The sequence below is a fragment of the Microtus oregoni genome, unplaced genomic scaffold (assembly GCF_018167655.1).
Source record: "Microtus oregoni isolate MIOR12 unplaced genomic scaffold, Mior012 000007F_ref0000211, whole genome shotgun sequence".
NCBI classification, from domain to species: domain Eukaryota; kingdom Metazoa; phylum Chordata; class Mammalia; order Rodentia; family Cricetidae; genus Microtus; species Microtus oregoni.
Window position 1 is genome coordinate 57,640,125 of NW_024543066.1, and position 70,394 is coordinate 57,710,518.

At 46.6% G+C, this 70,394-nt stretch overlaps 2 protein-coding genes across 5 annotated transcripts; one reads left to right on the forward strand and one right to left on the reverse strand.

Annotated features, from left to right (window-relative positions):
* The first annotated feature begins 10,564 nt into the window (after positions 1-10,564).
* On the forward strand, positions 10,565-47,279 carry LOC121450603 (phosphatidylinositol 4-kinase beta-like). Of its 3 annotated transcripts, XM_041655735.1 has the most exons (13): positions 10,565-10,703; positions 22,199-23,135; positions 27,548-27,592; positions 31,567-31,794; positions 32,564-32,791; positions 35,419-35,528; positions 36,186-36,290; positions 36,464-36,587; positions 38,742-39,007; positions 44,831-44,963; positions 45,277-45,397; positions 45,983-46,045; positions 46,399-47,279. In XM_041655735.1, the coding sequence occupies exons 2-13, from the start codon at positions 22,227-22,229 to the stop codon at positions 46,578-46,580; spliced, it is 2,514 nt and encodes an 837-aa protein (XP_041511669.1). In that variant the 5' UTR covers positions 10,565-10,703; positions 22,199-22,226; the 3' UTR covers positions 46,581-47,279. The 3 variants fall into 3 exon arrangements, with proteins under 3 accessions (XP_041511669.1, XP_041511667.1, XP_041511668.1); XM_041655733.1 differs by lacking the exon at positions 45,983-46,045; XM_041655734.1 differs by lacking the exons at positions 27,548-27,592; positions 45,983-46,045.
* An 88-nt stretch (positions 47,280-47,367) lies between these two features.
* Positions 47,368-55,908, reverse strand: LOC121450815 (zinc finger protein 687). Of its 2 annotated transcripts, XM_041656125.1 has the most exons (10): positions 55,775-55,907; positions 54,305-54,400; positions 50,830-52,961; positions 50,507-50,685; positions 50,004-50,180; positions 49,732-49,894; positions 49,243-49,569; positions 49,040-49,152; positions 48,712-48,856; positions 47,368-48,601 (listed from the first exon to the last, which is right to left on the reverse strand). In XM_041656125.1, exons 3-10 carry the CDS (start codon positions 52,942-52,944, stop codon positions 48,107-48,109), a joined length of 3,714 nt encoding a protein of 1,237 aa, XP_041512059.1. In that variant the 5' UTR covers positions 52,945-52,961; positions 54,305-54,400; positions 55,775-55,907; the 3' UTR covers positions 47,368-48,106. The 2 variants fall into 2 exon arrangements, with proteins under 2 accessions (XP_041512059.1, XP_041512061.1); XM_041656127.1 differs by lacking the exon at positions 54,305-54,400 and having other exon boundaries at positions 55,775-55,908.
* Positions 55,909-70,394: the final 14,486 nt, after the last annotated feature.

Consider the following 70,394-nt stretch of genomic DNA (forward strand, 5'->3'; position numbering starts at 1 on the left):
TCTTGTTCCTCCCAGCATTCAGTTCTGTTTTCCCTGCCTACCTAAGTTCCGCCCTATCAACTAGGCCAAGGCAGTTTCTTTATTCATTAACCAATGAAAGCAACACACAAACAGAAGGACCTCCTACACCAGGCTACCTCTAAATAACTATGTAGCTGAAGATCACCTTGACCTTTTGATCCATCTGCCACTACTTTACAGGTGCCAGGATTACAGACATGTGCCACTATGCCCACTTATGCAATGCTAGGCTGGAACCAGGGCTCCATGCATGCTAGGCAAACTCTACCAACTGAGCTACATATGTACCCTGCCCCCCTGAGCTACATATGTACCCTGCCCCCCTGAGCTACATATATACCCTGGCCCCCCTGAGCTACATACATATATACCCTGCCCCCTGACCTATATATATACCCTGCCTCCCCCCTTTTTTATAATATCTTAATGTAGACTGCTTGTTATGGTTACAGGATAGCTTTTTGTTTTGTTTTGGCTTGGTTTTTTGGAGAGAACTCATGACAGTCTTGAGTGCTGAAATTACAGCTGTCACCCGTCATGCTGGTTTCAGGCTGTCTTCTGTGTTATGAACCTCCACGCTTAGCTAAGGCTGAGAGTCACATGGTATACAAGCACTCAAAGCACTGAGGTACATACTCAGGCTTTGTTTTGTTTTGAGACAGGGTTCTGGGCATGGTATATATCTTAGGATGATGTTGGAAGTCTGTGTAACCTAGACCAGCCCCTAACTTGTGATCCTCCTGCCTCAGCTTCCACAGGGTTGGGATTGTGGGTATGTGTCACATACCCAGCTATTTTAAAACTCCACTTCCCACAACTCATGAGGCTTTCTGTGCTGTATAATAATACCTTCATTATTATTTAATTTTTCAAATATTTAAATTACCTTCATGACTTTGTGTATGTATGTATATTACATATGTGTGCACACATGTAAAAGGTTGAGCTTAAAATTAGGTGTCTTCCTCAGTGGCTCTCACCCTACATGTCAAGGAAGAATATCTGTTGAGCCCAGCATTCCCTGTTTTGAGCTAGTCTGGAAATCCCTGATTCTGCCTTCTCCATGCTGGGATTAAAGGCAGGCTTTCATGCCCCCCAAGCTTTGATTGCTCCAGTTCGTTCTCCTCTCTCTCTCTCTCTCTCTCTCTCTCTCTCTCTCTCTCTCTCTCTGTTGTAATTTTACCTGTTATGCATACAGTGTTCTGTGCAGACCAGAAGAAGACCATCTCACTACAGATGGTTGTAAGCAACCATGTGGTTGCTGGAAATTGAACTCAGGATCTCCGGAAGAGCAGCCAGTGATTGCTCCAGTTCTCACACACAAGCAAGCACTTTACCCACTGCTACCATCTCCACAGCCCCCTTCATGACTTGTTTTTTGGTGTATGTGGTGGGGTGAACGCACCTAGGATTTCTCAGGTGCTCTACCACTGGCTATGGCCCTAGTGCTTTATGAGTTACTTCAAAAATTTTATAAATTTCCAAATACCCAAAATTTACATTTTAAAATCTTTTTGATATTTATTTTCAACTTTATCATTAATGTTCAAATAATGTCTTTGAAGGAGGATATGGTGCCTTCATGCCTGTAATTCCAGTGCTTGGGAATCTGAGGCAAGGATTACAAGGTTGAAGACAGCCTGGGCTATATTGTAAGTTCTAACTTGGGCTATAATTGTGAGACGATTTCAGAAATTAACCAAACAAAGCAAGGTATGGGTCCATGCCTGCAATCCCATGCTTAGGATGTAGAAACAGGAAGATCAGAAGTTTAAGACCAGCCTTAGTTACATAGTGAATTTTAGGCTAGCCAGAGCTATGTGAGACCCTGTCTCAAATACACACAAAGCAAGAGTTGGGCAGGGTGCAGGGGGAGGGGACAGAGAGATGGTTCAGGAGTATGTTAGTTCCTGCCGCCCACTTTTGTGGCTCACAACTGCCAAAATTCCAGCTCCAGAGGATCCTATGTCTCCAGGCTCTCTAGGTACCTGCACACATGCACACACACAATTAAAATAAGTTTTAAGAATTTTTAATAGGTAGAATAATCTGATACATATTTTTTAAATAATTTATTTTATGTGCATTGGTGTAAAGGTATCAGATCCCCTGAAACTGGGGTTACAGACAGTTGTGAGCTGCCACGTGGGTTCTGGGAATTGAATTTGGGTTCTCTGGAAGAGCAGCCTGTGCTTTTGGCCACCGAGCCATCTCTCCAGTCCCCTGATACATATTTTCTAAAACACAGCCTCTTCTTCACACAGAAAGTGTCTTTGGTACCAATTCTTTTAAATTTGTTGGGGTTTTTATGTTTTCTGACCCACCCTGGGTATCTAAATCTGTGATGCCTCCTTGTCTGAGATAGCTCATTTACTCATACATTTTGTATTTTGGGGTTTGGGATGCATATTTTGTCAGTCTCCAAGAATCCTAAGGACCTAAACTAGAGATAATTCTCCATTGGCTTCTCCCAGGAACCAGGGCATGCACCAACCTAGGCACAAGCTGGCACTTTTGAGAACCCAGAGTTAGTGGTACAGAATGCCCACCACGTGGGAGGCTCAGGGTTGAAGTGAGGGGAAGTCCAGGCTTATTAGTAGTCCAGGATTTAACTAGACCTATGGTTTTGGCTGTTGACAGAGCTCATGTGGGTGTCCTCGGGAACCTGGTTCTCCTACACGCCACTCCTCGTTGTCATTGCTCACCTTTTGCGTAGCTTTTGGCATAATGTCTTACACTTTCCTCTAGTGCTCTCCCTTGCTTTCTGATGAACTCGGCATCATGCTAAACTTAAGTGATAACTGTAGCGGAGAGAGAGCTCTTGATCTTATCTGTGCTGTCATGTATGTGTCTGTGAATGTGACTCTGGTATTTCCCCTTGTTTCTTGAAGCACTTAGCACTGGTCTGTTTAGACTCTGTCTTCAGCCATTCTAGTTGGGAAGGCGGACAAGCAATTATGTCCGTAGTGTCAGTTTTCTGAGTGGTAAGCACAGAGCCTCTGAAGCCCAAGGGACAGCATGCAGATCAGATGGGGATCAGGAAGGACTTCCTAGAGGACGTAAGCAGGGTGCAATGGGAACCCCTGCTGACTCAGAAAGCACAAGGAGTCCAGTTTGTTTGACTGATTACTGCTGAGAATGGGGCCTGCCCAGACTGTGGCTGGTAGAACCAGTGTCACTCCACTGAAGGAAGGAGTTCTCCCTCTACCAGCCGCTGTCTGTCACTTGAGAAAGGCTTCTTGGTGGGGAGTGAGACTTTGTGCCCACACACCCACCTCCATGTTGGGAGAGATCTCTGGCTTGAGGAGGTCTCGTGTGTACCGTCACAGCTTCTGAGTCTGTCTGTGTGTCTGCTATGGAAACAGGTTCCTGAAAGTCACTTACCACCTCGGCATAGAGCCCTGAGCTCTGAGGGAAAAGAAGCCCAGTGGGCTGGAGAGATGGCTCAGAGGTTAAGAGCATTGCCTGTTCTTCCAAAGGTCCTGAGTTCAATTCCCAGCAACCACATGGTGGCTCACAACCATCTGTAATGAGGTCTGGTGCCCTCTTCTGGCCTGCAGCCATACACACAGACAGAATATTGTATACATAATAAATAAATAAATATTTAAAAAAAAAAAAAGAAAAGAAGCCCAGTTAGGGCTGAGCCAACAATATCTCTTAAGGATGGAGAACAGGGCTGGGGGTACAGTTAAGGGTAGAGCATTTGCATGGCACACACAAAGCCTCGGGCTCAGACCCTAACCCCTCACAAAAGAAAAAGAGGAAAGCTACCCACTATGTAAATCAGTATAGAGAAGTTCCTACAAAAGTACCAGAATACTACTGGGTGAGTTCTAGGACTAAACACATATATGCTCTCTTTCTCTCTCTCTCTCTCTCTCTCTCTTTCTCTCTCTCTCTCTCTTTTTTTTTTTTTTTTTTTTTTTTTTTTTGATTTTTTCGAGACAGGGTTTCTCTGTGGTTTTTTGGAGCCTGTCCTGGAACTAGCTCTTGTAGACCAGGCTGGTCTCGAACTCACAGAGATACACCTGCCTCTGCCTCCCAAGTGCTGGGATTAAAGGCGTGCGCCACCACCGCCCGGCTCTCTCTCTCTTTGTATGTATGTATGTATCAATCACATATGGTGATGAACTTTTAATTCTAGCACTCTGGAGGCAGAGATGGCATGGTCTACAAAGTAAGTTTGACCAGCCTAGTCTCAAACACATATGCACACACACATGTACATATATAGATTTACTTAGTAAAGATGAGATATTTGTTTACTGGAAAGATCATGAATGCCAACCTTAGGTTTACCACTTACCATGTGTGAGTATGTGTGTGTGTGTGCGGGTGCCTGTGGTTGCAAGAAGAGGGTGTCAGATTCCCTCTGGAGCTGAAGTTACATGTAGTTTTAAGCCACCTGACATCCGAAGTCAGTGCTAAGAACTGAACTCTGGTCCTCCATAAGAACAGCAAGCACTCTCAACCACTGAGCTGTCCCCAGATCCTCACCATATGGTGGTTTTTGTTTTGTTTATATTGTTTTGTGTCTATGGATGTTGTGCCTCTGTAAGTCTGTGCACAGTGTGCATACTGCTGCCTGTAGAGGTCAGAAGGAATCGAATCCCCTGGAACTGGGGTTATGGAAACTTGTGAGCTGCCAATGTTGAGAGCTGAGTTGAGGTTCTTTGAAAGAGTAGCCTGTGCTCTCAAATGCTGGGCCATCTGTCTAGCTCCACCACATGATTCTGAACATTTATTGTCTAGTTTTTGAAATTCTATATTGCAACCCATTAGTGAACTATGAAATCTATTCAGAAGAATGCCAAACATTGCTTCTAAAAGGGAAATAAAATAAGCCCCAAAGTGTGAGAGTGCTGCACACAGATCCTAATTCATGAAACTCTTAGTTCATATTACATATGCTCATTTATTTTTCAGTGATCACAGTATAAAATGCATTGGCGTTTTAAATGAGATTGTTTTTAAATTTGTATGTGTGTTTTGCCTTCATGTACTTATGTGTACCATGTCTGTGCAGGTCCCAGAAGACGGCATCAGATCCTCTGGCGCTAGAATGGTTGTGTGCCACAATGTGGATAATGGGAATTGGACTTGGGGCCTTTCCAAGAGCAATGAGTGCTCTTAGCCACTGAGCCATCTCCCCAGCTCCAGAATCTCCATTTAAAAAGCTAGGTGTGTGGCTCAGTGGTTAAGAGTTCAATTCCCAGCACCCACATGATGACGCACAAGCATCTGTAATGAGATCTGGTGTCCTCTTCTGGTGTGCAGGCAGACATGCAGGCAGAACACTGTGTGCATAATAAATAAATAAATAAATAAATAAATCTTATAAAAAGAAAGGATAAAAATCCAGGTGCAGTGGTGTTGCTTATAACCCAACACTGGGGAGGCGAAGATCAGAGGGTCCCTGAGATCTCTCAAAAAAAAAAAAAAAAGAAAAGAAAACAAAAAAAACAACAAGCCCAAAGTGTATGGCTCCTGAGGGAACGGCACCAGAAGTTCTCCTCTAGCCTCCACAAGCTGTGTGTGTGTGTGTGTGTGTGTGTGTGTGTGTGTGTGTGTGTGCGCGCGTGCGCGCGCGCACCAGCAAATGCCTGCACATACACATAAAAAGAGGTTCATTGGTGAGGAATTTAGAGAATAGTGCAAATATTATACTTCAATGTTGGATACACTTCTCATGGTTTTGCTATTTGAAAATGAGATTTGAATGTAATGTGCTATGCTTTTCATGGTTTTATGACTGACACAGAGACTGATGGGAAGCGAAGAAACCAGCCCGTGATCCATCCCAGCATTCAGGAGGAGGGGGTAGGAGGCCAGGCTAGGTTAGGCAGGGAGATCCTGTTTTGTTGAGACAGGGTCTCTTTATGTAACTCTGCCTATAACTAGAACTCACTATGTAGACCAGGCTAGCTTTGAACTCACAAAGCCTCTGCTGGGAAGTCATCATACCCAATTTAAATCCTGTTTTGTTTGTTTGTTTCCCCAAACAAAACACAATAGGACTAAGGCTTAAAAAATAAAAGAAAAAGGAAATATAGAAAAATTAATTTAGTCAAACCTATGGATTTAAAATATTTTAAATTTATTCCCTTTTGAAAAGTAGATATTCCCAAATAATACATCAGTGAAATAATTCACATTGTCTTACAATTTTACAAATCTTCTTTATGCCCCACTAAATCTCATATCTGCTTCTACATTCAACTTGATGCTGTAGCAACAAATACAACTTTTTCCTATGGATTCTTTTTTTTTAATATTTATTTATTTATTATGATTACAGATGGTTGTGAGCCACCATGTGGTTGCTGGGAATTGAACTCAGGACCTTTGGAAGAGCAGGCAATGCTCTTAACCTCTGAGCCATCTTTCCAGCCCCCTATGGATTCTTAGAATGCAAAGATAAATCCTTCCCTTCCTTTAGGACAGCACTTCTCAGCCTGTGGGTCGTGACCTCTTAGGCAAACTTCTGTCTCCAAAAATAAGTACACTACGATTCATAACAGTAGCAAAATTATAGTAGTGAAGTAGCAACAAAATAACCTGATGGCCGGGGTCACCATCGCATGAGGAGCTGTGTTAAAGGGCGTGGAGGGTCACAGCCATGGGAGCGCAGACCTGACAGGACTAAGACTGTAATCCTAGCTGCTGGGTGGCTGAAATGCAGTTGCAGGTTCAGTGCCTGCCTGGGCAACTTATTGAAAAACTAGCTCAAAAAGGGAGACAGCCCAGTGGCAGAGCACTTGCTTAGCAGGCAAAAGGCTCTAGATTCAATCTCCAGTACCGTATAAATAAATTAAAATGTCAAAATATAGGTAGGAACAAGGTTGGAATGTGTGTAGCAGAGAGTAAACAAAACAAAAACCCCAAACTCTCCACATAAAAGCAGAAAGACAAAGCTATACATGCAAAAGCATTTACACCTCTGAGCCATAGAGCTAAACAGAAAACGTGAAATATACTTTCTACTCATGACTTAATTCTATGTGATTATGTACATTAAGGAATGGCCTTATTTGGCTAAGAATTTACCACTGACTATAGCTATAAAAAGTGCTACCTCTTTTTACATTTGTGTGTGTGTGTGTGTGCGCATACAAACATACACATCTGCTACGGAGTGCATACGGATGTCCGAGAACAGTTTGCAGGAGTTGGTTCTGTCCTTCCACTATATAGGTCGGGGATCACCCTCAGTCATTGTTGGTAGCAAGCCCTTTACCCACTGAGCCATCTCACCAGCTCCAAAAAGTTGCTACCTTTGAAATAAAATCCTCAGTTTGAACAGAGATATTCTATCCCTAAAGTCTTGTTTTTCTGCCAATGGAAAAAAAATCCCAGGAGGTTGAGGAGGGGGCATCAGTATATATGTAGCCTGGGCCGGGCGGTGGTGGTGTACACCTTTAGTTCCAGTACTTGGGAGGCAGAGTCGGTACTCTGTGAGTTCGAGGCCAGCCTGGTCTACGGTGCAAGTTCCAGGACAGCCAGGGCTACATAGAGAAACCCTATCTCAAAGAAACAAAAAAGCAACAAAACTAAAATGTCATAAATAAAACCCATTATTCTGTATACTAAGATGTAACAAATATATTACCAAAAGCAAACACAGCTCACCTATGCAGGGTGGTGCACACCTTTAATGCCAGCATTTGGGAGGCAGATGAAGATCAACTTCTGTGAGCTGAGACTGTCCTGGTCTACATGGTGAGTTCCAGGCCATGTAGTGCTACATAGTGAGACCTATCTTTATTTTTTTTTCTCTTGCCAAAAGTACTAGCTCAGGCCTATAATACTAGCATTTATTTGGAAGGCTGAGTTGGTGCAAGTTTAGAGTCAACCTGGGTTACATAAAGACTAACCTGGGCTATAGTGAGACCCCATTTCAGAAAGTAAGCACAAATGAACACAAGCCCTACTATTAAAAGGGCTTTCAGCCAGGCAGTGATATTGCACACCTTTAATCCCAGCATTCGGGAGGCAGAGGCAGGTGGATGTCTATGAGTTTGTGGCCAGACTGGTCTACAAATCGAGTTCCAGGACAGCTACAGATACACAGAGAAACCCTGTCTTGAAAAACAACAAAAACCAAAAGGGGCTTTCATCCCCATTTTGTATTGTTTGTTTTAATATGTCCGGCCTGTCATGTCTCTTTGTACAATATTTAAAGACTAGTTTTAGCCTGGCCTGATGGCACATCCTTTAATCCAAGCAGGTAGGTGGCCAAAACTGGCAAATCTCTGAGTTTGGGGCCAGCCTGGTCTACATAGTCCCAGGATAGCCAGGGCTATGTCTCCAAAAGCCAAATAAAATAAAGACTAGTTTTGCGGCCCCGTGGAGTCCCAGTCTTTTCATTTATTTATTTATTTTTATTTTCGAGACGGGGTTTCTACATAGCTTTTTGGTTCCTGTCCTGGAACTAGCTCTTGTAGACCAGGCTGGCCTCGAACTCACAGAGATCCGTCTGCCTCTGCCTCCCAAGTGCTGGGATTAAAGGCGTGCGCCACCATTGCCTGGCCTGGAATCCTAGTCTTTAAGGAATGTGTAACAGTTTAAACTCTAGGCCACCACAGGCTCACCAACCTCTTGAGCTGATGATTAGAAGCTCACCGAGCACTGTGGGTCCTAACCCACCACGGTGACAGCTGTAAAGTGTCTCTGGCACCTTGCTGCTCCTTGATTCCCTTCCATTAGCTCCCCCTTTAGCCTCCTTCATCTGTTTGTCCTGTTCTCATGACCTGAAAAAATTCCCATCTCTATTGTTCAGCACATAATTTTTTACGCTCAGAATGTTCTTTCCTTTTTAATCCCACTGGATACTATCTACTATCTCTCCTAAGTTCTGCCATGCCCTATGCGGCCAGGCCTTCGTGCCAGCTTAACAAGGTTCTTCCCTTGGTCTACAGCAAGTAACAACTTCATTTGTTCCACTTTTGTACCTGCTGCAGGTTGAGCAGGCATTTCAAGCTACAGCTCTAATTTTATCTGTATGAATGTTTTGCCTCCATGTATGTATGTATGTATGTATGTATGTATGTATCTGGTGCCCACAGGGATCAGAAGTGGGGTTACAGATGGTTGTGAGCCACCCTGTGGGTGCTGAGAATTGAGCCCGGGTTGGTCCTCTGAAGAGTAACAAGAGGTCTAAACCATGAGCCATCTTTTCAGCCCGTTCAAGCTATAGCTCTTTATCTGCCTCCCAATTAAATACTGAAGCTGGGGCATTCATCACTTGTATTAATGTTCCAGTAACAGTTCTTTCTTCATATTCTCCAATCTCCCAACCTTGGAAAATGTTATTACATCATATATTGTTGTTTCTATATTGTTATAATAATATTGTCATTATTATACAGAAGCTGAAGTTTAGTCTAGAATGGGGACATGTGGATATATTCCTAGCTACTCCACAGGCCAGTGGCTTAAACCAAGGAATAAAATAGCAGCCTGGGAAAAATAGACCGTCTCTAAAATGGGAAAAGGTGTTGGGGGGGGGGCGGTAAAGAAAGAAAAGGGGAAAGGGAAAGAAAAAGAAAACTGAATGATCTCAAATCAGCTAGTAAGTACAATGAAGATGGCATCCAAGATCTAGTTCAACCAGCTTCCAGCAGGATATTAAGATCCCTCCCCTACAAGGGGCCTGAGATACTAAGAAAAGTCCTAGAAAGGCACTGGGCAGTTGTTCGGAGGAAGGGGAGGACTTTCAATAATGTAACCACAAATATCACAAACCCAACACCAGAAGCCTGTCTCCAGGGCCTGCTGGGGGTGACCTCGGGAGCAGAACCTTGGGCCAGAGTAGTGCTGCTAACGGTGAAAGATTGAGGCGGTTGGACTGCGCCATTCCTGAAGCTACAGGGGCATACTCTTGTCATCGTCCTTAAAGATGAGTAGGAAAAGGAAAGTGAGGGTGACTGTCCTCCTCTCTGGTCCCTTCTCTTTCTCATCCAGCATGGGTCCCGCCGGCTGATTTACGAAGGGAATCCTGTAGGATAAGGAGAAGGAGGGAAAAAACCACTGATGGCAATTACAGTAACTCAGTGGCTTATACAAAGGAATTATTTGCATATAATTTGCATGTTGGTGTACTTGTGGAAGTACATAAAACTTCAGTAACAACCCCATCCCGCCGTGAATCCAGCCTTCAGTATTTCCCTCTCGGCTTCCTTAGTAAAGCCTGCCTCTTAGGTCCGCCTTCAAGCACAGGGCCCGCCTTCCAGGGTAAGCTCCTCCCTGCTCCCCCGCCCCTTCCCCAGCTTCCAAATAGCTCTTCCCCGCCCCCTTTTTATTTCTGAACAGGCGTGACTCGGGCAGCTCACCGCTCTCCGATTACTATGGGATCGGTAGTGTCCTGACAGCCCGGGAAGCAGGAAGGCAGATCCCGGGAAGAAGGGCTCTGGCCCAGGAGACTCTGACATCGAAGCCCGCAGAGGAATTGTTATTTCGGGTCCTGCGTGTGAGGTCCGGGCCAACTTGAGGCAGCGTGAAGGCCCCTTCAGGCGGCGCCGCGGGCAGCCCCGTAGCCGGGGCCTGGTGCAGCCGCCGCGGCCGCTGTCAGGGAAGCACGGGCGGCCAATGGAACCCGGGAGCGGCCGCTGCTGCTGAGGCGGCGGTGTCGGCAGTCCGACCCCGACCGCCTGCACCCCCTCCGCGAGGGTCCCCCGGAGGTAAGCGGCTCCTCCCGCATGAGTCGCCTTTGCCGTGTGTGTGTGTGGGGGTCCGTCTGCCACCCTGTCCCGCACTGCCTACCGCGACCGGGTTCGACTACAAAACTGCCTTCCTGGTGGGAGCTGCACCCTGAGGTCCTTCACCCTTTTCCCTCGGGCCCAGGGTCGTTTTCTCTGCTTTCTGATTTCCTCTTCTGTTTAGCCCCTCCCTCTGCCCCGTGGATTCCACCTCCCCCCACACCACACACTTACTATCCCTGTTGCCTCTGTCCCTCTAAGCCGTGAACCTTTTCCACATTAGACCCCTTCTACAATGTCCATCCTTGTTTGCCCTTCCTCGCCGTTTGTGTTTCTGCTCCCTAACCTTTTCCATGGACTCCGCCTTTATCCCTTTTTCTATTTCGCCCAACTCCTCCGTAAGTCTGTGCAACCTCAGCACAGAGTTCCCATTTCCCTCAGCTAAAGATCGTATCCCTCTCTTCGGCTCTGATTCCATTACCTCACCTAACCCACTCCTCCAGCTCCTGGCTTCCAAGAATTGCCTATTTCCTTCTTAAAGGATCTCAGACCGTTGTTATCATGCGCAAGATCCCATCTACTTTGACCTTAGTGCTTAACCCTTGTCTGGGGTGCCTGACGATACCTGGACTGTCCCCGAAAGAAAGGTCTGCTCTGAACACCTCTTCGGATTAGTGATTTCCAACTTTTCACACACACATACACACGGCCCCCGTTTCCAGGATTTTGCCGATCTTTGTCTCCCTCGGTTGTCTTCCCTGTGGTAACTTTAAGTGTTCTCTGTCACACTTTATCTCCCACACATCACTATTTCAGATCTGTTAAACCTTGAACAAAGAAGAAAATGTGTTGGGAGGAGGGGAGCCTCGGCTGTCTCTGGCTTTTCTGGACAGATGTGTGTTTCTGAAGGATGGAGCAACCTTTAAAGAAGTCCTGGTCCATCACATTACATTTCGTTGACTGTTCGGAGGCAACCACTAGGAGGGATGAGCAGGCCTGCGTGGAAACTGAATGCGGTCGTGAGAAAATTGTGCTTCAGGTTATTTGGGACTTCATTACATCACAGGATAGGGCCTCCTACTCCCGGCCAGACGGAAGCACGGTGGAATAATGTTGGCTAGTTTCACAAGCGCTTGGGCCTAAGGGGTGAAGTTGTATGACGGGGAAAAGGCACATGAGATGATGTGAAGAGCTGGTATATTCAGAATCAGGACCCTCGGTTCAGCGTGCAACTTCCTCCCCTGAACCTAAGAATGCTCTTGTGAGAAAAATCGCTCATTCTGTAAGCAGTGTTGCAGTAATAAGCTAGTAGCAGGATGTCTGCTGGGGGAAGAATTATACTTTTTTAATTTATAAAACACTGCAGGTTCTCAGGCAAAAGGAATTTACTGTTAGTGATTTTATCATCTTGGGAATTTCCCTCTATCTTGATATTTTGATTTCTCTGGTTTCTAACCGTGAGCATAAAGTCAGTTTGACACAGAGACTCCTGGCCTGCCTTCCACCACCTGATCCGTAATTCCAGATTCTATGGTCAGAAAGTGTGTTTCTGGAAGAGCTCTTGGGGAAGCGGGGGCATGCTGGACTCAGCAGCTAACTAGATGCTGCTTTGTCTTCCACACTTCTCTCGGCCTGAGACAGTGAGGAAGGCGCACAAGTGGCGTTAGTTACACAAGTGGGGCGGTAGTGGTGAACGTCTTTAATCCCAGCACTGGGGAGGCAGAATTTGGATCTCTGAGTTCAAGGTCAGCCTGGTCTACAAATGCATAGAGTTCTAGGACAGCCAGAACTGTTACACAGAGAAGCCCTGTCTCAAATTGTCCCTCCACCACCAAAAAAAAGAAAGAAAGAAAATAGTTATACCAATTTGGCCCACTTCTTACTTCGAAGTTACTCAGAGTACAATCTAGTAATCCGTTTATGAGAGACCTTCCCTCCTTAGATGCTCCCTTAACCAAAAATGATACCCTTAGTTGTCCTTGCTTCTCATATGGGGCCACACTGCGTACGAACGCCTGCTGAACACTAAGATAGCAAACTGAGATGCTTGGTGTGGGGAAGAGGTTTGGGAGGATCCCTTCAGTAATCAGCGTGGGACAAAGAGAGCCTAGTCTAAGCATAGCTAGACTTGAGCAAGGAAGACTAGTTTAGAGAAAGGGGAGCAGTACAGGTTGCTGTCTTTGCCATCTGCTGGTCTTGTCAGGCTCCTGCAAGCAGGCTTGGGCTGTCTGGCTGGAACCAGCTTATACCTGCTACATGGCCTTGCACAGAGTTCTCAGCTTGATCAATATTGACCTAAGTACTGTGAGACCACTGCCCTTCCCCCAAGGCTGTAGCTGAGAATGCCCTCTTCCCTGATGCCACCATCCTTTGAGACCTTGGGCAAGCCCACTTGGTTCCTGGTGGAGCTTGAGCTTGCTAGACTGCTCAGTCCAGAGTCTCTACAGGGAAAATGTAGAAATCATTCTTCCTTTACCATTAAGGTCAAAGGGGAAAGATGAGTTGAGTTCTTAAAGATTTATAATAGACCTTAAAACATGAAAAGGAACTTCTTTTTTAAGGAAAAATTTTATGTGTATGGATGTGTTGCCTGCCTGTATGTCCATGGGTCACAGATGTGCCTATGCCTGCAAAGACCAGAAGAGGATGTTTGTTCCCTTGGAAGTGGGGTTAAAGATGTTTGTGAGCCACCAGGTGGGTGCTGGGAATTGAACCCAGGTCCTGTGGAAAAGCAGGTAGTGCTCATGACTGCTGAGCCCTCTCTCCAGCCCCAGCAAGGAACTTAAACAGCCAAACAAGCAGTCTAGGATGGTAGAGAGTCTCTTATGAAGAGCTTATTTTTAAAAATTGTTGTTAAAATACATGTACTTGAAATTGAAATGAATGAGTGTGTGTGCCCTGCATTGCTGAAGCATGCGTGGGCAGCCCGTATATGGCGGTTCTGTTGAACTTGTCCATATTGGGTTTCATGGTCTGAGTTGATGAGGGCAGCAGACCAGGTCTCTTCCTCAAGAGGGCACCAGATCTCATTACAGATGGTTGTGAGCCACCATGTGGTTGCTGGGAACTCAGGACCTTTGGAAGAGCAGGCAATGCTCTTAACACTGAGCCATCTCTCCAGACTTTGGTAATATTCAATAGTATTGTAGGAATTCATGATCAAAACTAACAGCCCCTTTCCCTTCATCTGTACTTATACTCCCTCAAATCAGAGCTAGCCTCTTTAATTATCTCAGTATAAAGTTCTATCCAAAGCTTAGTATCGTAGCTTCTCTTAAATGCTTGTTTCTTGACCCTTTGTTGCAAAAGAGGGTTTGCGTATAGAGGATTCATACTTGTTTAGGTAATTATGACATTATTCTTGTTTCTATCTGAGCCTTTCTTTTCCATTAACGTGGATTGGGTTTGCTGGGGATTGAAAGTCAGAGCCTTGCTCATGTTAGATAAATCCTCCACCACTGCACTGGACGCTTGGTGCACAACACCCTTGACCTCCTTTTCCATAAACTTCAGCTGCACCTCATACTGTGAGATGCTGGCTCCTTTATCTTTGTTTCCACTTCTTGTGACTCATCTCACAGGATCCTTTAAAGAAAGGAAAGTGACCTGGCCTGCCTGCTTGGAAGAGCCCTAGGTCAGATGATTCCTAAGACATCAATCTGTGTGCCAGGCGTGGTGGCACACACCTTTAATCCCAGCACTTGGGAGGCAGAGGCAGGTGGATCTCTGTGACTAGCCTGGTCTACAAGAGCAAGTTCCAGGACAGCCAAAGCTGTTACACAGGGAAGAAACACTGTCTCAAACAAAACAAAATAAAACAATTCGTTCTGTGAAAATAAAGGAGCATGTTAAAGCATCAGGATTGGTGTGAAACAGTTCATATTTACCACGCATGGTAAAAGATTTGGAGAAGTAATAATGGTGATTGGGTAATGGCATTGATTTGGGACGCTACTGTCTTTCCTGAAAGTCCAGTCCAGTCTAGTAAGTCTTTTCATGAAGGCTGTTTTCATAAAATTCTGTGCAGGTAACTTTGCTTGCACAGAATTTTTGAGGTGCCCAGTTGAAGAGAGCCTGGTTAAAGAGATAGCATTCCCTCCAGAGTTCTCTGTAGCCATAACTGCTTAGGCCCACGAACACATGTGGCCGCCTTCTCTGCTCTGCAGAAACTGCTCTGTACTACCATAACCTGGATCACCCCTGATTCACAGACTTTCTTTGCTATATTAGGTGTTTTTCTCATTGCTACCACAAAACACCAGACAAGAGCAACTTAAAGAGAGTGTTTCAGCTTACAGTCCATTGCAGTGGGCGGAACGTGATGTCAGGAGTGAGGCAGCTGGTTACTTTGCTTCTGCAGTAAGGACTGAGAGAGCCATGAATGGTCATACCTTACTGTCTCCTTTTGATTCAGTCTGGGCCCCCGCCCCATGGATTGGAGCCTCCAGTATTTTGGGTTTTCTTACCTCAGTTAACCTAGTCTAGACAATCCCTCACAGACATACATACAGAGGTTTGTTTCCATGGTGACTCTAAATTCTATAAAGTTGATTTAAGATCATGCCTGCCTTGCCTGGTTTCATGGAGCACAATTATCAACACTTTAAGTTCTGATCTTTTCCCAGCTCCTTTCCTGGTAGTCAAGCTGCCAGGCTCAAACAAGGAGGCCTCTTCTTTTTCCCTCCAGTCTGTCTTAAGGAGAGTTTAGACTCCCAGTGTGGTGTTGATCCTCAGCTGTGTGGACGCCACGGTTTGTAGGAGGAAGAGTGACAAATGCAAGGCTTGTTCCCTCCTATTCTAGTCACTGCATTTTAATCCTTTTATTCTCTTTAGAATAGTTTGTGCTTCCAAGGGTTATTTCTCATCGCATTTAAAGATGAAGAAATTACTGAAGACCATATTTGAATTAGATTTTGAAGAATTCCTTATTTCTGTTATTCGTGTATATGTGTGTCTGCCCATATATGTTAATTAGTGTCTGCATGCATACATGTGGAGGGCAGAACCCAACTCCAGGTTGTTCATCAGATGCTGACTGTCAACTTTTTCTAAAAGACAGGAGTTCCTTAGCTTGCCGCTGGCTAAGTACAATAGACTGGTAAGTCCTACAGATCTGCTTGTCTCTGTTTCCCCAGCACCAGCGATCGCAGTGTATGCTGCCATGCTAGGCTTTTTTGACATGGGTTCTGAAGATTAAACTCAGGTCCTTGTGCTTGCATAGCAAGCATTTTCCTATCTTAATAATCTTTTCAGTCCCTGTTTCTATTATCCTAATTGCCAATGTGATCTAACCGTATTCTCTCCCATAATCCTTCTCTCTGACTTGTGGTCCCTGAGTCCCCAAGAGCCTAGTGGTATGCTTGTATAGCCAGTTAGAGATGCTTATATAAAAGAGAAGTTGGGCTTATGTGCCCTACTCTTTTGGTTTGGTTTGGTTTTGGGTTTTTTGTTGTTGTTGTTTTTTTATATGTTTTGATTTTAGTTTTAGTTTTGTTTTGACAGTAGTCTCTTGTAACCCATGCTAGGCTCTACTCACTAAGTAGCTGAAGATGACCTTGAACTCTTGATCCTCTTGCCTCTACTATTCAAATGCTAAGATTACAGGCATTTACTACCATGCCCTGCTTTTTAAAAAAAATTATGTATCTCATGTATGTGTGTGCATGCGTGTGCACACACAGGTTCACAGATGCCACACCATGCTTGTGAAGGTGAGAAGAAACCTTTCATGATTTGATTGTTTCCTTCTGCCTTGGGCCCAAGAGATGGAAGCTGGGCCACCAAGCTTGCATTACAAGTGCTTGCATTACTCAGCCTATGTCACCTGCCCTGTGCCCGGCTTTTCTGCACCTGTTGATATCATCCGGTTCTTGGGCAGGTTGGGAAGTCTGTTCACTGTGGATCCTGGGCTGAACCCTGGGAGATAGTCTTCTTTTGCCTACAGGATAAAAGGATAATGGTATCTTTCCCTGCCTTCCTGGTGCCAGTAATAAGCAAAATTCTAATTAATTGGGACAGGAAAATTAATTTCATATGAAGTTTAAGACACTCTTGTGTGTGAGGATGACTGAACTTCATTTCCCTTGGAAGTTTGGGGGTGGTTGTTTTTGTTTGTTGTTTTTGTTTTGTGTTACTTTGTTTTTTGAGACAGGATTTCTCTGTGTAACAGCTCTGACTGTCCTGAAACTTGCTTTGTAGACCAGGCTGGCCTTGAACTCACAGATCTGCCTACCTCTGGAGTGCTGAGATTAAGGGTGTGAGCCACCATAGCCTGGTGGTTGCTTTTGTTTTTATGGTGCTGGGGATCAAACACAGGGCTTTGTACATGTTAGGCAAGCACTCTGCTTCTAAATTTTACTCCCAATACCCCTTTAAAATGTTTTGCTATGTTTTTAGATTATCCCATGTAATCTGGGCCTTGAACTTGCTTGCTGTATAAGTGAGGATGACTTTGTGTTCTTGATCATCCTGCTTCTGACTCTCAGGAATTACAGTTCTGCACCCCATGCCAGATCCCCTTTAAGGTTTTGAGAAACAGACTTTTAGGAGCTTTGTGATTTAGAAGTCTCTGGAATAGAAAAGGATGAGCCAAGGATACAGATACTGCAATAGAGTTAGTTGAACAGGGCTGATCAAGGTAGAAGACCTAGAAGGTGAAGGTCCCAATCATGAGAGTGTCCTACAAAGGTGTGGCAGGGAGTGATGCAAACTGCCTTATTATTCCTGTGCAACCCACAGTTGGCTTAGAGGCAGATCCACATAGGCAGCCGTGCTGGTTCTACTGCTCAGAGGCACTGCCTAACTCTGCTTCATACCAAGTCCAGACTTCATCAGGAAGTACAGTAATACTTTTTTAAATTGATTTTTATTGAGCTCTACATTTTTCTCTGCTCCCCTCCCCGCCTCTCCCCTCCCCATCAACCCACTCCCAAGGTCCCCATGCTCCCAATTTACTCAGATCTTGTTTTTTTCTACTTCCCATGTAGATTAGATCCATGTATGTCTCTTAGAGTAGTCATTGTTGTCTAGGTTCTCTGGGATTGTGATTTGTGGGCTGGTTTTCTTTGCTTTATGTTTGAAAACGACTTATGAGTGAGTACATGTGGTAATTGTCTTTCTTTGCCTGGGTTACCTCACTCAAAACGATGTTTTCTAACTCTATCCATTTGCCTGTAAATTTCAAGATATTGTTATTTTTTTTCTGCTGTGTAGTACTCCATTGTGTAAATGTACCACATTTTTCTTATCCATTCTTCAGTCGAAGGATATTTAGGTTGTTTCTAGGTTCTGGCTATGACAAACAATGCTGCTGTGAACATAGTTGAGCACATGGCCTTGTGGCACAATTGAGCATCCTTTGGATATATACCCAAAAGTGGTATTGCTGGGTCTTGAGGAAGGTTGTTTCTGAATTTTCTGAGAAATCGCCACACTGACATCCAAAGGGGTTGTACCAGCTTGCACTCCCACCAGCAATGCAGAAGTGTCGTTGTCCCCCTCCCCACATCCTCTCGGCATAACTTGTCATCAGTGTTTTTGATCTTGGCCATTCTTACGGGGTAAGATGGAATCTCAGAGTTGTTTTGATTTGCATTTCTCTGATGACTAAGACTTAAGTGTCTTTCAGCCATTTTAGATTCCTCTGTTGAGAGTTCTCTGTTTAGGTCTGTACTCCATTTTTTATTAGATTATTTGTTCTTTTGATTACCAATTTCTTGAGTTCTTTGTATATTTTGGAGATCAGACCTCTGTCTGATGAGGGGTTGGTGAAGATCTTTTCCCATTCTATGTAGGCTGGCGTTTTGTTTGACCATGTCCTTTGCTTTACAGAAGTTTCTCAGTTTCAGGAGGTCCCATTTATTAATTATTTCTCTCAGTGTCTGTGCTGCTGGGGTTATATTTAGGAAGTGGTCTCCTGTATCAATGAGTTCAAGTGTATTTCCCACTTTCTCTTCTATAAGGTTCAGTGTGGCTGGCTTTATGTTGAGGTCTTTGATCCATTTGGACTTGAGTTTTGTGCATGGTGATAGATATGGGTCTATTTTCATTCTTCTGCATGTTGATATCTAGTTATGCCAGCATCATTTGTTAAATATGCTTTCTTTTTTCCATTTTATATTTTTTGCTTCTTTGCCAAAAATCGGGTGTGTTGATTAATACCGGCATCTTCGATTCAGTTCCATTGGTTCTCCTGTTTGTTTTTATGCCAATACCAGGCTGTTTTCACTACTGAAGCTCTGTAGTAGAGTTTGAAGTCAGGGATTGTGATGCCTCCAGAAGTTCTTTTATTGCCCAGGATTGTTTTGGCTATCCTGGGTTTTTTGCTTTTCCATATGAAGTTGAGTACCATTCTTTCGAGGTCTGTGAAGAATTTTTCTGGGATTTTGATGGGCATTGCATTGAATCTGTAGATTGCTTTTGGTAAGATTGCCATTTTTACTATGTTAATTCTACCTACCCAAGAGCATGGGCGATCTTTCCACTTTCTGGTGTCTTCAATTTTTTTCCTCAAAGATTTAAAGTTCTTGTCATACAAATCTTTCTCTTGTTTGGTTAGAGTTACTCTAAGATATTTTATGCTATTTGTCGTTATTGTGAAGGGTGATTTTTCTCTGATTTCTTTCTCAGCCTATTTATCATCTGTGTACAGGAGGGCTACTGATTTTTTTTTTTTGAGCTAATCTTGTATCCTGCTACATTACATAAAGTGTTTATGAGTTGTAGAAGTTCTTTGGTAGAACTTTTGGGGTCACTTATGTAAACTATCATATCAGCAGCAAATAGTGAGAGTTTGACTTCTTATTTTCCTATTTGTATCCCCTTGATCTCCCTTTGGTGTCTTATTTCTCTAGCTAGGACCTCAAGAACTGTATTGAATAGATAAGGAGAGAGTAGACAACCTTGTCTTGTTCCTGATTTCAGTGGGATCACTATGAGTTTCTCTCCATTTAGTTTGATACTGGCTATCGGCTTGCTGTATATTGCCTTTATTATGTTTAGGTATGTTCCTTGACAGGGATACTTTTCTTGCTTGACAGAGTTGGAAGAAAGATGAACTAAAGTATGCCTTTTTGTTGGTATCTGAGAGTTGAAGAGTTTCTCATCAGTCTTCAGTCTTTCTTTTTTTTTAAAAAAAAGATTTATTTATTTATGTATTTATGTATACAACATTCTGCCTGCATGTATGCCCACACGCCAAAAGAGGGCGCCAGATTTCATTACAGATGGTTGTGAGCCACCATGTGGTTGCTGGGAATTGAACTCAGAACCTCTGGAAGAGCAGCCAGTGCTCTTAACCACTGAGCCATCTCTCCAGCACCCCCAACAGTCTTTCTGGAAAGCTTTGGTACTAACTGCTGGGAGGCAGAGAACTGTACTGTGTGATATTGGGCAAATGAAAGTAACCTTGCCACTTAACACTTGAGAGGTAAAAGAAGCATCAATGGAAGGAAGGTGTTAGAAAGTAGGGCTTCTGCAGCTGGAGATGAGCTTAGTTGGTAGAGTGCATGCCTAACATGTATGAAGCCTGGGTTCAATCAAGCCAGGCATAGTAGTCCATGTCTCTAACGCTAGCACCTGGGAAATGAAGGCAAAAATATCAGAAGTTTAAGATCATCCTTAGCTATATAGTGAGTTCAAGGCCAGCCTGAAATTCATGAGACTCCTGTCTGGGGAAAAAATAAATAAAAGTTCTTCAGAGTGACCAGAAAACCATACACTGAGCATCTCTTTTCTATTCATCCAAGGTGTCAGTACCCCAGCCTCATTAGAAAAAAGAATAATGTTCTAAACACAAGAAATTATTTTATTTTTTGTTTTTTGTTTTGTTTTGTTTTGTTTGTTTGTTTTTTTTTTGTTTTTTGTTTTTTTTTGTTTTTTTTTTGTTTTTTTTTGGAGACAGGGTTTCTCTGTGTAGCCCTGCTATTTGGAACTCCCTCTGTAGACTAAACTGGCCTTGAACTCAGAAAGATCCTCCTGCCTCTGGGAGTGCTGGGATCAAAGGTGTGTGCCACCATACCCAGCTAGAAATTACTTACTGTCTAGCTCTGCAGAAGCCTCTCCCTTTTTCTAAAGTGTACATTAGATGCTCTCTTTATTTGGGAAGAGGCCAATATCCAGATTCTGAAGTTATAATCATCTGACAAAATAGTCTAGACTTATTCTTCTGCTCTGGACCACTCTGACTTTCCCGATCTGGTTTGATGATGCTCTGAAGGCTGACTTGATGATGCTCTTGGAAGCTGTGGCTTCCACCAGCAGTGTTCTCTGACCACTTCTACAAACCATCCAGAGAGATCCGAGTTTCACCTCTCGTGTATCCCTGTTTTTTTGGTTTTTTGTTTTTTTAGAAGTTATAGACCCATGAGTCCTGATTTCTTTTTGTTTTCTTACAACCCTTCCAGTTCCTAGAGTAAGTACATAATAGTGGGGAAGGTAGTAAGGGGTAGGGAAATGTGGCCATAAATTTTTAAAGGATCATAAATAACTAAGGCAGTTCAAACCCCTTATAAAAATAATAGTATATATGCACACACTGTTTATTAACCTTTTACAGGGTTAGAATTTAGCTAGCATTATTGAATACTACCTCGTGCCAGGAACTATGTTAAATCATTTCATCCACATAAGTTTATGTCTTCTATATAGCATCAATGTGAAGTAATTTTTTTTTCTCAATTTGCAGTTGAAGAAACTGAAACAGAAGATACATGTTGTGTTTAGGTTTTTATGGCTTACAAACACAGAGCAAGGGTATGGTATCAGGAAGCCACACAGAAAAATGGTACAGCTTCTGCAAGGTTGACAGTGGCTGTTTGAGAGACGCTCTCCACTATGTGAAGCTTAGAGTAGTAGTTGCTGGCTCTTATTCCCTGGCACTAATGTGTTGGGAAGGAAAAGTTTCTGCAAACAAAGTCAAGAGTGGTAGCTAGTACCTGTAAGTCCAGTGCTTAGAAGACTGAGGCAGGAGAATTGCTGTAGGTTTTAGGCTAGTCTGGGTTATAGTATAATAGTCTCAGAAGACAGTAACAGCTTTGATACTAAATAAAGAGAGAGGCAGAGAACTTGTGTGTGAAATATGTTATGAATAAGGAGATAATAGTTTAGGTAGGAAAAGTGTCACCATAGGCATTTGAAGGTGACACAGGAAGAACAAGACTTAAAGAAAAGAGAATAAGACCTGAGTTGCTCCCCAGCATACTGAACAATTTGTAAGACCATACGACATGTAAAGAGCATTTCGCACATCCAAGCAAAGAACCCAGGTAAGTACAGAAGGAATGAAGGGTATGAGTGGTCAGAAGTAGAGGTAGTGAGGACAGATTTCTGTTGAGATGACTTCTCTGATGTTGAAGGATGCAGGAAGACAGAGGAGGAGGTACTTGGGCAAGCTTCATGGTAAAGGAAAGCCCTGACTGAGACACTACTAACAAGCGTGTGTATGTCTCTTTCTGTTCTTGTCTCCCTTCCTTCTCTAGCTTGGACGCTCCAAGTCTGGCTGTAGCCATGGGAGACATGGTAGTGGAGCCTGCTACCCTGAAGCCAACTTCTGAGTCTACTCCTAGCCCATCAGGGAATAACGGGGGCTCCTTGCTAAGCGTCATCACAGAGGGGGTCGGGGAACTGTCAGTGATTGACCCTGAGGTAGCCCAGAAGGCCTGCCAGGAGGTGCTGGAAAAAGTCAAGCTTTTGCGTGGAGGTGTAGCTGTCTCTAGCAAAGGGACCCCGCTGGAGTTGGTTAATGGGGATGGTGTGGACAATGAGATATGTTGCCTAGATGATCCACCTGCCCAGATCAGGGAAGAAGAAGATGAGATGGGGGCCACTGTGGCCTCTGGCACAGCCAAAGGAGCAAGAAGACGACGACAGAACAACTCAGCCAAACAGTCTTGGCTCCTGAGACTGTTTGAGTCAAAACTATTTGACATCTCTATGGCCATTTCATACTTGTATAACTCCAAGGAGCCTGGAGTGCAAGCCTACATTGGCAACCGCCTCTTCTGCTTTCGCAATGAGGATGTGGACTTCTATTTGCCCCAGTTGCTTAACATGTATATTCACATGGATGAGGATGTGGGCGATGCCATTAAACCCTACATAGTCCACCGATGTCGGCAGAGCATCAACTTTTCCCTGCAGTGTGCCCTGTTGCTTGGGGCCTACTCTTCAGACATGCACATTTCCACTCAGCGACACTCCCGAGGGACCAAGTTACGGAAGCTGATCCTCTCAGATGAGCTGAAGCCAGCTCACCGAAAGAGGGAGCTGCCATCTTTGAGCCCAGCCCCTGACACAGGGCTGTCTCCCCCTAAAAGGACTCACCAGCGCTCTAAGTCAGATGCTACAGCCAGCATAAGTCTCAGCAGCAACCTGAAGCGAACAGCCAGCAACCCTAAAGTGGAGAATGAGGATGAGGTAAATTGGGGGAGCGACTGATGGGCAAAGTATTTGAAGGTTGCATGGAGACAGGATGTCTTACATGGGGTTACTGTTTCTGTCCTCCCTTCTGTTTCATTTCACTGATAGAAGCATGGAATGTTAGAATGGAAAAAGACCTTGGAATTCATGTATTCCAATGGCCTCATTTTACAGAGGAACAATTGGGAGACTAGAGAGATAAAGTGACTTGCCTCAGATCGTCTAGCTAATGGCAAGGCTGATACTCTTGACATTGTCCAGAGTTGGCTTTCACTAAACTGAGATGTCACTCCATTAACCAGATACTAAGAACTGTGACGCAGGCCTGATGGAACCTGTTGGAACCTGGCCTACCTGAGATCACAGCAGCACACAAGGAAGGAAAAGGAAAAGATGCTTGCTAACTAGCCCATCAGCTTCTCCATTCCTCATAATTCCTTTTCCTCGCTCCCCAAAGACTCTACTTTTTATTAACATAGGGTAAAGTTTATTCTCTACCAGTGGGGCCTCAACAGTATGTCCTGCCTTCATTTGAGATAAACAAAAAGGGAAGAGAGACATAACCTTGGCAAATTGGCAAAGTAAGTGTAATGCTGGTTGAGGAGCTGAGGTTGAGAATAGGAAGCTTGGCAGCAGCAGGCTATCTCATGTTGACAGAGCAGGAGGTAAGCGGTTGGCAGCTTAGCACCACCATCTACTATATATCTGGACAGATAGTGGGGAAAGATGCCCAGTGGATAGCCAAGTTCAATGGCCAGGTGTCCCAGCTAGACTATTGGTGCTCCAGGCTTCATCTCTGTTGGCAGGCTCCCATCTTGGCTGCCAGATGAGTCTAGAAAAGAAGGAATTTTAAAAAAGAAAAAATGAAGAATACACACTGTTGGAATGCATATGCCTATGGTCCTGGCATCTGTCTCTGTGGGGTGTAAACCACCCACAGTTTTGATACAGTAAAGTTTCTTCCAAGTAGAGGGAAGTCAGGGTAGTTAGAGAAAGAAAGGCAGTTGGCAAAGGAAATTCATAGCCTGCTTTCCCTAGCAATGTACTTCATTATGATATTTTAATAATACTGAAGCCAAATGTGCTAGTGTTTACTGATCACTGAATGCTAGGCAGCATGCCAGATGATGTATGTGGGATCCTCACAGCTGAAACTGCTGTTATTTTACCAGTGAGGAACAGGGCTCAGAGAAGTTAAATGGCTTCATTAGTGAAGAACCCAGGAACCCAGTCCATAGTTCATGCTCATAGTCACTCAGTTGAGCTGCCATGGTTATTCCTCAGCATCTACTTCCCCAGATCCCAGCTGTAAGAGGCCATTGGGGAAGAAGAACCGAGGATGTGACAGTTCACACTTCCACATCCATGGGAACTAGAGTGGACGGTTTTCATTTCTGTTTGAGCGTCGCAGCAGTTGATGGTCTAGGAAGGGAGGTTATTGCAGAGCAAGAAGAATCCTCCAGATTTTGGTGGAACTGAGATCCTGAAGGGTTTGAGATTATCTGAGAGAGCTGCCTCCTCTAAGATCAGATCTGGTTGGAGTGAGTGTGTGTATCTGGGAGGGAATTCATTGGTGCCTCTTCTCTAGCTTGACTTTTCCCTGTATCTATTTTTTAGTCTGCATCTTAGGACCAGAAAAGCAGAGGCCTTAGAGTTTTTCTTACCCTGTGCTGGTCTGGGGTCCCTCTTCTATGCATCTAACTTCTATGCTCCAGGATTGTGGATGGCTCTGAGAGGCAGGTACTCTATGAGTGTTTAAATCTCTAGGGTGGGTTTTCCAGTTGCCATTCTTCCCCACCTGACTCTTCATGAGTTACTGGATCCAGGGACGGAAGAAGGTAGCACTTCCCTATGTCCCCCTGGGTTATCTATCTGATGCTGGCAGAGTGAGACACTTGAATCCACTGAGGCTCCTTGGGAAACTTGAGAGCATGAAAGAGAAACAGAACACAAACATAAATGCCACTAGGTTTATAGGCACGGAGCCAATACTCGGGGGTTTCTGCCAGTCCTTTTTGACATTTTGAGGATATGTCTATCAAAGTTTTGTGCTTGAGGTACCAAGGGAAGTGGTCTTCCATTTCTTCCTTCCTTGTCATGAAACACTGATCCACTAAACAACTAGTTGCTTGTACAGTGGGCAAAGTTCTGTCCCAAAGGCAGCAGAGGATGGAGGATAAAATTCTGCTCTTGGACTAGAACCCATAAAGTCTAATACCAAAGCCCCAGAATGAGAAGCTAGTCAGTGTGTGTCTGTCTTGAAACGTTTCCAGAAGCAGTAGGTCAATCTGTATCTTATTAAAATGAGCCAAGCAAGATCTTCTAAGGAGTCTTTCTGCGTGGGGCTGACACTCTCTGATAGCAGTGTTAGTTTTCCTTTGGGTATTGGCTAATCCCATGTTTCTCCCACTGTGGAGAAGCTCCAGAGAAGTGAGGTGGGGCCTCAGGGAAGAGGCCTAGGGCTCCCTCCAGAGCTCTTTTTCACTGGCCAGATCTCAGAAGTTTCCATTATCTTCAGAGGATTCCTTCATGCTCCCCACAGAGAGTTCTAGCATTGGTTTCTCACATCTATCTGCTACACACACACCCAAGCCCAACCTTCAAAGCAGTTCTTAATCAGCCTCAATTTTCCTTTCTATTTGTAGCCAAATGATAAATATTTTGGCATAGAGCTGGGGGTGGGGGCTGCACAATGATCAGAGTGGTTAGGTACCACCCCCTAGTTCCATCCTTCCTGCATAAGGACACTCCAATTAGATAGCTTTGTCTTTTCAGGACCTTTGTACAGAGAAATCTGCTGCACGTCACACTGGAAATCCTTCCAGCTTGATAAGGGTGTGATGTCAGCTCTTGGCTTCAGCTTTACTCCCTGAAGCTGACTCAGTACAAGTGACTCAGGCCTTGGAAGTGGGAGAGGAACAGATCATGATATCCTCCTGTCCGCTCTGGACATTAGTGAGTCCACTGGGCCCCGTCTGGGAGAGTATCAGCTAGAGCATCTCCTGCCTGTTACTATTTCCCAACTAGCTTAGGTGTAGAAATTGAACCCGTAGGTTCTAACACATTCTGCCATCCTCACTGTCTCAGTCCTTCCTCCCACTTCTTCCCAAAGTAGACGAGTTGCAGCCTTAGCAGGGTGTTTCCAAGAGTGGCTACACCCTGTAAATGCTCTCCTGCCCAGTTTCACAAAGGAAAACCAAAGCCTAGTATCTCAATCGAGAACTTCAGCCATAAAATTGAGTTAAGCAGATGCTTGCAATGTTGACCGTAGAGAAGTACTCTGCCTACTGCCTTCTTGCTCTGGGAACTCCAAAGACTCTGCCTCTTAGTCCAGTCCCCTCCCCTCCTGCCTTTATGCACGCATTCTGTGCCTGCTGCCTGTCCTGGTAGAAAGCGGTGGGCAGAACCCAGGATGGCCCAGGGCATGAGTACTGCTCTACAACTACTGAGTGAGCTGCTCCTCACTTTGTTCCCAGATTCCAGCTGAACAAAGGAGGGGGAAGGTGTTTATTTTTTCAATTTTTTGTTTGTTTCCTAAGAAAGACTCTCAGTATGTAGCCTGGGCTAACCTTGAACTCTTGATCCTTCTGCCTCGGCCTCCCAAGTACTGAAATTACAGGTGTGTGCCACTCCATTCAGCTGTGGTGATGTTTAGATTATTAAGGTCTAGACTTTGGACTGGGATTCAGATGACTACCGCCCTGCTAATTAGCTTTCTCGGGTGGTTTTAGCTAGGACCTCATTGTCCAACATCAGTTCAAAACTGTAAAGTACTCAGTGTCATGTGCAATACCTGACAGGAAGCTGGGCGGGTATGAGGCTGACACATATATGATCATCCAGCCACAGGTTTCCGGTCCATGGATCTGGGGCGCCCTTTGTCATAGGTTCAAGGTTGGGATTAGGCTTCCTAAGGTGATCATGAGGCTGACTAAGAGGCGATATGTACTGAAACGTAAGCCAGGAAGGTAGAGGAACATCAACTTTCTAGTATAGGGTCGTGCAGTTGGTGGCTGTCCCGGTGGAGAAGGGGTTGGTTGAAAGCATGTGAGTGGGTTATATGAAAGAAATAAGCCTTGGGCAGGCAGTCATTGCACTAGGGATCCAGCTCTAGGGTTCTGATCTAAAAGGAAGGTATGTTCAGGAAAGAATGGAAGATAAAATAGAAAATAAGGTATTTTGGCCTTCAGCTCTTGATCTCAAGGTCTGAGCTAGCCTTTCAACATTCCACAAATATCTAGATGCTGGGCTAGTAGTGTTTCCAGGCTGACCGCCTTTCACTAAAGCAGAAAGATACAGCTGCACAGAAGAAGCAGTTATGATCCAAGTTGGAGCTAAATTCTTTGCCTTTGTCTCTCTCCCTCCCCCAACCTCACCCCTTCTTCCCTTGCCCTCTGGTCCTTTCCCAGGAGCTCTCCTCCAGCACCGAGAGTGTTGATAATTCATTCAGTTCCGTAAGTGGGGCCAGGCTGGGACTGGGTGGCAGGCTCCCAACGTGGCCGCATTTCCTCTCCGTCCCATGTTGTCTATGACCAGTGAAGGCCCCTTTAATTCCAGGAGATTAGCATCTCCCTGCCAGGCTTACCAGACCTGGAGGCATTCCTCCTGAGCTTTGCTGCCAATGCCTTGAGCCCAGGCCCAGACAGGCTCAGCTGATCCTTTGCTCCAAGACTGCAGCTGGAATGTTGTGCTGCTCCTAGGTCTCTGGAGCAAACAGCTGGGACAGGTAGAATTTATTCCTGGATTAGAGCCATGGACTGCTTGGCAGAAACCTCCAGGATCCCATTTCTCCCACCAAGAACCCTTTCCCCATGACTTCTGTCATCAGCCCATCAAATATTTATTCAGTTTTCTAAATGTTAGGCTCTGTGCTATCCGAGCCAGCTCCAAAAACAAACTGGCCTGAGGGAAAGTTTTACCTTCCCATAACTGGTTTTCCTTTTTAACTTCATTTCTTCCAGGTCTGAGTTCTTCCCTTTCCCCAGCCCATTGCCCAGGATGTCCCTTAATCCCTGTTCTCCTTTCTTACTCTCTCTGAACTAACCCATGACCCTCTGGTCCTACAGGGTCTTGGACCTTGTTCCTGGGCAAAGACGTGAGAGGAAATGCTGGACCCTCTGGGAGTTTGGATATATATATATATTTTTTTTTTACATTTTATTCTTTGTCTACCCACTGTTTTCTATTTTCTGTGCTGATCCCCTTTTAATCATGATCCCATCTCCTCTCATGTGGCAGAGCCTCTTTTTTGGAGGCCTGGGGTCATATCCAGTATGGTTAGGTAACACAAGGGTCTACAGCTCAAAGGCTGGCTTGAGGATGGAGAAGCATTCTGCCTTTTCTAATGAGATGACTGAATTGGTTGGGGTGGAGGGTCCTGTCACAGTAACTCTTTGCCACTGAGTGGATGGATTCAGGGATCAGGATAAAGGCATGAGTCTTCAGATCTCAGCCCCCCCCCACCCCGTCTTTCTGGGGTGGAGCCCAGGGCCTCATTCCCTTTTTTTTTTTTTTTCTGTGTTAGGCCCCCAGGATATTTCTAGGATCCTTGAGGTCCAATTCCATTTTCTTTTCTTTTTTCCTTCAACCCCATCCCTAAAGTTTCCCTTCTTTGCTGCTGTGCAGGGCTCTAAACCAACATACCTCCTCCCATCACGGAGGAGAGGCTATGTGGTTCTTTTGCATACTGACTCTTATCTCACATGTGCAGGTGAACACAGTATTACCCAGTTCTCAGGAGAAGCTTCTGGATGGGGAACACTTACCAAGGTCCACCCCTAGATGAAATGCCACAGCCATCAGTAGCTGCTGGGGGAGAGAGAATCAGTTTTCTCCAGGAATGAATCCCCCCCCCCCATGATAGGTTTCCCAATTCTAAATGATCAGCCATAAAAACTTTCGCATATGCACAGCACTAGTTGGACTTAGTAAAAGATGTATAAAACAAAATAAGAGCCTGGAAAAACAGCTTACTGGTTGCTCTTCCAGAGGGCTTGGTTTTGATTCCCAACACTCACATGATGGCTCACAACCACCTGTAACTCCATGGGCACTACACACATAGGTACAAAGATATGTAGCTAGAACATACGTACGCATAAAATAATTTTTTAAAAAAATTATGTTTGGTGGTATGTGCCTTCAATCCCAGCATTTGGGAGGCAAATACAGGCAGATCTCTGATTTTGAGACCAGCCTGGACTACATAGCAAGCTCTAGGCCAGCTAAAGCTACACAGACCCTGTCTCAAAAAAAAAAAAAAAATCCATGCTCAGTAGCTTCATCTTTTTTTTTTTTTTTTTTTTTTTTTTTTTTTTTGGTTTTTCGAGACAGGGTTTCTCTGTAGCTTTGGTGCCCGTCCCAGAACTAGCTCTTGTAGACCAGGCTGACCTCGAACTCCCAGAGATCCGCCTGCCTCTGCCTCCCGAGTGCTGGGATTAAAGGCGTGTGCCACCACCGCCCGGCGCTTCATCTTTTTTATAATGTTGTAACACTATTACAGAAAAGGTGGAAAGAAAGTGGCTCTTTCTGCTTCCAGTATATCCAAACTCTGAATACTTTAAAAAAAATAATTTTTATTATAGATCATGAATTCAAAAGGGAGTAGGGGGGATATGGGAAGGGTGGAAATGATATAAATACAGTATACTCATATATGAAATTTTCAAAACAAATTTTTTCATTAACAAAAGTCTTGAATAAAGTTTGTTCTTAATCTCAAAAACAAAAAAGGAAACAAAAGATGTTCTTCTTTGTTTTTTCATGTAGTATGTATGAGCAGTAAGGGTAGAAATTCTCAATCAGAAAAATAAGCAGACTTGGTGCAGTGGTGCACATCTTTAATCCCAGCACTGGGAAGGTAGAAGCAGGAGGATTTTCATGAGCTAAAGGCTAGCTAGCTTGATCTATATAGCTTGAGCTCCAGGCCAAACAGTCTACATAGAAAGACCCTGTCTCAAAAAAAAAAAAAAAAAAAGGCGGGGGGCAGGGGGAGAAGCCAGGTAGTGGTGGTCACCTTTAGTCCCAGCACTTAGAAGTCAGCGGCGGAGTTTAAGGTCAGTTGTTACACCCTGTCTCGAAAAACCAAAAAAAGAAAAGGGGGTGGGGGTGTAGAGAAAAGTCTGGTAAATGAAATGCTATTCCAATCAGAAGAGCAGAAAGAATAAGAAGAGAGATTGTTCTATGTAGCTGGGGAGACATGATAAGATATGGAATTGTATAGTAAATACCTGTTTTTCATGGTCTTGGTATATAGTTCTAACTGACCTAGTAATCACTAATCTAGGCTGACCTGAAATTTGTGGCAATCCTCCTACCTCAGTCTTCCAAGTGCTAGAATGTGACTCACCATGTCCAGCATATGGGGTTTTGTTTGTTTGAGTCAGATTCTTTGTTATAGCCCAAGCTGGCCTCCATCTTGTGATCGTCCTTGCCGTGACTTTCAAGGTGCTCGGATTAGAGTCGTGATCCTCTCTGCCAAGCTTTGTGGCTGTCTTGAGAAAGGATCCTTGTGGTAGACAGGCTTAGACCAGTAGAGCTCATCATCATGTCTATCTGATTCCATCTTTCTCCCCACTCTACCTTGCCCTTTCTGGGAACTGCTGAAATACCTGGCATGAGGAACCAAGCTTACCACAGGGAACTAAAATTGGGGATCAAGTCTGTGAAAGGCATGCAAAGAGAACCCAGGGAGGAGTTGCTAGAGACAGGCCTTCAGAAGGGCCACCAAGGGCGAACAGGAGCTATTGCTTATTCCGTCCACCTATGATCACCACCCTCCACCCGCCTTTTCTTTCCCAATGGTTATGCCCTCATTAATACAGTTTGCGCATTCTCTTCTCATCCCTGCTTGTGTACTTAGCCCTTACGAGAATGAGGGGTAGCTGGCGTTTGCGCCATGGAGAACAACAAAAGTTTCGGGATGAAGAGCATCTCCTTCTTTGAAAGGGGAAATACTGATTCAGGCCCCTTTCCCTAGTCCTGTGAGGCCTGGCCAGAGCCCCTTGGCACAGAGCCAGCCCGAGGTCCCAGATGGGAGAAGGGATGACCCTGTTCTTGAGATGAGTAAAGCACTTCAAGTATGAACTCTTCTGTCTGAGGTCCTGGATGGCCTTTCTAGACCTTGTCCCCTTGCCTGTATTAAAGGCTTGGGGCAGTCTTTGAGGAACTCAAGTCCAAGGGGGAAAAAAAAAAGGATTCTTTCTCAGTGAGCTGAGCTCAGGCCATCTTGAGTCCCCTGCAAGTAGCTTTCAGAGAAGGGATGTGTTCTCCCCCGTTCAAGCTGGAGTAGGGTGAAAATTCCTACCATGGCCAAAGGTAGCCCCTTTCCTGGGATTCTTTAAATATCGGGGCCCTAGCCAGGAGCAAATAAGGCTACTTTTTTCAATGTCTTCTTCACCATCTTTTGTTTCATCCCAACCATCTATAGCCTGTCCGGCTGGCCCCTGAACGAGAATTCATCAAATCCTTGATGGCGATCGGCAAACGGCTGGCCACACTCCCCACTAAAGAGCAGAAAACACAAAGGCTGATCTCAGAGCTCTCTCTGTTGAACCACAAACTCCCTGCCCGAGTCTGGCTGCCCACTGCTGGCTTTGACCACCACGTGGTCCGTGTGCCCCATACACAAGCTGTTGTCCTCAATTCCAAGGACAAGGTAAGTGGGCTCTGGCCTGGACCCTTCCCCTCATCCGACCATCCATGACTACTCAGGCTTTGTTCCCTACCTGCATGCTGGAGACCTTGTAATGTATGGTGACTCTCCCTCATTGCTCTTGTGATGCCCAGAACCTCAGATCCCTCCTGCCTGACTTGTTGGGTTTTGGTTTTATAGGCCAGAGCAGTGTAATGTTCTCATTACCTCATGCCTTCCACGCACTCCTCATCCTCCTTGAGCACTCTTTCATCTTCCTCTAACTCTCAGGCTATCCAGGTACAACCATCATGTGGGTAAAGGGACATATGTATAAGAATTTTTTTTTTTTATCAAAGTGGGCAGAAAGGAAAGAAATATGCCCATTCATACCAGAGAAAACAAGCTGTGTTTGTCTACTTATAGGAATGATGGTCCTCATGGTTCAGAGGCTCCTCTCAGAGGAAGGATTGAAAATTAGGATTCTCCTTGGGACACATGTTGCTTTATCCAGTTTTTCTGTCTACTTCCCTGGGCCCTGACTTTATCATAAGCCCATAGAGCTTCAACTGCCATTGATAGTTGGCACAGTTTTTCCCGACTGCACACATACATTTGAGCCCTCGCGCCCTTTCCCCAATGTTTTATGCAGGTGATAGCACAAGTTCCTACCTGTGCATGATGCTCACAGTCACAAGGGACTGCTGCTGAGGGTTGGGACAGAAAGAACTGTGTCAATGGAACTGAGATGAGAGGTAGTGGCAAATGCTGTCCTCCCCTCCCCACCCCCCAGGCTCCCTACCTGATCTACGTGGAAGTTCTTGAATGTGAAAACTTCGACACAACTAGTGTTCCTGCTCGGATTCCTGAGAACCGAATTCGGAGCACACGATCCGTAGAGAACTTGCCTGAATGTGGTATCACTCATGAGCAGCGAGCCGGCAGCTTCAGCATGGTGCCCAATTATGACAATGATGACGAAGCCTGGTCGGTGGATGATATAGGCGAGCTACAGGTGGAGGTGAGGGAGAACCAAGGAGACAATACTGGGGGCACAACACCTGTTTTCTAGGAGCTTTTAATACATTTGGAATAACACACCTGTTAGCAGATGGTACAAGCGCCCAGAGGAATGTTGCAGGTAGTAAGGGTGTGAGAAGGAAAAGCACTGAACAGCTGGTTGGAATAGGCTCATGCTTGTTCTCCTGCAGCAGGAATTCAGATTGGAAATAAAAAGGGAGGAGGGAAATATAATAAAATATTCATGGAACACCCACTATATAAAGTTGATTTAGGATAGCAGAGACTGACAAGCCATACCTGCATTCAGTTAAATATATAAAGGGAGCTGGGCCGTGGTGGTGCAGGGCTTTAATCCCAGCACTCAGGGCAGAGCCAAGGGATCTGTGTGAGCAGTAAGAGCATTGCTGCTCTTATAGAAACGGGTTCAGTCCCCAGCACCTTTGCTGTGGCTCACAGCTGTCTAACTCTAGTTCCAGAGAGACCTGCTGCCCTCTTCTGGCCTCTGTGGACATTGCACATCCATGAGACGCACATGCAGGCACTCATATGCATAAAATCAATATTTTAAAAAGAGAAATATTAATATTTGCATGTAGTGTCCCACAGCTATAATCCCAGCTGAAAGGTTGAGTGTTCTGAAAGGATTTGGTGTTCAAGGCCACAAGGCCAGCCTCTGCTACATAGAGAATTTGAGGTCAGTCTGTACCTTTCTTGAAAAACTGAAAAAAAAAAAAAAAGCCGGGCGGTGGTGGCGCACACCTTTAATTCCAGCACTTGGGAGGCAGAGGCAGGCGGATCTCTGTGAGTTCGAGACCAGCCTGGTCTACAAGAGCTAGTTCCAGGACAGGCTCCAAAACCACAGAGAAACCCTGTCTCGAAAAAGCAAAAAAAAAAAAAAAGAAAGAAAAAAGAAAAGAAAGAAAAACGGAAAAAAAGTTTATGGAGGGCTTTCTGTGTGCCACACCTGAGTACTGTATACTAGTGAACAAGAGTTAGCTTATACCTGCAAGGAATTTATGACCTCACAGAATCAGACCAGACAACTGGTAGTTGCAGTGTGGTGTGGCCTGCACTGTAGTGAGGAGCATGAGACATCATGGAAGCACCCAGAGCTGGTACTTACTCCAGACTTGGGGTGGGAGTCAAAGGATTTCCTGGAGGCAGCAGCCTTTCAGCTGGGGCCTGAAGCATGTTTGGAATGGCAGAACAAAGAACCTTCAGATAGAGGAGTGTGAACAGAGACTGGAGGAGAAAATGGAGCATGGCCATGATAGGAACTGGAAGAAACCAGTAAGCGTTGCATATATAGTATGAGGTAAGAGGCAGTGACAAATGAGGCTGGAGAGGTTAGCACAACCTGACAAGCTATGTACTCATTCAGTCCTGGTAGCTACGGGAAGAAACTCAAGCTTTAGTTTGGGGCTATAGGAAGGCAAGCAGGGCAGCGTTTTATGTAGCACATTTGGTAACAAAAACAGATCTCTGTCTTTTTTACAGTTAAGCTGAGGTTAGACATAGCCATTTAGGAAGAAAAGTGAAGATGCACAAGTCACTGTACATTGGCTGGAGCTGAGATCGCTCTGCTACAAGGGAGGACAGGAGACCTCTTGGGGCCTGACAGGGTACGTTATAGTAACAAGTGAGGTTAGAATGGGAGGTTAGACTGAAGAGATGAAGCTAGGTGTGGCAGCTCACCTATGTCCCAGCACTATAGTGGAAGCTGGGAGAGCAGGAATTTGTGGCCATTCTCAGTTACATAGTAAGCTTGAGGCCAGGCTTAAGATACACGAGTTCCTGTCTCAAAAAGAAAAGAAAGAAGCCAGGTGGTTATGGTGGTTAATCCCAGCACTTGGGAAGCAGAGACAGGCAAATCTGTGAGTTTGAGGCTTGCCTAGTCTACATCAGAGTTACAGGCCAGCCTGATTCACAGAGCAAATACCAGGACAGCCAGGGTTACACACAGAGAAACCCTTTCTCAAACAAAACAAAAAGTTAAAGACTAGTCAAAGAAATCTAGTCTGGAAGGATCTAGGAGAGAATTATACATCCCTAATCATAGGGTCTTTCATTTCAGTATGAGGTTGTAGATTCAGATTTCTGCAAAAGTTGTGGCAGTGGTATACAAACTTGACGGTGTGAGGGTAGTCTGGAGAATTTGCTAAAATCTAGTTTCTAGATTTCATTCCCAGCGTTCCAGTTTAGACTGCTGTTGGGGTCTGAGAAGCTGCATTTCCTATGCATCTCCATGAACTCTGATGGAGTAGTTCACACTTTGATTTTTCTTTTTTTTTTTTTTTTTTGATTTTTCGAGACAGGGTTTCTCCGTAGCTTTTGGTTCCTGTCCTGGAACTAGCTCTTGTAGACCAGGCTGGCCTCGAACTCACAGAGATCCGCCTGCCTCTGCCTCCCGAGTGCTGGGATTAAAGGCGTGCGCCACCACCGCCCGGCTAGTTCACACTTTGAGAACATCACTGTGGGATCCATAACTCAAGAAGGCCATAATGGTGTGAACCATGGTGGCTTTGGGAGCAGTCTGGAATGGTGTGGTAGTGGCACAGGTAGTGGCAAATGAGCAGGGGGCAAGAGGGAGATCTGTGTTTAGCATCTCTAACCTGCTCTTCCCAGCTCCCTGAAGTCCACACCAACAGCTGTGACAACATCTCCCAGTTCTCTGTGGACAGCATCACCAGCCAGGAGAGCAAGGAGCCTGTGTTCATTGCAGCAGGGGACATCCGGTATGGCCAGATCCCATCATCCCTCATTTTCATCTTTTTTTTCCCAGACTCCGCTTGTCTCTCTATCCCTTTCCTGTGTCTACTCACCGGCTGTCAGCCTGTGTCTTTCTCCTTTGTCTCATTATTCTGTCCTTGTCCTGAAGCCTCTATACTTGAGTCAGTGAAGGTGCAATAGTGGCATTGCTTTAGCTACTACAAAAAGAAATGACATTTTAAGAGAGTTCCAAAAAGAAGCGAGTGCCTCAGAGGGCATTTGAGCATCACTCTCGAAGTTGCTCTTGACTAGCATGTGCAGACCCTGGGTTCAGTTCCCAGCACCAGGAGAAAACCCAAAACCAAGAATCAAAGTGAGATCTCAAAATTGTATCCTTCACTTTGAGGGTAGAGAGGATACCTTGTTTAAGGTTCAGATTCTGGAGTCACATCCATTCTGAATCAATATTGGGATAGAGTAATGAGGAAACTCAGATTCTTTGCATGATCATAAGCCACCAGGTTAGCAAAATAATGCTATTGATTATGCTTCTTCTGGGTTTCCTAGTGCCAAGGTTCCCATCTGTGTCCAGAATCTAGGAACAGTGGCAAGAAAACAGGGGCAAAGGCATTGCAGCTCTGAGATAACTCTTCCAAATAAATTGTGTATTTTCTTCCTACTAGACGGCGCCTTTCAGAACAACTGGCTCACACTCCCACAGCCTTTAAACGAGACCCTGAAGACCCTTCTGCAGTTGCCCTCAAAGAGCCCTGGCAGGAGAAAGTGCGGTGAGGAGGGTAGAGGGTGGAAGGTGGTCTTGGTACTCCTCCCAGTGCTCCAAGGCATCTTCAGGTGCTCACGTCATCCTCTCCAGTGCCTTTCCACCTCTAAACACTCCATCAGACTTTACTGCCGGCTGAGTCCTTACCCTGGCATCACCCTGTGACTTCTGTCTTCATAGGAGGATCAGAGAAGGCTCCCCGTATGGTCATCTTCCCAATTGGCGGCTCCTGTCAGTCATTGTCAAGTGTGGAGATGACCTTCGGCAGGAGCTGCTGGCTTTCCAGGTGTTGAAGCAACTGCAGGTGAGGAAAGGAAACAAACACACAGGGAAGGGGCAATGAAAGGAAAGGCTCAGTGCGACTCCAGCACTCTTGAGGACCACACAGGCTTTCTCTGGGAGCTCTGCTCAGTACTTGCTTCTACCCAGGCTGAATGGGAAGATCAAACTGAAACTGGCTTGTCTTTCTCCAGAGCACAGCCACATGATGAACAGCTCTATGGTGACCTCTGCTGTTTTTTTCTAGAACTACATCTGCCCTCGTCTGACCACTGAATGTGCCAAGTTTATCTTTTTTTTGATTGAGAGTGTGATTTCACATAGGGACTTATGTAGTTCAAGCTAGCCTCGAACCCAGTTATAGCCAAAGGCAGCCTTGCACTCTTAATTCTTCTGCCCTCACCTCCCAAGTGCTAGGATTATATGTGTGCACCACCAGGCTTTGGGTTTGTCTTTAAAATCAGAACTTCCCAAATGATCTATCTGGGATGGATGGATTTACTGTGTGCTGAGGTATTTCTGTTTTGTTTTGTCTTTTTTGAAGATCTATTCATTTTTATTTATGTGTATGGATGTTTTCTATACATGTATGTGTATAGTGTCCATAGAGGCCAGAGCAGGTATCAGATCCCCCTGGAATTGGAGTTACAGTTGTGAGAAGCCAAGTGGGTGCTAGGAACGGAACCCAAATCCTGTGTAAGAGTAGGAAGTGCTCTTAACCCCTGAACCATCTCTCTAGCCTTTGCTTTATCTTTTTGAGACAGGGTCTTACTCTGTAGTTCAGGTTTACCTGGAACTCATTAAGTAGTTCAGGCTGGCCTTGAATTCATGACAATCCTCGTGCCTTAGCTTGAGTACTAGGATCACAGGTGTAAACTGCTGTGCCTGGTACACTGTTGAGATCACCGGGTCTCCTGGGTCAGTGACCTGCAAAAGGCTTCACCTGTTCAATCCAATGCTTTATAATACTTGTTTGTAGTTTTTCTTTGGTTTTTGTGTGTTTTTGTTTTTCTTTTTCCAGACAGGGTTTCTCAGTGTAGCCCTGGCTGTCCTGGAACTCACTCTGTAGACCAGGCTGGCCTCAAACTCAGAGATCCACCTGCCTCTGACTCCCGAGTGCTGGGATCAAAGGCATGTGACAACACTGACCGACTTGTTTGCAGGTTTTTTGAGTAGTGGAGGTGGCCTGAACTTTCTCCTGGTTTTTGGTTTTGTTTTTAGAAAGGATCTCACTGTAGCCTCAGCCCAGTGTTACTTGCTTTGTACCCTCTGTACGCTCAGCAAATGTCAGTGTGTCCTTGTGCCGCGCCCTCCTACCTCCTACCTCAGCTTCCCAAGTACTAGGTTATAGTATGTGACACATGGCTTAAGTGCTTGCATTTTGTTTTGCTTTTGAGACAGGATCTTGTGTAGCTCAGGCTGACCTCTGACTCTCACTTATAAACAATGTTGACCTCAAACGCCTGAGCCTCCTGCCTCTGCCTTCCACATGCTTGGAACACAGGCTTATGCCACCAACCACATCCAGTAGTATTTTCATTTTTATAATTTATTTTTATTTTATGTACATTGGTGTTTTGCCTGCATATATGTCTGTGTGAGGGTGTCAGAAGCCCTGGAAATGGAGTTACAGACAGGTGTGAGCTGTCATGTGGGTGCTGGGAATTGAACCCAGGTCCTCTGGGAGAGCAGACAGTGCTCTCAACCACTGAGCCATGTCTCCAGCCCCATATTTTCATTTCCTAGAGATGCTTTCTCTGCCCTTAAATCCCATATTTTATTATTCAAACTTATATTAATAGCTCCTACTCTTATTTAGCAGGCAACAGTGAGATTTCCTGTTCTGTGTTTTCTACCTCTGTGTGTAGTCTCCTCCCTTTGCCAGGCCCTGGACTTCCTTTTCAAACTTCCTGGTTCTGTTATTTGTGGTAGTGTATACTTGTAATTTTAGAATGTGTAAAGTGGAGACAGGGATCATGAATCCAAGACTAGCCTGGGCTACATAAGTCCCTATCTCAAACAAAAAACTTGCTGGTTCTTAGTAGGTCAGTGAGTCTTGCTTATTTAATGCCCTTCAATCCAAGATATTAAGGGAGAGAGGTTGAGGAGAAGAAAACATTATTATTCTCTAGTTTGGAGAAAGATGAACCACTCTTGGTACCTTTGTGTCTCTTCACAGTCGATTTGGGAGCAGGAACGAGTGCCTCTTTGGATCAAGCCATATAAGATTCTTGTGATTTCAGCCGACAGTGGCATGATTGAACCAGTAGTCAACGCTGTGTCCATCCATCAGGTGAAGAAACAGTCACAGCTCTCCTTGCTCGATTACTTCCTACAGGAACATGGCAGTTATACCACTGAGGCATTCCTCAGTGCCCAGCGCAATTTTGTGCAAAGTTGTGCTGGCTACTGCTTGGTCTGCTATCTATTGCAAGTCAAGGACAGGTAAGTGACTTGTGCCCTCATCCTAATCTTTCACAAGGGTCTTCTCTGTCCCTTCACATATAGTCCTCAGTTGATGAAGCAAAACATATTTTTAGGAAAGATTTGTTTGTGTGACATTAAGCCATAAAGGCAAACTGACAAGTGCTGGAGGAAGGGAGAAAAGAAACAAGAGGACGCAAGGGTGAAGATTTGAGTGGGTAGAGCGGAGGGTAAGGGAGAACGAGGATAGAGGGCTGTGGAGACAAGATGAGGAATGTTCATTGGGATCAAGCCTTGGGTAGCAAGGAGTGACATTTGTCTTTCATTATGCGACTAAAGAGTTTGGGGAATTCTGTTCTTGTTTTCTGAGAGAGGGTCTTACTATGTGACCTTAGCTGTCCTGGAACTTGATATGTAAACCAGGCTGGTCTTGAACTCACAGAGATCTTCCTGCCTCTGCTTCCCGAGTGTTGGGATTAAAGGCCTTTGTCACCACAATCAGCAAGAATTTTATTTTGCAGGAGAGGAATGATATGTTCTGATCTGTAGATGCCATATGATGCTGTAGGGTGAAAGTCAGGGTCCTTAGCAAGAAAGCAAAAGATGGGCTGGTAAGATGGCTCAGAGGTTAAGAGCATTGCCTGCTCTTCCAAAGGACCTGAGTTCAATTCCCAGCAACCACATGGTGGCTCACAACCATCTGTAATGGGGTCTGGTGCCCTCTTCTGGCCTGCAGGCATACACACAGACAGAATATGTAAAATAAATAAATAAATAAATAAATAAATAAATAAAGTTTAAAAGAAAAGAAAGCAAAAGATACTAGAACCTGGCACAAAGGTAGTGTCAGTGACTGAAAACAGAAAGGAAATGGATGGGGAATACCATGGAGATAAGCTTGAAATTCCTAGTCAAAGCTTTCCTTTCTTCTCATTCCAACATGATTTCCCAAACTTTTATATATATGGGTGTTTTTCCTGCATGTATATCTGTGTATGCCTAGTGCCAGTGGAGGCCATAAGAGGGCATTGGCTCTTCTGGGACTGGCCTCCATGTATGCTAAAAAGTAACTCCTCATCCTCTGAAGAAGTACATGTACTCTTAATAGTGAGTCCTCTCTCTAGTCCCCAATTTCCACAGTTTTAAGCATCTTTTGTTTTGCCTGAACTGTCACTTCTCTCAATATCACATGATTTTTATGAGGCCTAACTTCACATAGGTGAAGCATTGATGAAACCTATGCTCTGCAGTCTTAAGAATATCTTCAAGTGATTTGAGGTTTGTGGCCTAAATGCTCCTTTTGGTTGTACCTCTCCCTAAGAATACCATGGCTGGGGCCTGGTATGTTGGCTCAGTGGATTAAAGCTATTGCTCAGTCCCTAGAACCAATTCCAGAGTTGTCATCTGCCCTCCACACACACACCCTGGCAGGAGCTTTAGCATATACACACATAGACATATACACACATAGTAACACTAAAAAAATAAATTTTAAAAAGAAATGATAGCCTATGCTTCCAGGGCTCCCAGTGACATGGCACCCAATTGACATTAGTCAGCCGAGAAGCTTCTCAGAAACTAGCACCATCTATTTGGTGACTGTATACCACATATGACCATGGCCTCATTACGTCAGCTGAGAACCTCAAGTGAGTGCTCCCTCATGAGTAAGCTAAGGGTCAGTAGTAGCTTTGGGAGACTATAGTCATTCCACCCTGCGAGCCTACCAAGCAAGTAAAGGGTCGGGGTGAGCTGTAGGATCTGGATTGCAAGTTTTAGACTATCCATGAGCTTTGGGATTTTGAACCCAGGATTTTGAAGCCCAGGGCTCAGCTATAAGATTGATAAGTGAGAACAGGGAAGCTTGCTGTGGGAGGTCTATGTGTTGCTTTTATTGGTTAATGAATAAAGAACTGCTTTGGACCTATAGCAAGGCAGAACTTACCTACCTAAGTTCTGCCTAAGGTTCTCAAGTGAATGCTGGGAAAAAGAAGGGTAGAGTTGGAGAGATGCCATGGATCCGCCGCCAGAGATAGAGAGCAGACGCACACTTTACATCAGCATAAATAGTGTATGAGGCCATGCCCAAGTGGGCAGGTAACTAACTGTAGGATTTCCTACAGCAGAAGCTAGCACTAGTTAGACCTCAGGAATTTCATTTTAGAGACTGATATGTAAAAATAATAAAATAGATAATAAAACCACCAAAAGAAAACTTTTGGAAGATGTGAAAGTCTTTCCCTTTGGTGTAGCAGGGAGCTCATAACCCCATTTTTTTTTTTATTAATGTATGAGTTTTTACTTGCATGTATTTCGGTGCACCACCTGCATAGTATGCCCAACAGAGCCAGATAGCATCAGGTCCCTTGGGAATAGAGTTACAGATGGTTCTTAGCCACTATGTGGATGCTGGGAATTGAACCTGGGTCCTCTGGAAGAGCAGCCAGTGCTTTTTACTGCCGAACCATCTCTCCAGCCCCTGATGAATTATTCCTAATAACCTAAAAAATAGATGTGAGTTGGTGATGTAGTTCAGGTTGAAGAGTGCTTTGCTTAGCATGCACAATGCTCTGGATTTGATCCCCATTAACACTGGGAGGTAGAGGCAGTAAGTGCAACATTATCCTAGCATTTTTAAAATTTCTGGGAAGCATCTCACAAGATAGTGGCTACAAAGAAAAGGAAGTTATTAGTGTTGATAAACTGTAGGTCTAGGCTTCAACTTGTTATAAAATCACACACACTTCCCAGGTGGTGGTGTCGCACACCAGTAATGCCAGCACTTGGGAGGCAGAAGTAAGCGGATCTCTGTGAATTGGAGGCTAGCCTGGTTCACAAAGGGAGTTCCGGGACAGCTAGAGCTGTTACACAGAGAAACCCTGTCTCGAAAACCAAACAGGTAACACATACTCAACATGGTCACATAAAGCAAACCAAAATTGGTCATCCTCACTAACAACTATCCTGCTTTAAGCAAGTCTGAAATAAAGAAGTATGCCATGTTGGCCAAAACTGTTGCCCGACACTTCACATTGGACCTAGTATGCAGAATATGCTAGAGTATGCACTGTCATCAGTCAGGTGGTTTGTCATCAACACAACCCAGGGAGAGCAAACCATTCAGATGTTCACATGGAATTTGCCAGAGCTTACTTTCTACTGCATTTCTATTTCCATGTATGTTTGTGCCCGGTGTCCACGAAGGCCAGAAGAGAGTGACTGATACCCTAAAATTGGAGTTACAGTAAACTGCCATGTGGGTGCTGAGAACCAAACCTTTGTTCTTTGGAAGAGCAGCCAGTGTTCTTTACTATTCATCTCTCCATCTCCCCCAATGCTGCTTTTTAAAAAGGGGGTGGGTGGGGAAGGCCGAGAATGTAGCTCAGTGGGTGGAGTTTATCTAGAATGCACAAAGGCCAGGGTTTAGTCTCCAGTGTCTCTTAGGATCAGGCATACTGGCACACACTTGGAGGAATACCAGAAGGTCAGGGTCATCCTCATATGTTCCAGGCCAGCTTGGGGTACACGAGACTGTCTTAGAATAAAAAATAACATCAAAGGCATATGGACTCGTTTTTCATGTCACATGTTCCATATTCACAGTCTGAACATGGAAAGTATTTCTTGTTCAAAACTAAGGCTACAAAAGGGTAACCAGTTTTTGGTGCCTGTGCACTGTTGTGGGTTTTCTCTGTGTATCAGGGAAAAGTTAGCTCAACAACGGTGGACCAAAACAGTAATTTTTATATATCATTACTTGGACAGATCCAGTGTTAAAATTCACTTCTTCCTTTTATTTCTAGAAAATGTTCACTCTGTTATCTTTGCATTAAAATCTTAGTAGGTTTGGAGGGAAAGTTGACAAAATTGTCACTTGTGGGGGAAAAAGCATGTCCATTGCTCTGGTGCAACCAAGAAACTTACCTCCTTTTATTAAGTGTACTTCAGGGATTTCTAATAGTATGAATTTCCAGTAAGTGGAATTTGTTATGTTCTGAGTTTTAAAAGGTGAAATATGAATACATTTTTAAAATGTATCCCCAAAAATGTCACTGTCAAGACAAACAAGAAAACAGTAAATTAGGACAAATAAAAACAAAACAAAATCCTTCTTTTAAAAGAGAGTCTTAAGGCAACTTTGCAGGTAGAAGCTGTCTCTGGTAGTTAACAGAATAAGAGAAAGTGCCTGTGCTGGCTTCGGGAGGGGGGGGGGTGTCGTTTGTTTGCTCTGGCTCTCTAGATTGTGTGGGCACTGGTACTTTGTTAGTGCTTCTCCACAGCTGGAAGGACTCAGGTGGGTTTCCAGCTGGCTCAGACAAGGCGGCCCTCAGATGGAGCATGAGTGAGAAAGCTGGCTGTGCTGAAAAGGCCAGGTCTCACATGCTTAGCGTGTTAATTGTTCTTCCTGGCCATAATGCAGCACTCGCCAACACCTGGGATTTATCTCCCTTTAACTCTTCTTCCACTACAGCTGGCCTGTAGTCTACCTCTCCTAAGGTTTGTATGTAAGTGATTTGCCCTACACTGTTGTAGATAGACTTTAACTCTTCTCAAACAGACATGATGGCTCATTTGTATAATCTTAGCACTTGAGAGGCTAAGGCAGAAGGACTGCATGACTTTGAGGCTGACTTGGGCCACATTAAGTTCCAGGCTAGCCTAAGCTACAGTGTAACATATCTTTAAAAGAAAGGGGGGAGGGGAAGTTGGGGAGGTAGTTCAGTCCATGAAGTTATTGCTATAAAATCATGAGGACCTGATTTCAATACCCAGAACCCACATTAAAAAGCCAGATGTGGTGGCACAAGCAGAAACCAAGTGATGCCCTGGGCAAGCTGCTCTAGGAACCCAGTATTCAAGAGGCCGAGGTAGATGGATCTCTGAAAAGTTTGAGGCCAATTTAGTGAGTGCAGACCAGCCAGGCAGGGCTACATAGTAAGACCCTGTCTCTCAAAAAAAAAAAAAAATTGTAGATGGCTTCTTAGGAACAGTGCCTTAAGGTGAACTCTGGCTTCCACACGAGTGCATGAATGTAGACCCACATGAACATGGACACACACAAATACAAAATAATAAATTGTCTTCAGTCTGCTTGCTTCTAATTGTTCTGTACTGATGGGACTTTTGTTCTACAGTCGGATGATTAAAAATTAAAATCCATGCACTCAGGCGGCAGAGGCAGGTGACTCTGAGTTTGAGGCCAATTTGGTCTACATAATAAGTACCACCAGATCAGCTGGAGCTACATAGCGAGACCCTACCTAAAAAAATAAAAGAGGTAAATTGATGAATGAGGGCCTCTCATTTAGACAATTGGATACTCAGAGGCCTTCTTCCCTTACATCCGTGTTTACTACTAAATCTAGCTCAAATTTGGCTACTAGAAGTGCAATTTTTGGGAAATTAGCATGTATTGCAGTCTGGCTTCAAACTCTTTGTATTTGAGAATGACCATTAATTTAGGTCTTCTAGCCTCTACCTCCCAAGTGCTAGAATTATAGGCAAGTGCCATTATTTACATTCCGTTTATGCTGTGTTAGGGCACAAAGCTAGAAACCCAGGGCTTCCTACACGGTAGGCAAACACTCCACTAACCGAGCTACATCCTCAGCCCTGTGACAATCTTAAAACTATTTTTATTAAGCTGATAATTGAAATTTATACCCTAGTCTTTGTAGTTTTCAGACTTCTTTTCATTGCTAGTTTTAGGTCCTGAGAAATTGACCTAGACTTGTAAGTAACAGGAACCAGAAACATGGCCGTCTGATATGGTGAGGCCATTGTGCAGCCTAAGATCCACCGCAGCCAAACTTACTGTTGCCTCTTCCTCCTCCCCTTCCTCAGGCACAATGGGAACATTCTTCTCGACGCAGAAGGTCACATCATCCACATCGACTTTGGCTTCATCCTCTCCAGCTCACCCCGAAACCTGGGCTTCGAGACATCAGCCTTTAAGCTAACCACTGAGTTTGTGGATGTGAGTCAAAAAAGAGAGGTGCCTCCAGGGCTCACTGTGTTCTTCCTGTGAGGATGAGCTGATGGGCTCCCCCAAATCAGGAAGGAACAGAACAGAAATGGCAGTAAGTCAGGATGAGGCAGTATTTCCTGGGAGCTTTTTTGTGAAAATAGTGAAATCTACCATGATTGCCTTAAGGAAGCTGTGGGAGGCCCATGGGAAAGGACCCACCAGGATTCCTCTGTACACACACTCATCCTTAAGGAAGCTGTGGGAAGCCCATGGGAAAGGATCCACCAGGATTCCTCTGTGCACACACTCATCCCACTTCCAGGTAATGGGCGGCCTCAACGGAGACATGTTCAACTACTACAAGATGCTCATGCTGCAGGGGCTGATTGCTGCTCGGAAGCATATGGACAAGGTGGTGCAGATTGTGGAGATCATGCAGCAAGGTGCGGCTGGGGAGCCCAGGGCCTGGACTGCCCTCAGGTTGAGTTGCCTGGAACTTAGAATTTTAGGAAGTTGATCCCACCTCAAGACTCAGGTGGGGGAGGACTTCTCAGGGGGTTCCATTTCCCCTTTAGAACACTCTTCTTCACCCTAGCAGAAGGGTGGGGGAGGGGGATGCAAGAGGAAAGGAACAGCAGAAAGCTCTTAGGTACCCTCATAGAGAAAACACCCATCTTCGGCCTCCTGGTATTTCCAGTCTTCCTCATTCAACTGTATTTCTCTGTCTCCTTCTCTGCTAAATCTGGTGCTTCTACCCACTGTCCTCCCTTCACACTGCCCTGGCCTCAGCCACCACTTCAAGCTACCTTCCTTTTCTTAATAACCTATCCTGCTCTGAACTGAGTTCCTCCTGATTCTCGTCTTTTACAGTTCACTCTGCTGCTTCCCCAGTCCCTCAGTCATTTGCATAGGATCCCTTATCCCAATTCCTCTGGGCCCCCTCTTATCCCCCCCCCATAAAAACCCTTTCAGATATTTACCCCACCTAAGCTGCCAGTCTCCTCCCCATCCTTGCCCATAACCCACAGGTTGCCGCCGTTGCTCAGGAACATCTCTGTCTGGCCCCGTGGTGACGGTGGCCCAGGTCATCTGTGAGTGTCAGACCTAGCATAGGCAGAGGCCTGCAACCAGATAAGTGCACGGCCCATTCCCAGAGATTTTCCCCAGCCTCCCCCTGGGCCCTAAGACTTCTCTCCAATGCTTATTGGGGGATACTGTGGGCTTGCCTTTCCCTGGTCTGCCCACATAGAGGAACTAAGGCCTATGGGATGAGAATGGACTGAGGGCCTCCCAACTGCTTTTCTCTGCACAAGCAGAACTGTTCTATACCACCAGGAATCCCTGTGGCGGGGAGGGAAGGAGTACTTTATTATACTTGTAGCTCTGTTCCCTCTGTCTACTAACTACTAGCCTGCCTTCCTAATTGTCACTGCTTTCCCACCAGGTTCACAGCTTCCTTGCTTCCATGGCTCCAGCACCATTCGCAATCTCAAAGAGAGATTCCACATGAGCATGACTGAGGAGCAGCTCCAGCTGCTGGTGGAGCAGATGGTGGATGGCAGCATGAGGTCCATCACCACCAAACTCTACGACGGCTTCCAGTACCTCACCAATGGCATCATGTGATACCCTTCTCAGGCCCAGAAGTAGTGGGATCGAAGGCACCCTTCCTAGGAGGACCCTTGCCTAAGAAGCCCCAAATCACAAAACCCCACCTACCTAACCAACTACCCAAGGGAAATGGAAGGCAAGAAATACAAAGGATCATGTGGTAACCATGAGAGCTTGCTAAAGGGTAGGAGAGCCAACCACGGGGTCCAGACTTGCTGGGGCTTCTCCACCTCCTGCTGTTGTCAGTATTATCACCTGACAGATTCCAGGACTCACTGCCCTCCAGAGAACAGAGGTGATGAAGATGAAGAGGATGGGGGCCTTCTTCCCCTCTCCGGAGTCTCGGAGGTTCTTTCTACAAACTGTCTTTTATTTTCCCTGGGTCCCATCAAGATGGGAGGAGGAGTGGGTTCTTGGTACCTAGGATGTAATCCTATGTTTGACCATGCTGCTGCCCAACTCTATCCCCTCCCAGGGGCTGACCCCTAGCCCACATTCCCCCTGGCAGGTGGGTTCTAACCATAGGGTCCTGCACTTGCTGAGGTTCCCCATCATGGGATTAAGGAAGGGAATTGTCATAATCCCTCTAATGTACTGAGGGTATTGGCCTAGCCACAGGGAATTTCTTACCCTGATCCTTTCCTCACACCCAGGGAAATAGCTCTCAATTTTTTATTTTTAATTTTTGTTTGAAATAAAGTCCTTAGTTAGCCATCTGTGTCTTGTCTGAGTGACCTCTGGGGGTGGGGTTGGTGGAAGGGGCTAAATCCAGCATACAAAAAGCACCAAACACACAAGATGATTACTTTTTCCATCTGTCTTGATCAATACCGCCTCTTCCCTGAAAAGGGCTGCCCCAGTTTGGACTCACCCCTCCTATCAGTACACACTGTCCAACTCACATAAAAAGAAAAGCCTGGATGGGGATTAAACCACAAGCAGTTTTAATAGTCTGGTTCTCTCCCTCTTGTTTCTCCCAGTTAGTATTATTACTACAAGAATAAAGGATTCCTGAGAGCCTGTCCTCTCCTCTCCCTGGACCCCATTTGACAGGACTCATCCCCACCAACCCCCCCACCCCTAGATTTCTGGGGGAAAAGACAAATGGAAGGCACTGCAGGGACTGGGGCGGGGTTAGTGCCAATGAGTGTTAAAGGAGGGGATACTAGGGCAGAACCCAGCACAGAGGAAGAAATCTAGCGGAGGGGTAGAAGCTAGACCCTGTACATCCTTCAGTTTCCCCTGCCTGTCTAGCAGGCTTCCCAAGGTCCTGTCCTCCCACCCAGTTATACACTGGGGGTCTGCAGCAGAACATTAGTGTTGGCTTCAGAAAGGAAGAAAGGGGAGTCCACTTAAGTAGGACCCAGGGACCAAACCCAAGAGCAGGGGGGTGCAAGTTGATAGAATCCTCAAAAAGCCTTTCCCTCGGGGGCGAAAAGAGTCAAACAAAATACATGTTAAACTTCCCAGCCCAGGGAGGAGACAGCAGCAGTGAAACCAAAGTTCCAGGGAAGAGGAGAGGCCAATCCTAGGCCTGGGACCTAGTTGTCCCCACTGCCCCCCTGCCGGGCCCTGATGAATGCCATGCCATGAGTGCGAAAATGGGTCTTGAGATTCAGAGGGCTATCACAGCTCTTGCCACAGACCTTACAAGTCAGAGGGCCTCCAGAAGCAGGCAAAGGTGAATCTCCACCCTCTGGGTCAGAGCGTAATGGCGGGGCCTCTTCTTCCCCATCCCCTACCCCCAGGGCACTGGCTTTACCCCCCGCCCGTCTCTTCTTGTGGCTAATGAATCGGTGGCGGCTCAAGGAGCCTGGGGAAGCAAAGCACAAGCCACAGTCAAGGCACTGCTGCGTGCCACCATCCACCCTCAGCCCCACCATAACGCTCTGTTCCGCTGAGCCACTGCTCCTATAGCGCAGAGGCCCATGGCCTCCTGACCCAGGGCCACCCCGCAGGGACTTGGCTGGTGGTGTTGTACTGTCAGGTTCCTCACTGCATGAGTCAGAAGACTGGCGGCGTTTCCGTCCAGGGCCCTGGAGAAAAGTGGAAGAAACTGGGCCTCACCATCACCCTGGCTTCCTGAGACCAGAGCCTCACCAGTTTCTCACTCCCACGACATACCGTAAGGAGGACCTTGCCTTACCTGAGCTCTGCCACCAGAGCCTCGCACCAGGGTGCCTCCTCTGTTAGGAGGAGACTGGGTACCAAGGGGCAAGCCATGTCGGACTTGGACATGCTTCTCCAGGATCAGACGACTACTGAACGTGCGCTTTCCCTCTGTGCAGTACCTAGCACAGGGACAGTGGGCAGCTTAGCACCAGAGGCAAAAACCCAGAGCTCCTGAGAGAAGGAAGGCTGCCAGAGCAGACAGAGGCCTCGACCTTTGGCTCCCTCAAGCAGGAGGCAGGTGAACAGGTACTCTGGGAGTAAGGGTCATCTACCAGGTAGGAAAAGGGAATGGTAAGGGTTACCTGCATGGGTAAACTCTCTTGATTCCCTCATGATTGACCCTGACATGGCGCCTCAGGCTGGGGGCAGAGCAGAAGGAGCGCTCGCACAGGCGACAGGGGAACTTTTTCACTGCCTGAAGAACAAGGGGTGGGAAATTTCAATCACACAGGTCAACCCCAAGGTTACCTTCCAGCCTACCTTTCCCAGAGGAAACCCAACTCACCTTGCCATGTTCCTTCTTCATGTGAGTCACATACTCATCACGCTCGGGAAACCAGGAGTGACAAAGGCCACAGGTCCAGCCCCCAGGCCCACCACCCCCACCTTTGATGCCTTTGCTTCCCAGGTCCCGACGGGGTCGTTTGGTTGGGCGAGGAGGCTCAGGGGAGCTGGGCAGTTCCTCTTCAGAAGATGAGGATTCCTCAGTAGCAGGGGCTGCCTCTGCCCGAGACACAGCCAGCTCCTCAGGCTCAGTCTTGGGGGTCAGAAGGGCATCTCCAGCCCCTTTCCCAACTGCCTCCTCCCCCAAGCATCCAGACTGGTGAGTATTCTATAAGAGGAAGACAAGAGGAGTGGCTATGTGGAGGAGAGCCTGGCTTTGCCAAAGTCCTCGCTTCTCCCTACCCCCCACTTCCAGAGGGTGATGCGGCTCTAGTTCAGGTCAGCACAGCTAGCTACGGAGCCAGTCCCTAGCCCTTTGCTCCTCCTGTACCTTGAGATGTTCCAGCATGGTCCTTTTTTGGGCAAAAAGCAGAGGACAAGATGGACACTTAAAGACACTGACACGCTGGGGCAACAAGTGCTGGTCAAAGTGGGAGGAGAGAAGCGGTTTGTGAGTGAAGACCGTGTCACACATGGCACACTTATAGATCAGCCTGCGGAAGCAGAAAAGGCAGTGTCAGACATCGTGATGGGGCAGCAGCCCTGCCCTGCGCCCCACCCTCCGCCCACCCCTCCTTTTCAAGCTCCTTCCCCAGGTCTCACTTGGCTTGCTGGGTGAGGAAGCTGGGATGCTGGGAGTAGAGGTGGGCATGGGCGCTGGGTGCAGACTTGAAGGCCATGGGGCAGATGGGGCACTTGTGGAAAACTTCGCAGTGTGATGCCTGTATGTGGGACTTGATGGAGTTCACACCCCCAAACACCACTGCACAGCTGGGGCACCTTAGAGAGGAAGGGGAGAAAGTGCAGTGAGGCAGGGGCATCTCCAGCACCTCACTTGTTGCTGAGGATGAGGTGGACTGCAGAAGGACATAAGCAAGGCAGAGAAAGGAAGGAGGTCAACTGTCCCCAGAGGCCTGAGGCGGCAGAGCTGGAGCCCCAGCAGGAGCCCTGCTCTCCACTGCTCTCATGGTGCATGACTTGAAGGCAGAATATGACACAACAGAGCTGAGAGACAGGAAAAACGACGGCTCTCCTTGAGAACCCATCTAAAAGGGTGCTGTAAGAAGGAGATGCTAAAGTCCTATGGGGAGATGAGTGTGAGGCACCTGTATCCTACACGGCGAGAGAAATGCAGGCAGGCCTCTCGAAGATGGGTCTGAAAATTGGCTTGAAGAAAGTTGCCCCCACACTCAGGACAGACGTGCGGGGGGCGATTCTTATGTGTGCGCTGGTGGGCACTGTAGCTGCAACGATTGGGGAGCATCATGGGGCAGGATGGGCACACCTGTCAAGAGGTTAAACAAGGTTAATTGATGAGGGGTGCCCTGTACTCCATTACTTTGCCTAAGCAAGCTCTTAGTACCTTCCTGGATTTTACCTCCATAGTTTCTGGCTGTCCCTTCCCCAAGAGAAATGATAGACAACTCACATTGCTGGTAGACCCAAGTGCAGGAGGGCCCAGCTGCTGGAAGTGGGCTGCCATGCCAGCCTTGTCTCGGCATTGCTCCTTGCACTCCAGACAGCGAAAGCACGTGTAAACAGAGGCAGCTGGGGGAGCAGGTGGTTCTGTCGGGAGTGGGAGCACAGGGGCTTCAATGGCAACTGTAGTAATGGTTGAGGAGGTGACAGCCCCCTCCCCCTTGCCCAAAACAGGCAAGGCCAGAGGTCCAGGAATAGGTGGGACAGCCACAGGCAGCAAGGGTGTGATGTCTGGCTGGCCCACCATCTGGTCAAGGGCTACAGGCCTCATGACCAAATGTGAGCACTGCATGACCAGCCCCTTGTCCTTGTGTTCACGGGCATGCAGGAGTAGGCTACACTTGTTGAAGAAGACAAGGCGACGGACACAGTGGTTACAGGTGACCTCTATACGCATGCTTCTGCGATCATAGTGCCGTGCCAGGCTCTTCTCCAGCGAGAAGGCATCCCCACACTCAAGGCAGCGGTAGCCTGTTGGAGGCAGGGCCAGCCCAGCCTCAGCTGGTGGACTCAGGTTCGGTCTATAAGCAGGCAGGAGATTCTTGCTGTTGAGGATCTTGTTGAAGGCCTCTACCAGGCTGGACTGGGTCCGAGAGATCACCGAGCCACCTGCTATGCTTGGCCCCGTAGCAGACTTAGAAGGCTGTACCATCACCACTGAGGCACCATTCACCTTCTGCCCCCCAAGGCCTAACCCTGTCCGCACCTCAGCCTTGGGCAGAGTTTGGGGTACCAGCCCTAATACACTCTTAGTCATAGTCTTAGGGCTGGTGGCATTCCCCCCTGGCAGAACCACAGCCTTGCGGGCAACACTAGCTGCCATTAACATGGCAGTGCTAGCATTCTGGATGGTAGCCACAGGCAGCACTGTGCCTTTCAGCCTCGTGCCATCACCCAGCTGGACACTCACCACCTTTGGACCCTCAGGGGCTGGAGTTACAGGAGACAGTTTCAGGAAGCTAGCCTCAGCCAGGAAAGCTCCCTCAGTCAAAGGGGCAGGGGGATCAGGTTCTGAGGGAACCCGGGTTACAGTTCTTGTGATATTCCCACAGGATGTTTTAATAGTCTTGATCCGCACCTTGAGGGGTCTAGAAGAGCTGGAAGAGGTAGGGGAATCATTGCTGTCCTCGTCTGCAGCCTCAGCTCCACTAGAGGGGCTCTGGGGACTTCTTGGAGGAGACTTCTCCATTGTTCCCTCATCTTCTTCCTTCAGAGGTTTACAGCTAGACGCCTTTTCAGGGGAAGCAGGAGGGCTCTGGTGTCCTGGAGACTGCTTGAAGGACATTCCAGCCACCTGCTGAGGTGAGGCGCTGGCAGGGATGCCTGCTGCCTCAGGGCTGGAACCTGAGCTTCTTGTAGTAGTTTGGCCCTGGGAATGGTGGGGACTGCAGCTTTCCTGTTTCAAGGCCCCTTCTGGCAGGAGAGAACTAGGAGGCAGCAGGGCTGAGCCATTTTCTGGGGCCAGCACAAAAGGAGTGGAGAAAGGAGGTGGGATCATGTCACCATCCTGAGGTGGGGAAGATTCAGGAGGTCGGGGATCTGGGTGGTCCCCTGGTTCAGACCCAAAATGAGCAAAGAGGTCCAGGGGTGTTTTGCCTTCCACAGCTTTTTCTTTCCAGGCATTCCCATTGGTAGCAGCTGGAGAATGGGGGGTTTCTGAGAGGGATGGCTCAGGATCCCCAAATCCATTCTGCATCAGACAAGACCCCACAGGTCCTTCCTTAGTTACATCCCCAGCCTTGGTCTCCTCTCCTGAAGTCCCAGGCAGGGTCTCAGGCTGCTCTGGACATACTGTGTTTTTGACAATGACACTGACAGTGGAGGTATCTGGTGGCTGTGGAAGGCCATGATCAGAGGCCTCAGCTATATTCTTAGGGTCATCCACAGTAGCTGCTGCCACCGCTCTCTCTTCAGAATCACCTCCTACACTAGGTTCTGGCTTCCCTTGGCCTCCTGGTCCCTCGTTTTCTTCTGGCCCAGAGTGAATGGCTTCATTTGCATCAATGTCAGGGATGTCAAAAGCAGCAAGGAGGTCATCAAAATCAGGTGTCTTCATGTCCCCCATAGCGACAGGTCCCAGACCTAATAAAAAGAGTAAGATTGAGGAGAAACTGGGATGTCTGAAATAGAGACCTTGAACCTCCCTTCCTCAGTAACTCTGTATTTATCCCCTCCAACTTGGTAATTTCCACCACACTGAATGGCGAATCCTGGAAAACTGTTGGAGGTAACTAAAGTCAGGTTAGTGGGAAAACACCAGGTAGTGCCAGCATAAAAACCCAGAGGAAACCAGAAAGAGAGTCTCAGAAATACAAAGAGTAATAGAAGTTAATGGTTCTCAGAGACACCTCCACAGAAACCAGATCCGTGCCAGGCACAGGACCAATTAACCAACAGGAATATTAAGGAGGACGACAGACAAAATGTTCTAGGTTTCTGGGCTTATTTGTGTCAGCTTGGGATCAATTCATATTCTTCATGGAATATGAACTGGGGGTCCATAGAGATCTGAAGACCAATACACAAAGGAGCAGAGATTAAAGTTAAGACTGAAATTGCTCTTCCTTTAGCTTTATCACTGTGGTTCAACAAGTTACTTCATTGCCTTACTTTTGCTGTTTCAAAGAGGGGACAAGTAACCCACTTATCAAAGTTCTTCTAGAAGCAAAAGATTGGATGCTTGAGTGTCGAGTCCAGAACACAATTTATTACTGCAGCTGGGCCAAATTAAGGACATGTGAGGTCAAAGAGAAGCTGGCTGCACTGGAAGGAGTATACCCTGGCCCCCTAGGGCTAGGGTCAGAGATAAGGGTCATCTAAAGTCATCTGTGAAATATCTGGAGCCACTCCTGGCACCTGGAGCTCTAGCATGGTCAGCAGGGAGAAACAGATCCAAGAGAGGAAAGGACACAGAAAGAGGCAAAGCAAGGGAGAGGCATAGTCATACAGGCCCCAACCGTGTCCTTTCTTGTCACAAACACCTGCTGCTTGCTCACCTACCTTCCCCAGAGAGTCTTTCCTCCTCCCTCCTCCACCTTGCTCTCTCAGGGTTAAAACTCCAGGGTATGAGCTGATCCACACAGTTGCCACAATGGGGAAGCTCCTCCTTCCCTCTGTCATTGCTACTCTGAGCGACTCACCTAGTCTATCTCCTAACTGAAACTCCATCTTCTCAGGCAACAATAGCCTAAGAAGTCTCCCCCAACCTTAACCAGATCCAATAGGGATGGGGGGTTAGGTCCCACAAGATTTATGTCACTAAAGCAACAAGGAGGCCAGCTCGGAGACTATGGGAGACCCGAGCGCTATCCTCCATCGGTTCTTTACCATAAGTATTTCTGTAGGAAATGGAGAAAGGATAATTCGCTCCCCTTATATGTTCCCTGCCCAGGATGCAAGCCATTTCCCAGGGCCAATTCTCTCACCTCTTTCCAGCCTTCAGACTGTAACTGGAGATAGTCCCAGCAGGTGGCGGCTGGCATTGCACGGACCAAGGTGGGGGTGGGGGGCAAGGGTACCAACTAGAGGAAGAAAGGGGAGTCCTCCTTGCACCGTACCCCCTTACTTAATTCCGCGCACGGTTTAACAAAGCCCTTAGTTCTGCCCAGATGACTCGCTAGGTCCCTCTTCAGTTCAGCTCTCTCAGGTGGGGAGACCTGGGCTACCTTCCCACTCAAGCTCCCAGAGAGGGTCGGTGGAGTACAAAGCCAACTAAGAAAACACCTGCTAAGTGGCCTCTCCCAACCACCTCCCTCTGACGTGCAAGTGACTTGGAGGTCATCCGATAGCCACCTGGAGCAGACAGTGGGCCAAGCGGAGAGGCTTAGGGCCGATGAAGATCCTCCACTCAGCCACCAGGCCTCTGGAGCTGCCATCTCCTTACCCCCTTTTCCCTCTGTCCCCCAAAAGCAGAAAGAAGGGGCCTAATAGGAAGAGGGTGAACAGACCCACGTCGGGTGGGGGGGCTCCACTGCCCTTTGCCCAAGGCCTGCTGCGCAGAGCAAAGCCAAGGGGCCAGGGCCCGGCCGGGGGCGATTAGGTTGCGGCCAAGCTGGGCAGCATTAAGTCCCTGCCATCTGCCAGGGACTGGAGTGGGAAGCAAGCCCGGGGTTTCGAGTAGGGGACGAGAAGTACATTAAAAAAAACTGGAGGGTAAACTGAGGCGAGTGGTGCTTCTTTCACTTTCACCGGCTAAGAACTCAAGGCAGGGCCTTGGCCAGGCCAAGCCCTTTAGGATCTGCGGCGCTGCACATCGGGGGCCAGGACTCCCCGGCAGTGGGGAGTGGCACGAGGGGAGTGGAGACACATGAGGGGGCGGTCCCTGCGTGACTCGAGGTTCTGCAGCCAGGTCAGACCCAACTCGAACCTGGTCCCCCTTCTCCTCCGCGCCCCGCGCTGCCTGCCCCGGCTCCGATCCCCTGAGGCTCTCTCGAGACTCGAGTGACTGCAAGGCGCGCAGCGGGTTCGGGGCGCCAGCTCGAGTCCTGCCGGGGCCCGGACGCTGACCCGCACCCGGTCGGGATGCAGGCTCCGCTCTGGCTGGGCCCAATTCCCCCGCCCCCACCGCCCGGCACGGACACCATTTTAGGTCGCGACATCCCGCAGCCTCCAGTCCCCCGGCCGCACTCCGACTGCCTCTCGGTGTAGGAGAGCCAGGACTTAGGGGTCCCGGACCCCCCTCCCACGTTACCGGGCTAGGGGCAGTGCTTTCAACAGTCTTGAGTTCCCACCAGCGGTCCTCGAGCACGGAGGCGGCGACCCCGCCAGGCAAGCAGCCGCCCCAGGGGGCGGCGCGGAGAAGGGGGTAGTTGACCAAGTGGGGGAGGGGCAGGGGCATTTACCCGCCCCCCCGGGGGGCGGAGCCAAGGGCGGGTATTCGTGGCGAGCACGCTTACTTGTTCCGATCCTAGTGCGGGCTGAGACCCCGCGGCCTCCGCCCGGTTCCAGCCGCCACCGCTGCTGCCGTCGCCGCCGCCCTCCCCGCGGCCGCCGCTACTTCCTGCTTCTCTCCGCTTCGGCCTCCCCTCTCCCTCAGCTCCCTCCGCGCTCCTGGTCCGGGCTGCCCGCTTTCATACTCGCCATTGGCCAATGGCCCCGTCGTTCAGCCCTGAGCCCCACCCAGCCCCGCACGGGGTTGGCCCTCCGTACCCCGCTCGGAACTGGCCCCTCATCGTCTTCTCACCGTGATTGGACGAAGGGCCTGGACCCTGTGGAGAAGCCTCTCCTCATTGGCTGCTCCGGAGTCCACCTGCCCCATCTGCGTAGCTCGATAGCCATTGGCCCGCGCCGCTGTCGCTTAGCAGGAAGCCTGCCTCGGTCTCCGCTCTGGGACGCGAGGGGAGTCGAGCCCCGAAGCGTGGCCGTCCCCTCGCTATTGGTGGCTCGGAGCTGGACGCTGTGCCTCATGTATGCAAACTTAGGAACTCGAGCCGTGCGGCGCGCGCCGGAGGGAATCTCGTCGGCTCCGTGTAATCTGCGTGTTTTAAGTGTTCGTGCCGTTTCCTCCGGCTAAGCCGCAGTCGCAAGGATGCGGGGCAGGGGTCACAAAACGGGGCGCCACCCCCAAACATTACGTCATCGGGGTGACCGTTCCCTCGCGATCCTCGCAGTGTCTAAACTGCTCTACCATCCGGAGGGATGCGGTCCTCGCGTGGGTCAGCCTCTGGACGTACGCACCACGCACAGCGCACAGCTCCTCCCTCTGCGGGAGAGCAGGACAGGCCGCGGGGATTCAGTGTAGAAGAAACCGGAACCCGGGACCTGGGACCTGAGACGCGCTGCGGACCGGAAGTGGGGGAGGTGATGTCGGGAGTGCTGGCGTGGCCTGGGCCACATCCAGAGAGCTCAAGGTAGTTTGCTGATAGGCCTCTTCTGCGAGCGGAGGAGGCAGGCCAGCCCTGTTTCCCAGTTCGGAGCGCTCTTTCTCCCCGCCCCCGGCACGAGCTGGCGTTTCGGTTCAGGTTGAGCTTTCCCGCGCTCTGACGCCCCGCCCCCTGGAGGCGGGGTCAAGGGAGGGGTTGCTGGGGAGATGAATTGCCTTGACACTCACCCATCTGCACGCTTTCGCAGGACCCATCTGCAAGCCCAGTGTGCCACCTGGCGCACACGCTACAGCCTGGCTGCGCGCCGCCGCCGCCCACCGCGAACGCAGCCGTTCCGAACAAGGGGTTACTTTGTTTTTGTTTTTAAGATTGTGCGTTATTTTCACACTTTGCGATGTTGGGAGTGGCACCCGGGGCTTCACCCATTCCAAGCAAGCAACCCACCAACTTAACAACGTGTCGAATTTTTGTTTTGTTTGGTTTGGGTTTTAGCGACACCGAGAAATGAACCTAGAGAGTCTCACATGCTAGGCAAGTGCGCCAACACTAAATCCATACCCTGTCTTTCACTTTCTGAGGCAGGGTTTTCACCAAGGTTGTCCTGCCTGCCTAGAGACTGGAGTTACACTGCTGCGCCACCAGAGTCTGGTAAAGCTTTTAAAAGGAGAGAGACTATTACCTGCCCTTGGGTCCCAAAAATCTCAGGCGCCGTCTAGGAGCCACTTGTCACTCACTATTAAGGCTGCAACGACAAAGTGTGAATTCGAGCTCTAGATGGGAATCTTGGAACCACCACATTCCACATGATGGCGTCAGGCAAGTCGTTCAACCTCCCTGAACCTATTGTCTCATGAATAAAATGGTAATCATAATATCCACCTGCCAAGATTAGTTTTGCAAGAATGAAAAGCTTAGCGTGCAGAAGTGCTGTTTATAAAATGATAGCAAGCGGATGAATGCAGCCTCCACCTCACCTGCCGTCCTTCTCTGCAGGTGCCACAGCTCCCAACGCTCCTTGCTCTGAAGAACTAATTGAGAGTTTACTGGAGAGCTGAGGATGTGGCTCAGTTGGTATTTTATAAATACAAAGTGCTTGTATTTTATAAACCTGCGATGGTGGCTTATGCTTAGAATCCAGCACTTGGAAGGTGGAGGTAGGAGTATGGATAGTGTAGATAGTGCACAGGGGACTTTATGGCACTGAAACTTCCAGGTGAAACACTATAATAATAGGCACATGACATCTGTATTTGTGAAAAATCATATAAATCAATTAGTTAATTCTAGTTAATAATGCATTGATATATGGGACTGGAGAAATGACTCAGTAGCTCTTCCAGAGGACCCAGGTTCAATTCACAGCACCCGCAAGACAGCTCACAACTGTCTATAAATCCAGTGCCAGGGGATCTGACACCTTGACACACATTCATGCAGACGAAATGCCAATGTGCATAATATAATAGATAATTCGTTATAATAATAATGCATCAATATGGTTGATCAGTTTATCAACTGAAAGATATATATATATGAAATATATATAAGATAATAAGGGAAATTGGTGAGAGGAAATATATGGGCACTATTTTTTGCCCAATTTTTCTATAAACATAAACATCTCTAAAGTATATTTAATAGCAAAATTTCAGCCAGGCAGTGGTGGCGCACACCTTTAATCCCAGAAGCACAGACAGATAAATCTCTTGAGTTCGAAGCCAGCCTGGTCTACAGAGCAAGTTCCTGGATGGCCAGTGCTAAACAGAGAAATCCTTTCTCAATAAACCATTTTTTAAAAAAATTCAAAACCAGGAATATTTTTAAATTCACAAACAAGATTTCAAAGCATGGAAGGAAGCCAGGAAGTGTGTGAAGATTGTGGTTTTAGATAGGGTGGATGAGCGAAGACTTTTCTGGTAGTCCCAGAAGAGCCGTCCAGGAGGGAGGTGTAAAAGGTTCTTAGGGGGAATGGAGTGATCTGAAGACTGCTTAAAGGACCTTTCCTGCTTGCGGGGGGAGGGGGGGAATCTCTGTGAGTTTGAGACCAATCTGATCCACAAGGAGAGTTTCAGGATGGCCAGGGCTACACAGGGAAACCCTGTCTGGAAAAACTTAGGGGGGAAAAAAAGGGAAGGAAGGAAAGAAGAAAGAGACAAATATATGGCACTATCTATTTTTTTTGCCAAATTTTCTATATAAATATGTCTAAAGTATATTTTAAAAAATTACATCTGTAATCCCACTGGAAAGGCTAAGGCAGATCACAAGTTTATTCTAGCCTGGGCTATCCAGTAAGACCCTGTCTCTAAGTTTAAAAACAAAGCTGGAGAGATGGCTCAGTGGTTAAGAGCACTTGCTGCTTTTGTAGAAGACCCAGGTTTGGTTCCCAGCACCCACATAGTAGCTCACAACTGTGTAACTCCAGCTCCGATGGATCCAACCCCCTCTTCTGTCCTCATGCATCAGACACACACACAGTGCACCTACATACATTCAGACATAACTCGAAAATAATAAATTCTAAAAAAGAGACACAGAGGCAGATTGACCTGGGGATGTAACCCAGGAGTGGAGCTTTCCTGAGAAGTGTGTTAAAATGTCTCTAGGCTGACACCAGAGGGAGAGAAAGCAACCTGCACTAGCCGAGAAACCCCGCTGGGCTATACCTGGCCTGACTCCGGAGTTTTCACACAGCCCCTAGGCCTTCCTTTGTCTTACAAATACCTTTTGTTGTCCCATGTGAATCTTGACTGAGAGTTTCCCATGGATACAAAGCCTATGCAAAACTTGGTTTAGAAGAAACCCTGAAAAACGGGCACCTCATGAATCAGGTATTTGCACCTGGCATTGTATTGTCAGAAACTTCCATCAGTTTGCTTTGAGATATAGAAATCTACCATCTAAAGTGCAGAAAAATATAGAAAAAGAATAGAAAAAAATAAAGATGCTGGAAGGCGCTTCAGTTCACCGCGACTGAGCCCCCTGTAGCCGCAGAGGCTAAGTTCAGTCTCACGTGTCTCTGAGTCTTCATTTCACCATCCCGCATAAACCCACACATCCGAAATACTTGCAACACGTGTAAGGCCCTAGCTTCAATTCTGCACCACAAGAAGAAATGGGAGCTGAATATAGTAACCTAGTTTCCCAGCACATGGAAGGAGGCTGCGGGAGGATCAGAAGTGGTCCAGGACAGCCTGGTCTCCGTGAGACCTTGTCTCAGAAGGTGAAGACGAAGATCTGGGTGTATGTGAAGATTGGAAGAAGGTAAAGTCCATGGATCATCAGAGGAGCTCCAAGCTTTCCAGGAAACTGGGGAAGAAGAGCAAAAAGAGCAAGAGAGAACCAAGAGAGTTCTGAAACTTTACAACCAAAGTCACTGTTCTGAGAGGGGAGGAAAGTAGTAACTGACAGGTACCACTCACATTAGTGGGATAAGAGTTGACCCAATGCAATAAAGCAAATTAGAGGTCTTCAGTGATCTTGATGAGAACAGACATGGCACGTTAACAGGGACAAAAGCTTGCATAGTATGAGTTCATAAGAATGGAGGAGGGACCTAGGCCCTCAGCATATGTGTGCCACAGTTGTGTGGCTCGGTCTGTTTATAAGGCTCCTAGCAGTGAGATCAGGATCCATCCCTAGTGCTTAGGTGACTTTTGGGAACCTGTTCCCCATGCTGAATTACCTTGCCCAGCCTTTATACGGGGGAGGTGCTCGATCCTATCTAAACTTGATGTACCATGCTTTGTACAAGTCCATAGAAGACCTGCCCCTTTCTGAGTGGAGTGAATGCGGAGAGCAGTAGATGGGAGTTGAGGGAAGGGAATGGGAGAGGAGGGAGGGGGAAAACTGGTTGGTATGTAAAATAAAGGGGAAAATGTTAATAGAAAAAGAAGAAGAAAAAAGAATGGAGAAGGGACCGGGCAATGGTGACACTTGCCTTTGATCCCAGCGCTTGGGAGACAGGCAGGTGGATCTTTGAATTCAAGGCCAGCCTGGTCTACAGAGTGAGAGTGAGTTCCATGACAGCCGGAGCTACACACAAAGAAACCCTGTTGTGGGTTTGGGGCGGGGTGTGTGTGTAGGGAGAATGCCGGGCCATGGTAGTGTAACCATTTAATCCCAGTATTTGTGAGGCTGAGCCAGTCTGATGTACATGAGACCCTTCCTCAAAACAACACAAAAAATGGAGAAAGAGCTGTCAAGATGACTCGGATGGACCCTGTGATCCCACAAGGTGGCAGAAGAGAACCAAGAATTCTCTTGTGACCACATGTGCTCTGTGGCACATGCGTGCTTCACACACACTTTTAAAGGGAGGAGGAGGGAGGAAGCCGATGAGAACATCGACGAGGCAACCATTTCAAAGGGGGAGAACAGGTCTCCAAAGGAGAAAACGGGGAAGAAGCAGCTTTCGGAGAGGGTGGGGCTGTTGGCAGTGCTGGAGACTGAGCTCAGCTCCACAGATTAGGCATGCACTTTACCACTGAGCTACATCCACAGCCTAAAATATAACTTTAAAAAAGTTAGGTGTGTGTGTGTGTGTACTGTGTGTAAGAGTACCCTCTCGGGCCAGAAGAGAATGTTGGATTCCCCGGGGCTGGAGTTACAGGCAGTTGAGAGATGTATGCTGGGAATCAAACAGGTCCTGGGGAAGAGCAGTAACCACTGCCAACTGGGCCGTCTCCCAAGCACCAGAAATAACTTGTTTCATTTTATTTTGTTTAATTGTTTTAATATTTTGTTTATGTAGGAGCCAGCCATGATAAGCTAAATATTTCGCCTGCACGTGCTACGTGTCTGTGCTACACATGCATGCAGTGCCATGGGAAACCAGGAGAGGGCACCAGATCCCCTGGGACTGGAGTTACAGATGGTTGTGAGCCACCAGGTGCTGGGACTAGGACCCAGATCCTCTGGAAGAACAGCCAGTAACTGCTGAGCCAGCCCCTAGTTTGGTGTGTTGGGGGATGAGGGGTGGGGTCGAGGTTGTTCTCCACTCCTGTGAATCTCAAGTTGGCCTCCTCCCTGCTTCTGCCTCACAAACACAGAAATTACAGGCAGACTTGCACCAGCATACCTGGGAGAGAGGGACTTTTAAGACGACGAAACTGAGCCTGGGATTATAGCTCACTTAATAGGCAGAATGCTTGCCGAGCATTCATGAAGCCATGGGTTTGAGCCCTAGAGCACTATAAACTATAACACTATAGCCTGGCATGATGGCTCAGTATGTAAACCCAGCATTTCAGAGAGAGACAGGGAGAGCAGAAGTTAAAGGCGTCCTCATAGTTACATAGGAAGTTTGAGGCAGTCTGTGCTGCTTTAGACTCTGTCTCTAAAACCAACATAATAATAGTGGTAGAATGGATAAAATATGTTATTAGCATACTACAGGCAAAGGTCTTGTACAGCAGGAAGATGATTCTTTAAAAGACCCTGAAAAAGTGGCATATGCCTTTATTTTTTTTAATGTTTATTTATTTATTATGTATACAATATTCTGTGTGTATGCCCGAAGGCCAGAAGAGGGCGCCAAACCTCCCCACAGATGATTGTGAGCCACCATGTGGTTGCTGGGAACTGAACTCAGGACCCTTGGAAGAGCAGGCAATGCTCCCAACCACTGAGCCATCTCTCCAGCTCTGGCATATGCCTTTAATCCCAGAACTCAGGAGGCAGAGGCAGGTGGATCTCTGTGATTTTTGAAATTACTCTGGTCTACATAGTGAGACTTTGTCTCAAAAAGAAGGATCCTGGTGCCTTGTTCTTTAAAAAGAAAAAAGGATTGGGCTGGATGGACAGATAGCTCTAACTCCACCTCCAGGGGATCCAACACCCTCACAGACACATATGCAGGCAAAGCACCAATGTACATAAAATAAAAATAAATAAATTGTTTTTATAAGGATGGGCGGAAGTGAGGGATGGGTCTAGTTCACAAATGTACAATAATAACAAGAGAGAAGGCAGAGTGAAGGCTGTGTGGTAAGGACGCTGTGGGTCCACCCCCTCCTCCCCACTGTGTGTTTGTTTGGATTATCTCAGTGGTTTAAGAACACAGTGTTGGAAGTATAGTTTTGTGGTAGAGTTCATGCTTAGGGTTTGAAACCCAGCATCACGAAGAAGAAGAGGAATATACAGATAGCCATGTGTGCATGACACCCCCTCCCGTGCGTGCATGCATGTGCACGGGTGTGTATGTGTGTGTGTCCCTTTTCCTCCCTCAGGTAGTTGCTACTATTCTCTCTTTACTGTTTACCATTTGAGCTTCATATGAAGAATCATAAAAGGTATGATTTTTTTTAAAATATTTATTTATTATGTATACAATATTCTGAATGTGTGTATGCTTGCAGGCCAGAAGAGGGCACCAGACCTCATTACAGATGGTTGTGAGCCACCATGTGGTTGCTGGGAATTGAACTCAGGACCTTTGGAAGAGCAGGCAATGCTTTTAACCTCTGAGCCATCTCTCCAGCCCAAGGTATGATGTTTTTTGTATCTAGCCCCTTTGGCCATTTCTGAGAGCTACCAATTCCTTGACAAGCCAGGCGGTGGTGGCGCACGCCTTTAATCCCAGCACTCGGGAGGCAGAGGCAGACGGATCTCTGTGAGTTCGAGGCCAGCCTGGACTACAAGAGCTAGTGCCAGGACAGGCAGGCTCCAAAGCTACAGAGAAACCCTGTCTCGGAAAAAAAAAAAACAAACAATTCCTTGACAATAATGTGTTTATTACTGCTGTGGGATATTTAATTTTATGAGTAAGCAACAAGTGAGACATCTATTTTGATGGAAAAAGGCATTCCTTTCCTTTGGGTAGGTAGCTGAGTCAAAGCGAGTACATGGCACTAGCTTTAGCGCTTCCGTGAACACTCCACCAGTGTCCTATATGAATTCCAGCAGCCACACCAACACTGGGCACTTTCACTAGAACTCTTGGACTTAGATCTTCTAGTAGATATTTTGGGGATCTCATTTGGCTTTATTTATAGTTCTTGATTAGAAAATTATGTTAAGGCCAGGGAGATGGCTCGGCAAGTAAAGGAGCTTAAGGCCAAACCTGGAAGTTGAGTTTGACCCATGGAACCTACATAATGGAGGGAGAACTGACTCCCTTATGTTGACCTCTGACATCACATGTACCACTAGAACACACGCACGTGCGCACACACACCAGTGGACCAGTAAATGTAATTTTTTGCTTGTTTCTTTTGAGTCACAGTTTTTCTGTGTAGTCCTGGCTGTCCTGGAACTCACTTTGTAGACCAGGCTGGCCTCAGACTCAGAGATCCAGCTGCCTCTGCCTCCCAAGTGGTGAATTAAAGGTGTGTGTGTGCCACCACTACCAGCTATAAACCTAAAATTTTAATGTTATGTGAATAACTTTTTTTTCTGTTTTATTTTTTTATTAATTAACTATGCCTGACTCTTATTATGTTAACCATTTGGTTCTTCTGTTTTCCAAAGTGTTTGTAAAGTCTTTCCCCCAGACTTCATTGCTCTTACTGATTATGAGTAATTTGGCTGGGGTTTGCTCTCAGACAAGGTCTCATACACAGAAAAGATTAGCCTTCAACTTCCGGTGTAAAGTTTAGAAGGTTGGGAGACATAAAAGCTTAAATTGTTTGCCTGAAAAATGTTTTGAGGAGCCGGGCGGTGGTGGCGCACGCCTTTAATCCCAGCACTCGGGAGGCAGAGGCAGGCGGATCTCTGTGAGTTCGAGACCAGCCTGGTCTACAAGAGCTAGTTCCAGGACAGGCTCCAAAACCACAGAGAAACCCTGTCTCGAAAAACCAAAAAAAAAAAAAAAAAAATGTTTTGAGGTTTAAAAAAGATAGTTTTAGGATGGTAATACAAGTTATATTAAAAAATGGTTTAGTTGTAAAACTTTAAATTCATCAAGGTAAGAAAGATAGATAATAAGAGTATTTTCTCTGAGTATGCCAAATACAAATGAGATTAACATGGTGAATGTAATTCTTACCTGATAATTGTTCGTTTATTTATTTATTTATTTATTATGTATACAATATTCTACCTGTATGCCTGAAGGCCAGAAGAGGGCGCCAGACCTCTTTACAGATGGTTGTGAGCCACCATGTGGTTGCTGGGAATTGAATTCAGGACCTTTGGAAGAGTGGGCAATGCTCTTAACCACTGAGTCATCTTTCCAGCCCCCTGATAATTGTTCTTATTATATATATATATAGTTTGGTTTTTTTTGTTTTTTGTTTTGTTTTGTTTTGTTTTGTTTTGTTTTGTTTTTTTTTGGTTTTTCGAGACAGGGTTTCTCTGTGGCTTTGGAGCCTGTCCTGGAACTAGCTCTCTAGACCAGGTTGGTCTCGAACTCACAGAGATCCGCCTACCTCTGCCTCCCGAGTACTGGGATTAAAGGCGTGCGCCACCATCGCCCGGCTATATATACTTTTTTTTTTTTTTTTTGGTTTTTCGAGACAGGGTTTCTCTGTGGCTTTGGAGCCTGTCCTGGAACTAGCTCTGTAGACCAGGCTGGTCTCGAACTCACAGAGATCCGCCTGCCTCTGCCTCCCGAGTACTGGGATTAAAGGCGTGCGCCACCATCGCCCGGCTATATATAGTTTTTTATGTTAGAGTTAAAACCTTTTCTTTTTTATTTAGACCAAATGGGGGAATGTTGTAGAATAATCTTTTTGTACATTGTGAAGATGTTTCACTCTGATTGGTTTAATAAAAATCTGGACAGTCAATAGTTAGGCAGAATTTCCAGACGCAGGGGATGCTGGGAAGAGGTAGCATCCCAAAGAGACATGAAGAAAACATAACATGTAAGAAATGAGGTAACCAGTCATTGCAGGACATAAATTAAGAGAAATGGGTTAATTTAAGTTATAAAATCTAGTTAGGAACAAGTCAAAGCTATCAACTGACCTTTCATAATAACAAGAAGTCTCTGTGTAGTTACTTGGGAGCTGGCAGGACAGAGAAAGTCTCACAGCAAGTGCACCCCTGCCCCGCATGGCTCCAGCTCTGCTCCTGCCCCAAGCTCCTGGCCAGGCTTTCATCGGAGAGATTGTTAGCTAAAGTGTGAGATGAAATAAGCCCTTTTCCTCTCCAAGGTGCTTTTGGTCAGAGTGTCCTGCACAGCAGCAGAAAGCAAGCTGAACATGCGGCCTTTTTCTTGAGCCCCCAGACCCATTTTAAACACTGCTACTAGACTCTGTGAGTCCTGGGGAAAGAAGTGCTGTGGGATTCGCTGGCAGATTCTATTTGGTTTTCACAGTGTGATTTACACCACTCTGAGCTTTAGGTTTGGTGGAAGCTGGACATTGACTAGCGCTGTGGGTACATTGTGAGAAGTTTATTAGTCAGGAGATGGTTAGGTCAGACAGAAAGTGAAGCGATTGGCCTAAGGACCTACGATAGCTCAAGATTATTTTGGTGACACATTTTTTACAACTGATTTTTGTTTGTCTTTTCCTTTCTTTTTAAATCCGTGGTTTCACTCTAGCAAAGTCTGACCTTGAACCCTTTATGAACCCCATGTTCCCCCTGAACTCATTGCAATCCTCCTGCTTTAGTCTTCTGGGTGTTTGGTGTATAGGCATGAGTCCCCATGCTCCAGAGCTGTGATGGTCTAGTCAGCTGGGGCCACGCAGTCCACAGGATGAATATGGCTTCATCAGAGAACTGGATCACATCTTCATGGTGGTCTTTCTTTAATTGATTACTTTGTTATTTAATGGGGTTTTTTTTTTATTTATTTGTGTGTGTGTGTGTTGCCTGCATGTATGTCTGTGTGATGTCTGGTCCCACAACTGAAGTTACAAACATCTGTGATCTGCCACATGAGTGCTGGGAATTGAACCCGGGTCCTCAGGAAGAGCAACCAGTGTTCTTAACTGCTGAGCCATCTCTCCAGCCTTGTTTTTATTATCTTTTCTAATCTTATGAAGTTTATTATTTAAAAAAGTTGCAAATAAAGAAAAACACTATGTACCAAAATTAACCAGAGCTCATCTGTAGAACTCAGTGAATTCGAATTGGCACTAAGAATGGACTCTCTGAAGCCTCACATTCACTTTACACTTTCAATATCAAGTATGTTTCATGTTCTCATCCACCACCTGTTGGATTGTTAGGGCCAGCAACAGGCACTGTCGGAGGTCCTGATCGTACCTAGCCAATGAGGGGCAACCTCTTGATGCTGCCTGAGGGCCTAGACAGGCGCTAAAGGTCCTGATTGTGCTAGCCAACGAGGGGCAACCATGAGATGTCAATGGATTGGAATGCTTGGGTGCTGGAAGGGTTTATAAGTCCTCGCCCCCTCCATACCTCCCCCATACCACACTTCCTTGTTAAATAAATTAGTCCGGAGTCTGCCTTCTCCCTTTCATCAGACTCCCGGAGGCTGTGTTTGCTGGCGGAGGCTGTGTTTGCTGGCAGTACACCTTCTCCCCCCTCCCCTGGGGAAGACCTTAGGGCACAGCTGGAACAGAGACATCTAGCATAGGTTTTGAGCTGGCCTGGTTAGAGTCCTTTTTTCATTGCGGCTGTAACTTTTTGGGGGTTGCCTGGAACAGTTCTGGTCGGCTTCCTCTCCTCACTCGCAGTGCTGGACAGCACCCCAATAAGATGGGGTGTCAGTGCGAAGGCCCCTTGGTCCGTTCGGCAGGTAAACGTGAGATCCCCGTCCTTTCCATCTTCTGTGCTCCCTGTCATGTTTGTCTGCCCATCCGGTTAGGAAGGCACATTTTTTCTATTTCAGTTTGCCCCGTGTCTCCATATTAGAGCTGACCCCCCAGGAAGCAGATCCAAGGTTCAACTCCCAAATGCCATCCCTCGTCCAGAGACGCCATGTGGGCCTACAGCTGTGACCCAAAGAACCACAGGAGTTCCCCACTGATTACAAGACATAAAGGTCGGATACAGTTTCCCACCGCTGTTGACCATTGCCTTCCTCTACAAAATAGGTAACCTCTTCTTCACTTCTACCCCTTCCATGTCTGACCTCTACATCCGATAAAGGTGAGACACACAGTTCAGGCCCCGACAGACCTGCTGTGGGGAGTATGACCACAGTTAAGATAATTGTATGCAGCTTCCCAGTCAGCTCCATTCCTGCCGCAGGCTGCAGTATCCTTGGAGCGCAGTGACAAAATGCCCTTAACCAGTCCTGGATCCCCACACTCTTGAAGCTGTGCTGGAGCCCGCTGCCTTTCTTAGCTGGAAACTCGCTTACGATGATCAAGCAGAAGCTCAAGCACAAACAGACCTCTTAATGTTCCAGTGCCCCTTGACAAGCTCACTGGACGAGCTAACTCTTCATCCCATCCCTCAGCGCAGGTTTCTGACCTGGTCAGCAAGGCTTGTAAATCGTGCACCCTGCGGGCTCCTCGGCTTACTTCACAGTCTTATCAGCAACTAGGGGGGCTTTTTTACTGACTTTCTCACACCTGTCAATGAGGCAGGAGAGCAGAGAGCAGACCCAGCTCCCACTCGGGAATGTTAGACACTTGGTGTGGGAAGGGCTTAATGCCTCCGCCCACAATGAGGTTGCAGCAGTCTGCAATGGGGACATTTACATGTGGGTACTGGCCACCAGAGATCCTGACCCAGTAACGGTCCCATTGCTGCCTTCCCCGCTTCCCTGGATGCCCTCCTGTGGGCAGGCAGCATGCCGACAGTACACCCAACGGCCCCGAGTAGATAGGTCTTGCTGGGGATGCGGCAAACCAGACCATCTGCGGTATGACTGCCCCCATGAAAACCTAAGACCCGATGCCCCAGATGCAATAAGGGATTTCACTGGGCAAAGGATTGCAGATCACGGCCTGCCAAAGCACCTGCCCATTTAAACCCCAGGCAGAGCACTCCTCAGCCCGGCCAGTAAGAGGAGACTCTGGTAATCCAAAATTCTATTGGATGCTCCCCAGTGCTGACCGTCTATCTTGATGGACAAGCTGGCAGAGGCTTGGTGGACACAGGTGTGGACATCACCATATTAACAGAATGAAGGCGCTCTGCTTCCCCCACTGGAAATTTAGACCTGGGCCCCCCTTTATAGTGGAGGAGGAGGCCAACAAGATTCAAAACTGACCACCCGTCCAGTCCATTGTAAAGACCCTGATGGCTGCAAGGGAACCGTTCACTCTGTCGTTTCTACAGTACCAGGAAACCTACTGACAATAGGGTTTTCTTTAATGACTTTCAGGTCTATGAAAAACAGGTTTGCCAATCACAATCCTACACTTGAATCACAACCCCAATTCTAAGGGCCACAGTCCCTCAGAAGTCCACCACGATCGAACCTCCCAGCCCCATTCTATTGACTTGGCTCTCTAATCAGGTGGAACAGTGGGCTATAACTGAACCCAAGCTGTCAATCCTAAAGGACAGCTGAAAGTGGGACACATAGAACCAACCATAAGTAAGCATAATACCCCCATATTTGTTACGGATACCATCAAAATTAATAAAGATTCAACCTGAACAGGAGAGGCCTCTTGATCAGGAGAAGTGATAGTTCATCAACCGAGGTGGTGATTTGACATGTCAAAGGGAAAAGCTCATCCAATTAGGGTCGGGGCAGGGTTTTGTTTTTGTCTTTACAGGAGAATAAAAAGATCCACCTTGAAGACGTCAAGAACCTCTGGACAGACGGACATCTAAAGAAGAAGGGAGAACTGTCCGGAAAAAATTACCAAGAAAAGAAACAATCTGGCATGATGGTGTAATTGCTTTCTACAGGGTAAAATCTCTTTACCTTTTGAAAGATTTGTTGTCCCGACTCAATTATAAACTAAAGCTGACTTTGGAGTTGGAGTGCTGCTCTCTCCTTCTCTAACCCCAAGCATGCTTATTAAAGTGAAATCCAAAATCTCTGTCTCACGTCAGAAGAGCCACCTGATATGGGACAGAAGAAAACCAGAATCTAAGGACTACTGGTGTCACAAATCTCTTTCCCCTTAAATTTATTTTACTATCTTAAAATTTAAACTTTCCATTTTGCTATTAATAATGTCTAGGTTTTTTATAGTGAATAATGATTTTTTTTCTAACAGCAGTCTCTGAAGTCTCCAAAAGGATGATGCGCCCCACGATTCTACCTGGATCGCAATCATGCCATTATGATCCAGTTTCTTCAGTTTCTTCAGGGTTTCATTGCCCCCAGACAACAGAAAGTAGTTTTAGGGATGATGCCCACATTCCTAAGAATTGGGGAGAATGGAATTTGATCAGTTGGTGGGTTATAGATGCTTGTCATCATTTATGGGGGCTGTATATTAATTGTTACTGGTATCAGCAAGGGAGAAAATTGTGCAAATGATATTACATTCAGGAACAACTTTGAAAAAGAGGAAAAAGAAAAAGGGGGTATATAGGAATGATACAGGATGAAAGGATAGATTGTTGAATCTACTTTAAATAATAGGGTAGATTGTTGTTTATAATAAACTAAGGGACAACTATTGATCTCAAATATTTTGTATTTGTAAGGATTGATACTAATTTAAGGTCAATTTTGTTACAACACACTGTATATTTCTACTTTCGTTTAAAGTTATTTTGTTATGCTGTATACATGTTTCTACTCTTGTCTAAAGGGTTTTTCTACATTGGTACAAATTTAAGGGGGCTTTGTTACCAGATATTGTTTATGTGTTTCTACTCTTGTGTAAGGTATTGTACTTATGCAGTTCATTTAAAAATG

Coding starts and splice junctions, on each gene's coding strand:
- LOC121450815 (XM_041656127.1), bottom strand. CDS start 52,944: ATGGGGGACATGAAGACACCTGATTTTGATGACCTCCTTGCTGCTTTT. Junction 49,895..50,003: donor TTCCTCACCCAGCAAGCCAA/GTGAGACCTGGG, acceptor CTGCTTCCGCAG/GCTGATCTATAAGTGTGCCA. Junction 49,570..49,731: donor CCATGCTGGAACATCTCAAG/GTACAGGAGGAG, acceptor TTCCTCTTATAG/AATACTCACCAGTCTGGATG.
- LOC121450603 (XM_041655735.1), top strand. CDS start 22,227: ATGGGAGACATGGTAGTGGAGCCTGCTACCCTGAAGCCAACTTCTGAG. Junction 36,291..36,463: donor CCCTGGCAGGAGAAAGTGCG/GTGAGGAGGGTA, acceptor CTGTCTTCATAG/GAGGATCAGAGAAGGCTCCC. Junction 36,588..38,741: donor AGGTGTTGAAGCAACTGCAG/GTGAGGAAAGGA, acceptor GTCTCTTCACAG/TCGATTTGGGAGCAGGAACG.